This window comes from Numenius arquata, chromosome 2 (genome assembly GCF_964106895.1).
Source record: "Numenius arquata chromosome 2, bNumArq3.hap1.1, whole genome shotgun sequence".
NCBI lineage: Eukaryota > Metazoa > Chordata > Aves > Charadriiformes > Scolopacidae > Numenius > Numenius arquata.
Genome location: NC_133577.1, coordinates 76,648,282 through 76,718,063, shown reverse-complemented (window position 1 = coordinate 76,718,063; position 69,782 = coordinate 76,648,282). Strand labels below are relative to the sequence as shown.

The 69,782-nt window shown below is 48.8% G+C and overlaps 4 protein-coding genes across 4 annotated transcripts; 1 reads left to right on the top strand and 3 right to left on the bottom strand.

The window, feature by feature from the left end:
* Positions 1–24,815: 24,815 nt before the first annotated feature.
* Positions 24,816–27,293, top strand: RPS19BP1 (ribosomal protein S19 binding protein 1). The gene is made up of 4 exons (XM_074168512.1): positions 24,816–24,894; positions 24,986–25,126; positions 25,434–25,531; positions 26,534–27,293. Exons 1-4 carry the CDS (start codon positions 24,846–24,848, stop codon positions 26,666–26,668), a joined length of 423 nt encoding a protein of 140 aa, XP_074024613.1. The 5' UTR covers positions 24,816–24,845; the 3' UTR covers positions 26,669–27,293.
* An 8,660-nt stretch (positions 27,294–35,953) lies between these two features.
* Positions 35,954–39,067, bottom strand: ATF4 (activating transcription factor 4). Its single transcript, XM_074168201.1, has 3 exons — positions 38,726–39,067; positions 37,426–37,740; positions 35,954–36,885 (listed from the first exon to the last, which is right to left on the bottom strand). Exons 2-3 carry the CDS (start codon positions 37,640–37,642, stop codon positions 36,035–36,037), a joined length of 1,068 nt encoding a protein of 355 aa, XP_074024302.1. The 5' UTR covers positions 37,643–37,740; positions 38,726–39,067; the 3' UTR covers positions 35,954–36,034.
* A 12,724-nt stretch (positions 39,068–51,791) lies between these two features.
* MIEF1 (mitochondrial elongation factor 1) lies at positions 51,792–58,346 on the bottom strand. The gene is made up of 5 exons (XM_074168399.1): positions 57,958–58,346; positions 56,627–56,775; positions 56,294–56,474; positions 53,993–54,255; positions 51,792–52,876 (listed from the first exon to the last, which is right to left on the bottom strand). Exons 2-5 carry the CDS (start codon positions 56,768–56,770, stop codon positions 52,070–52,072), a joined length of 1,395 nt encoding a protein of 464 aa, XP_074024500.1. The 5' UTR covers positions 56,771–56,775; positions 57,958–58,346; the 3' UTR covers positions 51,792–52,069.
* On the bottom strand, positions 58,136–58,348 carry MIURF (mitochondrial elongation factor 1 upstream open reading frame). Its single transcript, XM_074168400.1, has one exon. It carries the CDS (start codon positions 58,346–58,348, stop codon positions 58,136–58,138), a length of 213 nt encoding a protein of 70 aa, XP_074024501.1.
* Between the last annotated feature and the right edge of the window lie 11,434 nt (positions 58,349–69,782).

Here is a 69,782-nt window from a genome sequence, read left to right as displayed (position 1 = left end):
TCTCCACATGCACGTACATCACCGGCGGCAGGATGTCTCTCAGGCAAACACATCCAGGGACAGGCAGGACTGTCTGCTCAAGGAGAAGCATCAGGCAGGGTTTAGGCTCCCTGGACTGAGGAGAAGCATCAGGCAGGGGGTTAGGCTGCCTGGATTTTCCTGCCAGCTCAGGGGCCCTGTGTGGGTCACCTGCCCCCTCTGCACAGAGCAGGTAGTATCTCCGTCTTTTTGCTGAAGTGTGTTGGAGCCCAAGGCTGAAGAGCAGCCTGTAGGAGCCAAGCTTATTATATGTCTTAAGCACACACTTAGTATTTCTGCATGCATCGCTGCATGCGAGTTGAACTTTTGGCAGAGAGGGAAAGGAGAGAAGGAGGGGATGGGAGGGAGGGAAGGAGGGAGGGAGGGAGCGGGAAGAGGGCAGGTCCCATTTCAGCTGTCCTCAGCAGGAGCAGGAGAGGTGAAGAGGTGCAGTCAGGTGGCTCCCAAAACACGGGTGCCAGCGAGGGCTCTCACCATCACTGTGGTGAGACCACAAGGAAGCAAAGCAGCAGAAAGAAAAGTGAGCCGGGAAGGAAACATTTTTAAAGCAGAGAGGGTGAATGTGAGCTACAGCAGCCAGGAGAATAGGAGACCAAGGATGAGGAGACTCCAGCCAAGGTGGAGCTGAGGCAGGGATACACCAAAGCAACTTCTCAGCTGTTGCAGAAGGCAGATAGGCAGACCCTGCAGCCATAAGTACTGGAGTACTGTGTTCAGCTCTGTGGCCCCCAACCAAAGAAAGACGGGTCCAGAGGAGTGCCAAGAAGATGACCAGAGGGCTGAAACACCTCTCCTACGAAGACAGGCTGAGAGAGACAGGTTGTTCAGCCTGGAGAAGAGAAGGCTCCAGGGAGACCTTATAGCAGCCTTCCAGTACTTAAAGGGGCCTACAGGAGAGATGGGGAGGGACTCTTTATCAGGGAATGTAGCGATAGGATGAGGGGCAATGGCTTTAAATTGAAAAAGGGGAGATTTAGATTAGATACTAGAAAGAAATTCTTTACTGTGAGGGTGGTGAGACACTGGAACAGGTTGCCCAGGGAAGTTGTGGATGCCCCATCCCTGGAAGTGTTCGAGGCCAGGCTCGATGGAGCTTTGAGCAACCTGGTCTAGTGGGAGGTGTCCCTGCCCATGCAGGGGGGTTGGAACTCAATGATCTTTAAGGTCTCTTCCAACCCAAACCATTCTATCAATCTATGTTTCTCTAAGTGGGCAGAAAGAGGATCCAAAGGTTAAAGGTGAAGACCAGGTCATAGGTGCTGAAAGCAAACGAGAAATCAGAGGAGAATGAGCTTTTGCTAGCCTATATGACAGGCAGACTTCCCGATCCACTAGCTGCAGGGGATACAAACTGGGAAAGGATGAGATTGGCAGAATCTTGGTAAATCATTTTCATGCGCTGTTTGCACCCTGGGATAGAGGGAGACCTGAAGGCTGGTTTCAAAGGCAGCCACCCAGGGAAAGCTCGTCTGCTTGCCGACTGCAAAATTCCCCAAGCAGTAGAGCTGGTTTCCACTCCTGAGATGGCTTTCCAAGCAGCATGGGTGCTACGCGGAATGAATTGAAAGGTTCTCCGCCCCTTAGATCAACACTAGAAAGAACTTTCTAAAGGAGACACACACACACACACAAAATCAGTTTTCCTTTAGACACCTTTTTGGCTCACATCTAAGCCAAGATTCAGCTAGAATTAATTGCCTTAGCAAACACCAAGTCTTGTGAGGAAAATCTGATGAATGACTTCATCTGTCTAGAAAAATGACATGTAGTCAAAGTCATATTTGAGGAGTGAAGGATGGCGTGCGTCTCTGTAAGGACTTATGGTTCCAGGGGTGATGGAGAGGTTTTCGTCCATCAGTCTGAGAGTGATGGGGGAGGAGAGCACAGCACTCCTCCAAATAGTAGGAGAATGATGCTGCCATGACAAGAGATGCAGAAAACATGACCTACCAGGAAGGTACTGAGCAAAATGAAGCTTTTTAGACTATAGAACGGGCACGATAACAGTTTTCAAATGCATACAAGTTTGCTACAAAAGGAGAAGAGTTCTCAATTCTTAGTGTCTACAGTGGACAGAAGAAGCAACAACAGGCTTACATTGCATTACAGGAGATTTAGTGATAAGGACAGCACAGTGTACAATCACAGACTGATTGAGGATGCAGGGGAATGTCCTGCACTTCAGGCCTTCAAAACCAGGCCAGCTAAAACCTCTTGGGAACAATGCATGCCTTGGCAACAATGCATGTCCTGAGATGGATATGAAGTCAGTGACATGCCGAGGACCCTGCCAGGCCTGCCTGTGGCCACCACTACAATCAAGTGTTGCTATTGTGGTGCTTTTTGGGAAGAAACAGCAGCTGACTCTCCCCTGGCCATTCCTTCCCTAGCAATGCCCATTTATTTTGTCTTCCTGAGAGTCTCACAGAGCCCAGCATGTGTTTGCAACACTTTGTGAATAATAACATTCTTATATCTCCAGCAAAATAAAAAACTGGGTCAGCTAAGGCACACGCCTGTGTACATTAGGAGCAGCCAATGCATCTGCCAATGAACCCTACAGTGCTGCAAAACCCAACCCACTAGGCACACAGGGGTTATAAGGCAGTGTATCTCCATGGGGAGAAGAGGGGAGAGTTCAGACATAACTGGGAAAACACAACCATTTGGGTGATATTTCATAGGTGAAACCATGAATAAAACAGGACCTGAGAGAGGGTTCTAACAAATTGCTCACACTAAGATCCTGGCCACTGGGAGAGAGGGAGTGAATGTGCAATTACCCCAGCTTCAGAAGCTGCCTCCAGTGCCTCTGACCTGCATGTGTACATATCAGAAAGGGCCGGATGCAAATAAAGCAAGAGAGACATACTCACCCGCTGTAGTCTGCAGGAAGGTGGCTGAGGAGGGACATCCAGAAGGAAAAAGTGATTCCCGAGCTCTGGGGAAGAGCAGAGACAAGATGAAAGTGCAGCATTGTGCAAAACAGAGACTCTTTTAACTGGGAGGAGTTTAGAAAGAAAGGAGAGCCCTGGCTCACAAGTTGGAGTGGGTTCCACAGCTGGTAGGAAGGTCTCAGGTCCCCAAATCCATAGGCTCTCAACTCTATTCAGCCTGTGGATACCGATGCCAAAGCAACCACAATGCATTTAAGAAAAGCCGAGCTTGGGATGCTGGCCAAGAGACCAAGGTGAGGCATGTTTGATCTGTCTCTCTCTCCCCAGCAAGCAGGACCTTGAGCCACTGCATGCCGGCTTGTGTGCATGTGCACATCCATCCCTGCTGGGCCAAAACCCAGACTGAAATCAGACCCTCTGTCAGAGGCAAAGCTGTTTTCTGCAGCAAGGCAGCCAAAAGGGAGAAGAAAAAAAAAGCCTCAGCAGTGGGACACACGGGTAGGATCTGCCCAGCTGTTTCACCCAGCCATTTCTCTTGCCATACTTTATAACGGCCCGGTGACCAGTGGCAGGTTTCCTGAAAATGCTGTCCTATTTTATCTCAGCACAGACCCACGTCCTGTCCACTAAGGTACAGCCCCAGAAGACGGAGAGCTGCCTGATGTTACCCTTTGCCCCTCAGTCATCCTCGATCACCTCGGCGTAACGGGCCTAGGCCAGCCCCCCTCCCCGAGGAGAGGATGGGAGACAGGAGAGAGCAATTGCCAATTTTAATGTATCCAGCGATAATCAGGCTGGCAAAGATGTACAGAGCACAAAATCAGACAGCAGGAGTACACAGGCAGGGAGCCGGAAATAATTACCATGATACTGTAACCAGAAAACACAAGGCCAAGCTATTTACCATACTAATTACTGTTTATCCCTGTTTATGGCTCCACATGGCAGTGGGACTGGCGGCCTTATTGGAGGTGTAAATGCTTAAAGGAACAAGCTCTGGATATTAGAACTATATGCCAGGTCGAGGGAAAGCCTCTGCTGAGCTGAGGACAGGGAGAGATGAGCCGCGCATCCCTCTCTTCCTCTACCGGAGAGCTGGAGTTGGCGAAAAGAAGACTCAGCTGGTCCTCCCGGGGCACAGAGATGGGGAAGTGCCCAGAGTATGCTACATGCTATTTATCTGCTAATGCATCACCATATCTTCATCTCCCTCAGGTCTTTTTCTCCTACACTATTTCTCTTGGATGCCACTACTGGATTAAAGATTTCCCCAAAGTGTTCCCTAATGTTCCTCCTGCTAAACTGCATCTGTTCCAACAAAATAAGATACAGCTTTTCCCATATTAAGGCAGAGCTGTTTTTCCAAGGCAGTTTTCCCACATCTTCCCTCCCTCAACACCTTTTTCTTTTCTTCTTTTTTTTTTTTTTTTTTTTTTCCTGAACAGTAGAGGCACAGGAAGAAAGGAGGGATCCGCCGCAGACTGCCCAGTTGCCACTGACAAAGTTGAGCATTAGAATGAAGACTCGGGAGCTTGGAGCAACACACCCCGCTCCAAATCTTGGCCTCCTGCTCCTTTCTGTGTGATCCCCTGCTGGGATGTTCTGCCCAGCAGCAGCCAGCCAGCCTCTGCTGCCTCTCCTCACTGCTGCCTGCTACAAAGCTGCCTTGACAACAGCAAGAGGTATCTGAAATGCTTCCCTAACCATTTTATAATATTTTTTTTTAATACTGTAGGCTATGTCACAGGGAACTATGTCCCCAGAGGTGCTGCCCACGCTAAGGAAGAGTCAGAGCATCCAGGCATTGGGCACTGCTGATCTCTCCAAAGCCTGGGTCCGTCACCCCTTCCTGCAGGGCTGAGTCACTCTTCCTTTGCACTGATCATCACTCACTGACTTTCCCCCCTAGAAGGCGTGTGGCTGGTGGGTCTTGTCTCTGCCCCTTGCACTTTATTCTTCAGCCCAGGGATTAAAACAGCGCCTCCCTCTCACAAAGCTCTCTCCCAAAATAAAATTAGAAAACACTGTTGGCCCCAATCTGTCCCTCTGCCTTCCCTCCATGCTACATTACCAGATGCTCTCGTGGAACTGGGCATGTCCTATTCGCTTCCATCGAGGATGTGATATCTGAAAACCCCTGGGAGACAATGGCTTTCCAGTCTGGAGGATTTGCCTCCCCCACTGCATCAGATGTGTCAGAGCAGCATTTCATTTACCTTTTCCAGTGATTTTTATCTGTCTGGTTATTAATGAGGAAGTTTAACCCACTCCTGGGCAAATCTGTGAAAGTCAGACAAGTCACAGTGAGGGGGAACCAGTCGGTAAGAAAAAACAATCATAAGGTGAGACAGACTCCAAGCAGGAGTCTGAGTCCAAGCCCTGACCCCTCAGGGCATGAAGAATGACTCCCCCATGGCTGATCCAGCCCCCTGCAAAGGCACGTGGGTGCCCTGCCTGCCACCAGCACAGTTGCTGAGCACTAGCCATGTCACTCTCCCCAGCTCTCCCAGTATCAAGCGCTCTGCGCCACTGCGCTGAGAAGCCAACCCAGCCTCAGCCACCTCAACACAGTTTCTAAGCACAGCCACGATCAAGTCATCAGTGCCTATCTGGGAGAGATATTTAATTTCCTTCATGTAAAAATAAATTCATAAAACCCATCTGAGTCTGTTTCTCTGATAAACTGTTTGTTTCTCTCCTCAATTTTCCTCCTCCAGGATGATGCCGATGTTTGTTTGCTCAATGCCCAGACTTTCACCCCTCTCATAGAATCACAGAATCTTCTTGGTTGGAAGGGACCTTTGAGATCATTGAGTCCAACCACAAAAAAAAAAAAAAGAAAAACAAGAACAAAACAACAAAAAACCAAACACCAAAAACAAAACAAAAACAAAACCCACACAAAACAAACACCCACAACCACACACCACACCCACCCACAAACAGACACAAACCAACAATCTCAGGCACTAGAGCATGCCCGGAAGTGCCATGTCTACACGTTTCTTAAATACCTCCAGGGTTGGTGACTCCACCACCTCCCTGGGCAGGCTGTTCCAGTGCCTGACCACTCTCTCAGTAAAGTCATTCTTCCTAATATCTAATCTAAACCTCCCCTGCTGCAACTTGAGACCATTTCCTCTGGTCCTGTCATTATTCACTTGGGAGAAGAGGCCAACACCCACCTCTCTACAACCTCCTTTCAGGTAGTTGTAGAGGGCAATGAGGTCCCCCTTCAGCCTTCTCTTCTCCAAACTAAACGTGCCCCCACTAAAACCACCCCCACTGTATTGCCCCCACTAAAACCACCACACAGAAGAATGCCACCACACACCATTCATAACCCAGACACCTGAGAAAGTGCCATCATGAAAGTAAAATAATCTTCTCAAGGGCAAAAGACTACATCAAGACCTCACTCTCATCCTTCTCCCCCTTCAATGGAGGCGGTTCTAAGTCATCCGAATTCCAGCATTTTCTAAGCCTCCCCCCTTCCATGCCCTCGTCACTGTGACAGACACAGCCACAACCACAGTGCTGCCTCTACACCGCCCCTCCAAGCCCTTCCAACTGCTGCTCCCATAATGCCAGAAGATACCACAAATGAATCTGCATTTACAGTTTGGCCACAGGTGGGGGGAACCTAGAGCTGCTCACACAGCATTTATGCTGGGGATGGACCTACCCCAGCTCTCGTAGAACTGCATGTTGTACAACTCCATTCCCGCCAATCCGTGCATAACTTACACTGACATAGAGTGGCTTTTTGCCCACGGACCATGTAAGAAACTCATGTGCCCACACGTTGACAGCTCAAGCAGTACAGACTCGCACCTTGGCTTGTAGGATGCAAATTACAGGGACAGCTCACGAAAGAGTTAAAGCTAATCACACCTCTCATAAATGCGTTTTTCCCACACTTTCCCAGCACACACACACATGCCTTCTGCCGCCCTACTGCTGCAACGGAGGCAAATGCCCAGACAATATCATTTGCTCCTAATGCCTGTGTGCATCTCACAGCCTCAGCACAGTTGGCTTAATAGCCAATCTCTGCTGGGAGGCAGCTGAGGGAGGAAAGGGAGAGAGAAAGAGAGGAGTGAAGGCAAAAGCGAGCAAAAGGGACAGAGAGCAAGGTGAATAGGAAGCCCGTAGAATAGGAAATAACACTGCCAGGCAGAGCAGCAGCTGAATTGGCTGTGACAGGCAGACCCTCTCTGCACCTGGGATTCAAACACAAGCTTATTTTCCTGGCTTCTTCGAGAGACAATGAGTCCTGACTACCTGTCAGCATGCACCCAGGAGATGTCACCATCAGAAAAGGGGCCCCAGGTGCTCCTGGCCCGTACAGCTGACACAGGTATGATGGCTGAGGTCACAGGTGGCATTTCCTGGAGATGAGTGGTGAGGAACATAGAGAGAAAAATTGAGCAACAGCAGAAACCAGAGACCAGAGGTGATGCTCTTGCCAGGACTCCTGGTGTTCCCAGGGGATGCAGGACAGCTCTGCTGCCTGCACAGCTCCCATCCTGCTCGTCTGAGGGGCAGGGGAGCAGGCAAATGGTGTGTGCCTTCAGGCAGACACACTTCTTCTCCCTGAAGTCCCAACAAACACACAAGTGAAGATAGTCACTTTCCTCAGCTTGCCAGCTTGCTGAGGGGCTGTGAAGGATATACTTCCAGAGAGGTAAGGTCAGGCTGTGCCAGGCCTCCTAACAAGCAAGCTACACCCTCAGCAGCCCATCAGAACAAGGGTATCAAAACCAGCTGGTCATGTCCAACCATGAGGGACCCATAGTGGATCGCTTGAACGAGACCACTTTCACCCTTTAGCACAGCCCTCCTTCTCAGGACTGAGAGCTGCTGGGCAACCCCGAAGGTAAGGGGTTGATCTTTAGCCTCCCTTTTTGGGAAGAACCAAAGCATGCCACCCCACATCTCCCAGTGAGGCACCCAGCCAGGAACCTGCTCCTGTGCCCTCCTGTGTGTCCACACAAAGGTGTCACCCAGGACTCGCCACCTTCCCCTTCCTGCTCCTCCTCCTCACCAAACCACCCACACATACCCTTCCCCACTGCAAGTGGCCAAGAAACTGCTGCCAATTGAACATTGCTGTTGTCACTGTTTTTTTAATAAGAAAAAAGTAATTGAAATTTAATTTAGTCAATGATCGAACGACAGGAGAGGGTGTGTGAACATCAGCTGGTGTTAGCTCAGGTTCCAGCAGGAAAGAGCTTGAACTAAGAGGGGACCAGGAGGACACCTGGGGCAGCTGAGGAGGATCCGTACAAGAGGTTTTGAATCTGGGGCTCCCAAACTAACAGACCTCCTGGCCAGATTTCTCCCCTAGCTCTTCCCCAGCATTATATGTAAAGCAGAGGCACCCTACTTTGATTTTCCACACACTCCAGTGAAAACCTCCCCTCCCATCCTGTCCCTGCAGCCTGAAAGGAGCAGGGCACCTCTCTCCTGCCTTCTTCTTCTTCTCTGCCACCGGCCACCAGTGCTGCTGTGACCAGAGCCCCATCAGAGTTGGCAGCCACGGGCCCATCAGCACAAGCCCCCAGCAGAGAGAAAGGGAGAGAAGCAGAGGAGTCCTGGGGGCCCAAGAACAAGACAGGGCTTGTGAGTCATCCCCTCTCCCAGCGCGTACCCACGGCCCCCGCTGGCTACCACTGTGCTTGGGAAAGATGCTGAATATTCAATTAAGGCGTTTGGTTTTTTTTTTAGATCTGCCGAAAATGGCAAGGGAAACTCCACTGTCAATTTAAAAAAAAAAAAAAACACCAAACAAGGAAAGATAAAGATCACAATCTCATCGCCACAGCCGGTCTTACACCTTCCCCGAGGATATGTTAGAACAACCAAGGGTGTGAGAGGAAAGCAAGCCTGTGGGGATCTGTTTCTGGCAGGCTGGGGGAAGGGAGGACAAGGGAATGGCTGTGGGAGGGTGCGTGTGTTGCCATCCCCACCAGGCTGAATGGGTGCGGGTGCACAGGCAGCCTGGGTTTGCAAGTGAAGGGATGGAGCACATGCCATGCTGGGGGAGAGCATCACCTGGGTCTGACACCTCTAGATGCTAGAGGTCTCAGCACCTCTGCTACGGTTGCCACTCGAGGACCTCATCTGGGAAAAGCGAGCTCCAATAGGAGATCTTGCAATTCCAACCTGTCAGGGAAGGATGAGGCTCACTGGCTGCTTTCACACAGCAGCACACACATCACCACAGAAGTATGTAGTGACAAGGGACCACGTGGGATCAGCTGGTCTGTCAGCTCTTCCCCCAGATCAGTGAGACAGAAGCCACCTTTCGCTGATGTTAGCAAAGCCTCACTGATGGCTGACAACTCAGACCTCACACTCACGTCCAGGCAACCCAGACTCGTGCTTCACCACCCGCTGCTTTTTCTGATGTCTCCTCTAAACATCCCTCCCTGCAGTCTAAAACTATTGCTTTTTCCTCATTGTGGACACAAGGAAAACATCATCTTCTCTCTCTCCACAATCTTCTCCTGCTTGTCTGAAGTCCATCGTCTTCCCTCCTCTCTGTCTTGTCTAGAGTAAGCAACTCCAGCCTTTTCAGGCACCTCTTGCAGCCCACAGGACCTAGATCACATTGAACCAACAGCCTTAAGGCAAAAGTTGTACTCAGTTTCAGCTCCTGGAGCCCTTTTTAGCTCTGTTACTGTCTCGTCCCTTTGAAGATGAATACAGGACAAACTGAAGGAGGAGTAGAAATCAGGTCGTTACTCCTTAGCTTGGAAAGTCCCTTCGTATCAACAGACACAGGGTTAAATCTTCATAGTCACTAAAACTCCAGCCGGGTAAGAAAGGAAACATCTTGCACCCTCATGTGCCATACCGAAGATGTGGCACAAGCTCTCTGTCCCAAAGAAGAGGACTTGGATGGGGAGGTAGAGGGGAGGGTGGGAGCTGGGAATCGCAGGCAGGGATGGGGGGCAGAGGTTCTGGGCTGAAGCCCCTCAGCTCACCCCTAGAGGAATCACATTGCCACGGGGATGGTGCAGGGGGAATTCAAGTCTCACAGCACAGCTGAGGGAAGAGAGGGTGCCTGCGCGTGTGAGGGAGCAGGATGGAGAGATTTACGGAAATGATAGAAATTTTCTTTTCTCCCACTCTCCTCCACCCTGTCATTTTCTCTTCTCCGCTTTCTCTTCTGGTCTCTGTCTCACCTTCTGTCTCTCCCTCTGCAAGCACTTATTGGCAAGTTTTCTCCAGAACACAGCTATTTTGAATGTGTGTTCCTCTCCTTCCCTTACAATATTTGCTCTCTCATTCTCGGTATCTTCCTTGCTGGTGAAGCTGATCAGCTTAATGATGATAATATTGAACATGGTGAAATGGCTCCTTTCCCACCAAAGCCAATTCTTCATTGCTCTTCTTTCAGGTAGCAGCCACTTCCATGCCTTTCCTTGTCACATCAGACCCAGAAACTCAAATATCCCTTCCCCGCCCCCCCCCCCCCATCTTCTCCACTTGGAAGGGAAGGACATTCTCTATCATATATTTTTAATCTGCTCCTTGAGAAAGCCTGAGATGTAAAGTGGCCTATTTTACTCCTATCCCTTATTCCAAATCAGATGTCACCCCTGGGGAACCCAATCTCCTCAAGTTAGTTGCTTGCCTAGTGTGTGAGTAGCAAGTGATATATTCCTTGACTTCATGAGATCTACATCTCTACCCAGCCCCCATCCCCATCATTTTTGTGCTCACTGCACAGATGTAACTCCCCCAAAGCAGAAACTGAGGGTCCACGGTAAGGTCCCGCATTTTCCAGCAAAAGAAGCCCACAGATCACTTGTGCTGTGATTCATCCTACGGGAAAGAACAGTGTGGGCTCCCCATCGCGCCGTGCGTCACAGAACCTGCCCCCAGTGGGAGCCCACAGAATGAGTGGTGTTGAAAGGTATCTCTGGAGGCTTCTGGTCCAAATCCCTGTTCAAAGCAGGGCTAACTTCAAAGCCATAGCAGGTTGTTCAGGGCCTCGTCTCCTCAAATTTTGAGTATCTCAAAGGATGCAGAGTCCAAAATATCTTTGGGCCACAATCTCACATCTGAACCACCCTCATGATTATATTTTTCCTTTGTACAGAGTTGGAATTCCCCCCGCTGCAACTTGTCTCTGCTGCCTATTGTCCTTGGTGCACGCTTCTGAGAAGAGTCCAGCCCCATTTTCTCTACAATGTGCTCCCTCCCTCCCCCATTACTTAGTGGAAAACAGCAAACCGATCCCCCTTAAATTTCTCTCCTCCAGGGTAGACAGTGTCCTCAGCATCTCCTCACATGTTATATGTTCCAACTCCCTGATCATCTTCCATGGCCCTCCACTAAACTCACTCCAGTTTGCCACTATTTGCCTTGTAGTCGAAGGGGAGGGCAATGACTGACTCTACCTCTCCTTGCTTAGGACCTCACTAGACTGAACTAAAGCCTGAATGTTTCCTGCGTTCTTTATTTCACTGTTAAATGGATAGTAACCAGCCTCCAGGCTATCCAAGTCAATAATATTCAACAGAAACCATGGTTTGGACCATCAGGTTCAAAAGACTGCATCTAGATTTTATTATTAGCAAATCATATTCCCAGTCCAGAGGAATAAACAACCCCCAGGCAACACCAGGATGAGGAATCAGATGATTTTGTGAACCTCTTAACAGGGGTGGGGAGCCATGAAACAGACTTAGTCCTGTCTCCCCTGCACAGCTGTCAGTGTGGTTTGGGAATTAACTCATCACGCTTTATTTATCATCAAAATTTTCAGTCAACAGCCAAAACAGAGAGGCACATTTTTCCCCCTGTAAAGTGTACTCAGGCATATCCCAGTCTCTCTCAGCATTGACTTGCACCCAGCATCTGAAAACCTCCATTTGATTCTTGAACAGGAGGGAGATAAGCTCCGGGAGTCCCAGCTGTGCTTGGTAAAGGGGGGAGGAAGACACAGAGTCACACCAACTTGCTGTGCAAAACAAACAGAGAAAGGAGCAGGGCCCTAAGAAGCTGGTATGGGGAAGACTCTACTCACTCCATGCCAAGGATGATCGACCGTGGGAACTCACTGCTGCAGGACATAGTCAACACAGACAGCTTGAGTGAGTGTTTAACTGGAGATGAGTGGCTTTAAAAGCACAGATGGCACTTAGGTCTTCCAGTAAGTGTAACAGCATCCAAGGGCTTCCAGGTGGAAGTCTGTGAAGTCATTAGGGACCTCCTCTTCCTCCTTCCTAGCCAGGCACCTCAAAAGAAGAATGACATGGCAGGTAAAATGGGAAGGATTCACCTCCTTCTAAAAGACATGTGCGCCAGCTCTTCCACTTTGTTGGGATTTACCCTGTGACCTATATGCATGGGGGCTCGCCCTGTTATAACAGCTCCAAGGAGAACTTCAGTGGCACCCCAAATTCACTAGTGGGAAAGTGCCACGATTCCTGGGGAAGAGTGCTGTGATTTCAATCACCTGGAGGTATTTGAGAGGGATTCAGAGAGAGATGCACGGGTCCCACCTATTCCAATTCCCCACCCTCAAGCTCCAGTTGCCATGGCAATGGTACTGACAATTTCAATGCATAAACCCAAATTTGCATTTTAATGGGACATAATTAGAATGCTGAGATAAACGATTCTCCCTCACTAAAAGGTAACATAAACGCCACATCTCACAAATATGCTCTACCAGCAAGTGTTGCGCATACACGCACACACACAGAGCCTATACATTGCCGGGCCGTGGGAGCTGGGAAGTTGCTTTCTGTTCCTTTGTGCCTAACTGGGAAGTTCTACATCTGCAGCACAAATCCACGATTTCCAGATTAAAACAATAGATGTACCAGATGCCCACTAAAAAATCACTATATCACCTCCTGGCCGCTATCCTGCCACGCCAGGATAGCTTCCCCTCCCAGGTCCAAGCAGGGTCAGGCCGTATCTGCTGTCCCAACACTGGACCCAGAAATGCTCTGTGTGCTGGCAGCTTTCAGGGGCTCAGCAACAGGGATCATTTCCCAGAGACGATGCAAAACCTGTCCCTCTCCAACTGTCCTAATATTTATTTTCCTTTTTTGTTTTGTTTTTTTTTTCCCTGTAGCTAGATTTGTAGCGAGATGGGCTCTCGCTTGGTTATCTGCAATATGCCCAAGAGTTTATTCTCCAGCTCTTGGATCAGGAAAGGAGTACTGTGTAAGCACCTGTCCCACACTGTCAGCAAAGAGGCCAAGTAGCTATGAGAGGGCAGAAGGAAATTTTAAAAAGGAAATGTTTCCAAGACATCTCTCTTTACTTCAGCAACAGGCAGGGAAGGGAAATGGAGAGGGGGGGAGAACGCATTCTGCACCAAATAGGAAAGCAGAAAATGAATTTCTCCTGCCCTTGATACAAACTAAATTCAAAGCAGGCAGCTGCCTGGAGTGAATAGAGACAGAAGAGAGAAAGGAGAAAAAAATAAATTAAAAAATAAAAAAGGAGAGAAAGGGAGAAAAGCAAACAAGTGAATCATAAACGCTGCAAACTGCCTGGAAATTTCATTTGGCTTTTCAATTGGGAAGTGACATGATGCCTGCTTGGGAGGGGGCAATCGCATCTGGGAGAGGCTGAACGTAGCCGCCCTGCTGAACCCTGCTGGGCCTCCCAGCCCTCCAGGGACCGCAGGCAGCTCTGCAAAGAAGGGGATCTGCCTCATCCCACCTGCCTGGGATGTGGAAGCAAAGCCTCGGTTCCTGCTCAGCAGCACTGACAGGGCACCACCGACACTGGTCTGCTGTCTGCAAATGCACTGAGTAGATGACACAGAATTTGCTCCCCAGGACCTCTGTGGCCTGGATCCTGCGCCTTTATTCCTGCAGAGGGCTTTCCAAGGGGTCAGCAAACCCCTTCAAGCGCTGCAGCTTCCTATCAGCGCTGGCTAACCGGCCATGCTTACTCCATTAGATCTGCACAATTAGGCCCCACAGGGTTCAGGCAACCTCCTGCTCCTCCTCCACGATCATGCAGTGTTCAGCAGAAACCCAGTGGTGAAAAGCTCCACGTCCCACCCCTAGAGATGCCTGGTCTCAGCAGAGCTTCATGTCCAACAGACACCAGGGCAGACCACTCAGAGCGGAGAGGAAATCCTGATTCCTCCTCCAGGAAAGTCTAGTCCTACTCCACTGGGCTCCACAAAAAAAGAACATGCCTCCCCCCTCGCCACTCCCACCACCCCAGCTGGCAACCCCATTTAATCTCACTGCCCTCCTTCATTTGCCAGAATCAAATATTAATTGGGCTGCGCTGTGATGGAATGAATGTTAATACGCCTTGGCACGCAATCAAGTGGGGCTGGATTCAGCCCCCAGTGCGGCACGTGGTTGGAAGAGCACAGCACAGAGAGCCTAGCAGAGGAACCTCTGGGGGTCCCCACAGCAGGTCCTGGGGCTTCGCATCCAATCTCTTTCACATCCTCTTTAGCACATGCATGTGTAAATGCACAAACCCAGGGTGCACACAAACACACGTTTACCTAAAGCCATCCAATCTCCAGGCAGTGAATCAGCTGTACAAAATCAGCGTGGCTGCGTGCTGAGGAGCTCACACACTGCACGTCCCATGGCGCTGCTTCCATTCATCTGAGTACACCCAGGTGGAAACTCATATGGATGCTAACATGTATATGGGGTGTGCTCTTATGCCAAGGTAAATCATGGTGCACCGAGTAAGACAGGAGGCTGTATCCCTATGCACAACCAAACAAACCAAAGCACTTTTCTGGAGTTGATGGCTTTCCACATAACCCTCGTTCCCTTGTTTCTGGCTTGCAATTGATTAACTTAAAAATAAACCCACATAATCCTCCTAAAGACCATCTATGTCACAGATATGGTAGTTCACAGGGCATTTATTAGCCAAATCCTCTCCCTTAGGACACAGCTTACAGGTTCTGCGCAGTAGGGAGCCCTCAGAGGATGGAGACATGATCGCAAGGTCCAGTTCACAATACAAAGTTTTAGGAAGAAACAGTGGAGTAAGGGAGGAAGAAAAAAGGAAAGAGTCGGCCTTATAATTTAGAGGGACCCAAGCACTGGGAGTCAAGATCAAGAGATAAAAGGCCAGGTTGAACTGTCGTCCTCCCAGAAATTGCTGACCCTGGTTGGAGAAACAAGGGCTAGAAGGAGAAAGGACAAGGAGACAGGGAAACAGGCAACACAAGTCCAAAGACAACTACCAAAAGAGAGGGAGTGAAGGAAGGAAGAAAGCAAAAAGGGAAAGAAGAAAAGCCCTAAAATGAAGGAATTAAAAGAGATGATAAAAGCATCTGCCACCATGCTGAGAAATGTGCATGCTGACTGTGGGACAGAAGATCTCCTCGCTCACTGCACAGGGAGGCCTTGTGTGAGCCAGACTCCCCACGGGTGCTTGGTCTGCCAGCTCCCACCCTGCAGTCATGCCCCACGTCTTCGGGAACAGGGACCACGTGCTTTGCTTGTCACTTGGCTTCTTTGGTGAGAGAAAAGGCCAGCCCCTGGCAAGCCTCCCTACACCACTCAACGCAGCTCCCCAGCTCCCACTTCGGCTTTGGGGTCTACCATGGTGCCTCCCCAAGGGTTCTCTCCCCCATAGCCCTGTCAGGGATGCAGCGACATTGCCACTTACTATGTGAAGGTGTGCTGCAGCCAGGGCTACAGATGGGTGACAGCAGATGGGGACAGTGAACAGTGATCCAGGGCTGAGCATTAGCAAGGGACTTGCTGCCAAACCGGTATCACAACCGGCAGGAGATGAGCACAACTCAGACAAAAGCCATGGTGGCCAATTATCACTAAGGCCCTGATGGCTACCAGATACAGGCTGGGGTGTTCAAAGGTGGTGGTAAGGAGTTGCACCCCAAAACCCTCTTGCACCTTACTGGTTCTGTGCCCAAAACCTACCAGGGCTGGGTAAAACCTACAGCAACTCCATGCCTGTCCTGAAAACTTCTTCAGCACCCTCCCCCTGCTCCTCATAGGGCCTCAGCACCCATCTCTCCTGGCTGCCGTGCCTGTGGCATGTGAAAGCCAGCCTCACAGTGACATCTAGTGAGAAGAGTCCTTGTGGCACCTCGCACGAATGGCAGCCTGACCTCCTCTCCCGCTGGCGTTTGTTTGCCGGACTTCAGAAGCCACAGGCAGAGCAGGACACGCAGCCCTGGAGAAGGCAACCTGACCCAGGGCGACTTATGTAGTGAGCATATGGATGCCTGGTACCCAGCACCTCCAGGGCTGCCCCTGCACCCCGAGAGAGTAGGGGTTCCCCAAGCACACACCGGTGGATTTTCAGTGTTTTCTAAAAGAGCTTTTTCTACACTCCGCTGAGGAGAGCTGGATGGAAAGGGAGAGAAAGGAAGAGAAGAGAGGAGAGAGCCAGCTGTATCATTTAGAGGGACGCAACTGCTGGGAGTCAAGAAGAGATGCTAAAAGGTCAGGTTGAACGGTCACCCTCCCACAGCCTCAGAAATTGCGGATCCTGGCTGGAGAAGCAAGGGCTACAAAGAGAGACAGCAGCTAAGGAAATGGAATAAGACATGGAAAGACAAAATACAGCTATTAGAGAGAAAGAGCAAAGGAAGAAAAGATTTAAAAAAACAAGAGAGGGGAAAAAACGACAAAAGCAGAGTGCAGGGAGAGAGAGGTCTGGCACCATGCTGATAAATGCAGCATGCCAGCCACAGCACAGAACATCTCCTTGATCTGGGCAAGCCTCACATGCTATCCTGCAGGCTTCTGAGCAATTCTGGGAAAAAAAAAAAAAAAAAAGAGTCCCACAAATTAGGAAACCACAAAGTGTGCATTGTGGCAGTAAGCATCCAGCCCCCCGCTGCTCACAGCTAAATCCACGATGCTGCTTTGCTCTCAATTGCCACATCAGAAACAAGGTGGGGAGGGAATCAGCAGATCTGACCCGCTCCCTTCTGATGCTTGCTGGTGGCCTGGCTGTCCCGTGCCCTGGAACACCTTCATGATCCACTCTCCTCCTTATTTTTCCTACTGTCTCCAAATGGTTCCCTCCCACACTTGAAGGGACTGAGGAACAGGAGGGCACACGACACACCTTTAGCCACTGAATCAGGGGACACGACACACTTTTAGCCACGGGAAGATGGGAGCAGTGCCAGCAGAGGATGGAGCAGGCAGGAGCCGCGGCAGCAGGCAATGCTGCCCCCAGCTCCACCAGCTCTGCTCTGCACTGAGCAGCAGAGACATGGGCTGACAAGACCTGCCCAAGGCAGCAAAAGCCTCTGACAGCCCCAGCCCACCTCCTGTCTGTCTCCAAACCCTTAATAGTTGGTGACAAGCATAACTAGCTAAACTTGTTGCATCAAGAGCCAGCTCTGGGGCTTGTAAACATTTTAAGGCCCTGCAGCAGAGAGGCTGGGAACAAAACACAGAGCCTTCCACCTCTTTGTCACTGCTTTGAAAGCAGCCACGTTCAACGACTGATGTTCCCCAGTTTCATATCTGCACAGCATGAGGATACTTAAGCTCTCAGCTCTAATACAGACCCTTCTCTGTGTATTTCCAAGCCCTTTACATGAGAAAACATGATTTCCACTGTAATCAGGACAAAATGCATCCTTCCTGGAAGAAACAGACTCATCAAAGGCCACAGTATTTCCAAAACTGAGAACCACCACTGCCTTTTTTACAAATCCCTCTGGTTAAAGAATGTTATACTCAGAACCTTGTCTGAGTCTGAATATTCAGAACCCTGAGTATTTTGAGTAACCTCAAAATCCCTGTTTCAATTTCTGTCCACTTTCTCTGTATTCAGCAGGGGAATATGTTTAGGGGTGAATTTCTCAGATTCTGGCATGGAATATCTACAGTTCTGACTAAAACACAAAAGAAAGCTACGAAGAGCAAATCAAACAATGTAAGGGAGGAATAAAGAGTTAAGTTGAAAGCCAAAGGTGAAATAAAAGAAGGTCAAGTGCCGAGCCAGGGAGGCCAGTCTGTAGTTGAAAAGGGACAGACCACTTCTAGAAGCACAAAAGGAAAAAGAAAAGATAGGCTGAAATCCAAAGGGAAGAAAAGAAAAAAAGCAAAACTCAATAGGTAACAGTGCAGCTGGTTGAAGCTGATTTGAAAGCAAAACAAAGCTCCTGGTAACCTTGGAGGCTCAGATGCTGGTAACTGAGGTGCACGTCTCATCAAGCCCATCACTTACTGTAAGCTTTTGAAGTAACAAGTGAAGATTCTTGAAGGGATTCCACCAAACAGCTCATAACTCCTGGAAGCTGTGCTGATCCAGCACTGCCAGTGCCACAAAAACACAAAAATTAACAAGCTGGAGCCCCAAAAAGCAAGATATGGGCACAAAGCTCTCAAGTTTTTCAATAACCCCCAGCGTGTACACACTGCAGAAGGTGTTGTCCACGCTTTACTCACCTTCCTCCAATGCTTTTCATTCAGACTGGCAATCTACGAAGCAAACTTGTATTCACTCCAATCTCTGTGTCCACCATCTGCTACGCCCTTTCTACAGCACCTAGCAGTTTTTGGTCTGCAGCCCCCCTACAGTTTGTTCACTCAGGCCCATCCCTGTTCCACGAAAGGACCTTTATCCTCTTTTCCCAGGTTTTTAGGGAAAATAAAAGCAACTACAGCAGGATAGTTTTCAGCCTTCTAGACCGGGGGAAATGGTGGCAGTAAACTCTGCCATCTTCTCCCAGAGCCTATGCTGCAGGAATGAAGTAAGGTGGGGAGGGCAGGAGGAACCATCTCCATGGCCCACAGAAGGAAGAGGGAAAATTTGGTCACTCTGAGCCCTGGGATCCTTCTACTACTTTCTCCCTCTCCTGACATTTAAGGATAGTGGTGGGAAACAGAGAGGGAAATTGTTGCCCTCCAGCGGCAGACCTGTTTGCCTGCTGCACTCTAGGAGGCACGCAACAGCAGCAGATGCCCCTCTGAAGAGACTTCTCCCTTCAGGCAAAGATAGAAAGTATGAGACTACTGGAAGTTCAGGCATTTTAGTGAGTCTGGATGCAAAACCCCATTATTTATGACCACAAAAAGCTTGTGACACTAGCTCCGCATCACGTGCGAAAAATTACTAGCAAAATGCTTTCTTCTGGTATTCTAAGCCCTGAAGAAGGACTTGTTTGGTTTTTTTCCAAATACAACATGTATGTTCTTAAAAATTTTCTCTCTCTCTACAACGTGGGCTCTTACAGCTTCAGCAAAGATACTGATGCATGCTCTCTTCCCATTTGGAGGCAAAAACCAGCAAGTGGAGAACAAGTATATGTTTTGGGCTGAGCCTCCACATTGTCATTCAGAAGATCCAGTTTGACCGTTCATCCTGTCTCAGCTACTTTGCAAGCTGTGTAATCTTTGTGCCTCTTTATCTCACCTGTACAGGAGGACAATAACTCTTGTCTTGTCCAGGGGCAGAGTTCATTTCCTACTACAGCACCTAGTATGGTGGGAAGCCAATTTGATCTTAACTTGTGCCAACATTATCTGTAGAAGCTGTGCAAGGCAGAGCCAGCTTCTCGGTGACCTGGAACAGGCTGAAAAGTACATGGAAGAGGCACGTATCTGCACCAATGCAGAATAAGAGACCTTCTGTCAGTCTAAAGTAACTAGACACTTATCCATGCAAGTGCATGCATCAAAATCATTGTCCAGCCTTTGTTCAAATTCAGTAGGCCAGAAAGTCAAATCACTTTTCAAAGGCATGTCACACAGTTAAAGGACAAAGGTTCCTGTGTACCTGAGGTACAGGGCAGGCAGTGATCCATGGTTCTTTGTAGGAACAGTGACCACAACACAAACAGCGTCGAGTTGGCAAACACAGCTAAATATTAGTGACAGCAGCTTTGAATACTGCTGATGGAGGGAAAATACAGAATATGGGATGTGGTGAAACTGGACAGCTGTCTAAAGCAAAGCGTGTTCCATAATCCACACGTGAATAAACATGCAGAGGTGAAAATATGTTATAAATCAGCTTAGAAATCGGTCTGATTCATTTCAGAAGAGAAAATACAGATATATGTGTCAGAGTGGACAATACCAAGTGTTCAACATCAGGATCCCATTTCCCAAAATCATAAGACTGTTTTTAAAAAAAAGCCCTAAACAAAATAATTGCTTGTGATTGTTGCATTTTACTTCTAATGCTGCCCTCAGCTTCTGTTTTCTAACATTCTTCACAATATTCCTTCAGACCAAGACTCCCACATGACCCCACATGCACCCAGAAGCTGGAATATAAAGTCAGAACTATTAGACAAACAGCTATTATGAACTGCCACAGACAGCAATATGATTAACCATAAATATCAATAACATCTTTGTTAGCATGTAGTACAGAATAATAAGGTGGAACAGGCCAAATGTACGATAACCTCTGACATCTTCCAAAGCCTAGAATCATTATTGTATGAGAATAATTCTAGGAGAAGAATAGTCACTCCAAGATGAATCAGAAACTTTATCAACATATTCAAACAGGGAAAATTTCCATTTTTCAATGCCATAAGAAAGAAAGCAAGCAAGCAAGCAGAAAGTGAACTGATAATATTCACATATGGAAGTTACTTAAAACTTAAACTGATCTCTACGCTGGGTTATCTGTAATTGAAAAGCCAGCTAGCTCATGGGTACCCACTGAGGCATGAGATTTAAAGCAAGCTATAAACCATGAACATTAGCATCAGGAAGCTTTCTAAGATAGCTTAACTCTCAGAAACAAAGACATTCTCAATCTGAAATGCAGCGCCTGTGGTTTTTGCCATCCGAAGTTAAGATTATTCGGGCTCTAAGGACAGCAATTTATTTGGATGTTACACATTTAAATGAACATCATTTGACATTCATTCTGTCCCCAAAGTGCTTCAAAGAGCTAACTGCACTGATTTTTGAGGGATTACAAAGTGATGAAGTTTCCTTGGATGAAATTTTAATTTGAGCAGAGGTCTTAAAACAGTACAATGAAATACTGATTTTATTTTTTTTTACTGACATAGACACAAAGTCTCCTAACATTCAATTTTTAATAGTACATACCAGTCTGGAAAAAACTACTTGAAGGATCTGCTCAACTGCTTTCAACAGTGACTCAGGTAAAAGCAAGTGATAGTTAAATGTATATATCATGATGAAATAAGGAGCATATCATCACTGTGAGAGTGATAAAGCCATGGAAGCTCCTGCAAAGAGAAATACGGCATTTTATATGTCGTGCTCAGCATAAAGCAGATTTATCAAACAGATTAGTTGACTTAATCTAAGGTCAGCAGAGGATATTTTACAGTTTATGGTATGTAGGAGATCAGCGGCACACAGTCTAGTTAGAGGCCTGTAACTAACAGTGTTCCCAGGGGTCAGTACTGGGTCCAGTCTCGTTCAACATATTCATCAACAACCTGGACAAGGGGACAGAGTGTTCCCCCCAGCAAGTTTGCTGATGACACAAAACTGGAAGGGGTGGCTGACACACCAGAAGGCTGTGCTGCCATCCAACGAGACCTGGGCAGGCTGGAGAGTTAGGCGGAGAGGAATCTAATGAAGTTCACCAACGGCAAGTGTAGGGTCCTGCACCTAGGGAGGAATAACCCCATGCACCAGTACAGGTTGGGGCTGACGTGCTAGAGAGAAGCTCTGCAGAGAGAGACCTGGGAGTCCTGGTGGACAAGAAGTTGACCATGAGCCAGCAATGTGCCCTTGTGGCCAAGAAGGCCAATGGTCTCCTGGGGTGCATTAAAAAGAGCATGGCCAGCAGGTCGAGGGAGGTCAATCTCCCGCTCTACTCTGCCCTGGTGAGGCCACATCTGGAGTTCTGTGTTCAGTTCTGGGGCCCCCAGTTCAAGAAGGACAAGGAACTGCTGAAGAGAGTCCAGTGGAGGGCTACAAAAATGATCAGGGGGCTGGAGCATCTCTCTTATGAGGAAAGGCTGAGGGACCTCAGTCTGTTTATCCCAGAGAAGAGAAGACTGAGAGGGGATCTCATCAGTGCTTATAATATCTAAAGGGTAGGTGTCAAGAGGATGGGGATGGACTCTTTTCAGTGGTGCCCAGTGACAGGACAAGGGGCAATGGACACAAACTGGAACACAGGAAGTTCCATCTGAACATGAGGAAAAACTTCTTCACTTCGAGGGTGACAGAGCACTGGAAGGAGGCTACCCAGAGAGGTTGTTGAGTCTCCTTCTCTGGAGATATCCAAAACCTGCCTGGGTGCATTCCTGTGCAACCTGCTCTAGGTGACCCTACTTTGGCAGGGGAAGTTGGACTAGATTATGTCTGAAGGTCCCTTCCAACCCCTACCATTCTCTGATTCTGTGATACAATACACAGGCAAAATCCAGTTCATATTAAGAAGTGATTGTACATTCCTAGTATGTCAATGAACTGATCTTGTTTAGCACTGCAGGGAAAAGATGTAAGCATAATTCTCTATTAAAGTCAAAGAGCAAGGGAAGACTCTGCACTCATGTTTGCAGGAGTATGACTGGTTGTACCAAAATCACCTGGACAGAGACATGACAGACGCTATTATCGCCGTGTCGGGCAAGACCAAGAACAGCTGAAGCCAGAATGCAGTTAGGAGAAACAATAACGATCACGCCCTGAGAAAAGCTGCCATATCCTGTATTTTTTCAGGAGCTGAAGAAATATAATGTATTAATAATAGGCACATGATTTCACATAGTGTTAAAAAATCCCGTGTTGGACCATGATCTTTGGTAACAGATCCAAACCTGGGGAATGCGTCACACCACGATCCATTTAACCTCCTGGTGCACTAAGTATCTCCACCAGCCTGACCAGGCTCTGAGGCAGGAGACTGGGAATGCAGTTAAAGAAAGCGCCTTGCCTTCCCTCTTCAGCAAAATGACCCCTATGCGCTTGTTAAATTTTATTCTGCAGGTAATTGCTGACTAAAATCATAGCGAGCCTGCACTCAACCTTGCTGGTCAAAGGAGGTGTTGCCTGTATTACTGTTTCTTGCTACTGGAGGTATTTAATAAGAAGGGAGTCAGCTTTTCTGAGAGACCTACATAATTGAGAGCTTTATTAATTGGCGCAACAGAAATAGAAATAGGATAGTATTAGTAATGGTTTACTTTTGAGGTAGAAAAGGGCATTTATTTTCCATCAACAGGATAATACATCAGTGTTGCTTGCACCACACTAATTTGTTAAACATGTTTTGCGGTGCGGGTAACGAAGATGTTTTTGCATCAGATGCCTTCATAAGACATTTATGAGGTTACACCGTTTTGACACTAAGCGTGTGTAACAATGTATTAGGTGATCTTAATAAAGTTAAATGATGCAAATGTAGTGTTTAACCAGTAGAATAAGCTATCTTGAATATACTGTGCAATGTGTAATCACGAACAGCTTACAAGGAACCTGTAAATTGTATTTTAGGGGCTAAAAGAGAGCATTTGACTGATGATGTATTTTTTGAAATGCTTTCCCCATGGTAAGATCACTGGCAGCTATCATTTATCTCACTCTGACCAAGATAAAGATAATCTGAGTATACGAGTAATAACAAATCTTCCACTGACTATAATGCTCTCTAGTGCTCTCTTCAATTTCAGCAATAGGCTATTAACTCATTGCTTGTCCAGTTTCTGCTTTGCAAACTCCAATAACCTCCTCGTAACTCCGTTAGCTTTCACACTAGCAGAGGGACAACCCTGGCAGGGAACTAAGAGCTGAGCAAGATCTATCTTCTACTAGCAACTAACAAAAAACAAGAAAATGGAGAAGTGTTTTACATTACATACCCAGTGACTGTCCCTCTGTATCAATGAAAAAACGGTTCAGATTACTGTAAAAAGGAAAATTAAGAGTGAGAAGTGACATGCTGAACAAGCAGTTAATGCTCCCCGGCCCTGAAGCCAGGAATAAGTACCTGCCCAGAAAAATGTATTAGCACCATCGCACCAGCAGACACTGACACAGGATGCTGCGAACCATCCAGGGAGGGATTCGGAAGAGAACTAACAATAAAAAAAAGACAGGCATCGAGATGACACCTGCAGAGGCTAGAGAACAATTTCCAGAGAATGAATGTCTTTTAATGAACTGAGGTTTAACTGTTATCAGTCCCCGCTAGAGATCATTACTATGAGAAACAATGAGCGCCGCTTGTATCGCTTCCTCCCTGCAGGACATGTCTGAGGGAGAATAAACCTCTCTCCTTCTTCTCCAGTGTCAGCTTGTTACTGCCAGCGCTGGCTATAATTGAATCAACTTTATTCAGATGGCAGCTAAATTTAGCTGATATTAGCATCGAGTCTCTAGAGGGGAGAAAACGGGGGAGAAAAGCTTTAAATAAATAGACTGAAGAAATACTGAATAATAGATGAAATTTATGGTGGAGCAAACCTCTGTGCCAGAGGACTCTGGCACAGAGTTAGATTTGGATTTTAGGGCCTCATCAAGACAAAACATGACACTGCTACTGCCATTCCCTTCGCCCCCCGGCCTATTATTATTATCATTATTATTATCGTCCCGGTAATGCCGAGAGCCCCGCAGAGCCCTAACCCCATTGCAGTGGCTTCACGAGGCTGCAACACAGGTTTGCGGGCTGGCTGCCAGCCACAGGCAGCAGAGGCAGGAGAGAGGGGCGATGAGAAAGGGCCACCAGTAAGAACGCCGTGCACCCGCTACGGGCGACGCCAGCTCAGGAGGGCTCTGAGGGGATCTCCACACAACAAGGCGCCAACAACATGGCGCCACGGCCCCTCCCGCCCAACGCCCGCCGCCGCTCCACACTGCGCATGCGCGGCAGGCCTGCAGCACGGCGCCGGAAGTGTGGCGCTGTGGAGACGGAAGTGGCGTCACGCCCGAGCGGAAGTGTGGCGGCGAGGCGGAAGTTGGCCACCGGTGTTGGTTGGGGGGCGCGTGCGCGGTCATGTCGGCCTCCCTGTTGCGGCGCGGCCTGGAGCTGCTGGAGGCGTCGGGTGGGCCCGTGGGGACCGGGGGGTGTGCGGGCGGGGAGGGGGTTATTCCCGGCGTACGACTTGAGTAACCCCGTCCCTCTTCCCGCTGCAGGCCAGGGAGAGGCCCCGCCGGGGCTCCAGCGGGAGCGGGATGCTCCCAGGGCGGCGGGCACTGCAAGGCGGAGGAAGGGGGCGCTGCAGCCCGGGAGGAACAAGGCCACGGTCAAGGGCAGAGTCGTGAAGTCGGCGATAGGTGAGGCCTGGCCCGGCTCCGGGAAGGGTGGGGGTTAAACAGCTTTGCCGCCCTCCGCAGCCCTCACATCGGGTCCCCTCGTGGTGTCCCGCAGACCCCCTCCCCAGTCGCTTGCATCTGTCCCTTCCCGGCCTCCTGGGTGCCCATCTCGTGTCCCCTGCTTAAACACAGACTGATCTGTGGAAGCACTCCTATCCCTGGGTTGTGGCAGTGTCTCTTTCCACTGGGGCCTTGCTAATCCCCTGTATCCTTGCATACTGCTTGGATGAGCATCTGATGTGTTTTGTCCCACTCTGCTCTGACCTAGAGGAGTATCACAAGAAAAAGCCCGTGAATCACTTGACAGCAAACCTGGCATACATGTTGAAGGGACGAATTGTTGCAAACAAAGCCATCACAGAACAAGTAAGACTGTCACTTCTTTCTCTGGGGTTCTCATTCCACTGAGGAACATGGGTGAATGGGAATTATCCCCAGATCTTCCAGCCAAGATCCTGTGCAAAGGAGTAAAGTCAACTTTCTGTCTGGAAGTGACCTTGAGGAATTTCTGCGTGCACTGACAAAGCAGCTTACCAAGCTTTAAACTCTTGCTGATATGCTGTCCCCTACGATGTTCTCTGATACTAGTTAAAATCTACTGGTAACTGTTGGCTTTTCTTATTTACCAAAGATATTTCATAGCATTCAGCTGTGAAATAAGCTTTTCAGTAAGAAACCCTGGTTCAGACCTTCTCCTTACTGTTGATTGATTTGCCGTTCTCTGTAGCTGGAGGCTGTTTAGCAAGGAACTAGATGTGGTGCTGGCTCATGTAATAGGAATTGCATAGCATCTTCAATGATATTTCTCATAACCTGAGAATTTGACCAGTGGTCTTCCTCAATATGTAGTCCCGTGTCAGGATTTGAAGAGGAGAATAGCTGGCACTGCTAAAATCTTCAGCTTTTTTTATGAGATACAGGCTTTTAACTTACATACATAAACAAACCAAGTGGTTAGGCTAGTATTTCTTAGGTTGGAGGCTGTGAAAGGAGATGATGGTGTATTAGAAAACGCTGAGGGATTTCTGCCAACTTGTTGGGTTTTCAGGTTGTCTCATGGAGAGAAAGGATAAAAGAAGGACATAGTTTCAGTAATGTCTGAATTGAAATCAGTGTTTCTGTCTCTGTGACAGTTACTACAGAGTAGTTTTCATATTTGGCTCCAAATAGTAGGTTGGTACTTGCCGTTGTCCCAGTGACCTGCTTTGGTTAACATCGCAATTGCCTCTCACTTTTCTTTGGAGGCATTCCAGGATATAGCAGGGTACCAGCAGAATAGCACGGATGCTGCAGGTGAGCTTGAAAATCACCATTTTATGGTTTGGTCTGGATAGCAATGATTGTTTTTCCCTTTTTTATTGCCTGAAGGTTCTTGCTCAGAACAGAGGAAGGAAGTCCAAAGATCAGCCTCCAAAGAAGGCAGCAAAGAAGAAACCCGAGGGCACTGTCTTCACTGAGGAAGACTTCCGTAAATTTGAGAGAGAATACTTTGGGAGACCATGAACAATGTGACAGGGATTCTCACAGCTCCAGTCTTCCAGCAGCTGAGTGCTCAGCACACAGGACTGGCCATTTCCTCAGTGTGTTTGAGATGGGACATGGGAGGTGTGCCTCTGTCAGCAAGTGCTTTAATGTCACTCTTGCAGAGCAGGTCTGCATCGGTGCAGAACTTGTTACTGGCCAGCTAGAGCCATGGAGGTTCTCTTGGCTCTGAGACGTGTTGTCCTTATAATTATCTCCTTCCAGCCATCATGTCTTGCATTCTTGATGTAGGAGGGTGGACCAAGCCAAATACAAATCTTGTTCTGCTTCATCAGGGTGTAAAGTTTCTGCTACCTGTGTTACTTGGCAGGGAGCGTTTAAAGTACTGGATCTGAATGGAGAAATGTTTTGGACCAGCAGTAATGAATCATCGGAAGGGAAGGATGCTTTGAAAGACTATTAAACCTGAGTTGTCCTGCAGTTTTTGTTCTTTTTACAGCCTCCGTCAGGTTTTTCAGTCATTGCAAAAACTTTTTATATGTCGTTTGATTAAATGTTGCAGACACTGCCTCTCTCTGCCTTTGTAATAGCGATTATTATGACAGGCTACGATTAATGAAGACAAACCGTGTCACTCTTCTGATCCAAGCATACGTCTCTTTAGGATGACTCAGTTGTGTGAATGGCCTCTCTCTGATTCTTGTTGACACATGTATTTAATTTTCTTTCTGACATGCTCAGGCCTTCAAAGGGCACAGGCTGGAATGGAGATGACTCCTGTTCTACCTGCTCATGGTTTTCCCCCGTCCAAGCAGGAGGCCTTACGTGAAGAAAGTTGTCCTTTGGATGCTTGCACCTGAGCCTCCCACTGAGGTTCAGCCACACTGGGAGGGCTTGGCACTGTCACCTCCTGTAGCCAGGAGGGGTTGTGACCCAGATGTTAGCCTCGGCATGAAGTTAAAAACTTCTGAGCCAGAGGTTGTGGTGCTGGGTTGAAGGGAAGGGTTGTTTTTTTTGCTGTGAAGACTACTCCTAAATTCCCGGCTGCAACAAATAGAGGGCCCAGCAGGTGGGAGTGTTGTTTCAGACACCTCGTGGCTAAATCACTGTTAAGTGCCCTTCTGGGGAGCTCCTGCCACTGGCCTTTCCTGCGCCTTACCTAGGAAGATGGGAAGTTTCTTCCCTTTGGAAAGAAAGGGGGTAAAGAGGAGGACTAATGCCAAGCATGGTTAAACTCAGGAGCTGATTACAAGGGGCTTGGCTGAACTAAGGCAGCAGCTGCTTAGATGTCAGCACTGGTGGGAATTTGGTATCTTTTCCCTGCCCTCCAATTATCATTCCTGGTGCTGTCCTTTTTAGTCTGTGCCTCCTCTGTTGTGTTCTTTCCCTCTTGTCTGCATGGGAGGGAAGGTCGCCCAGATGTACGAGGTCCAGACAGGGGAAATAGTGAACATACTGAAGTGTGTGTACTGGAAATTGTGTAACAGCACGTGGGAGGGGATTGCTTGTAATGGGATCAAGTTCAACTCTCTGCAGCCAGAAGTGGTAAATATAGAACAGTTCAAAGACCAGTTCCCTTCTTTTTCAGTTTGCTCTTGCTCCCGAAATTAAAAAAAAAAAAAAAAGAGTTTTTGCTGCTTAAAAGAATGGAAACACTATTGTTTGAAAAAACCAGTTGAGCAGAATGTGTATGCAGCACGTCTTCTTAAAACCTCTGTGCTCTGTGGATGCTGCGATGCGTGTGAGCTGGTCTAACACATGCAGCTCTGCGTGGAGCTGTCGTGGAGACGGTTAACCGTGTGAAAAAGCTGGCTCTGCCACAACTTGGGAGTTCTGAAAGAGGTAGATTTCTGGGGTGTTAGTTTGTTTCAAGCCCTCATCTTCAGTATCTGGCAGTTCCTTCCTGTCACCCCCTGTGCCTCCTCTACCAGTTCCTCCTACACACCCTTGTTCAGCTCCTGGGCCCTTCTTCTGCAGGCCGAGGAAAGCAAAACCGCCCTCTGTTGCTCCAGAGAGGATCACTGGGGTAATGCGGTTCGCCCTCTTTGAACAAAACCCAGCTTGTTTGCTTGCAAATGTAAGCAAACAGGAAAGCCGTTCTTCCAAAGGTAATGAGGAACTTTAAAGTGGGGCCCAGAGCAGTTTCCCCCAAGGATAATAACACCCGCATCTGTGGAGTTTTAAAGTTGGATGGCAGCTCTCATTACTGGCTGGAAAGACTATTAGGGCCAACACAAGTAATCAACATACTTCTTGTGGCTGTATGCAATGCGGTGGTGTATTGTTGAAGGGGATAAAGCAGCCTGACTGGATCTTGCCATTTGAAACCAAACTTGGTTGTACAGCAAACAACATCCTTAAATAAATTAAACACTATTTTGTGGGAGGAAGGAAAAGCAAGCAGGAATGAATGGGTGGCTCTAGATAAACCATCTTCTGCAAGGGTAAAGATCTGACATGTTCTAGCCTTGATTTCCTCCCTCTCTAGCAGAGCGGGAGCTCCTATGGAAAGGACAGTGGTGCCACCTGTACGCTGCGTAGATAAGGACAGGAGCTGACCCCTGAGAGGAATGTCTTCAAGATGGGGGGGTAAATAGGTACCAGCCTCTTGCATGTCCTTGGTGGTAAGCTGAAGCTAAGCATCTTCTTACACTCCAAACTGTCTATGTTATGGTCTAGTCATGCCTTGAGCATGCCATCTCCTCGGCTGTGCTGGGACCCTGGGAGGTGGCTATCCTGGAGCAACCTGTGCCATCTCTCTGTGCCTTGCACCCAGACTTTGCTGCTTCACGAAAGAGGGGTTAGCAGCCATAGCTGCTTTTCCCAGCTGGCCTCCAGCCTCCCATTCCCACGATGGAAGCTGTAGCCCCCAACCCTCGGACCTGCCGGACGGCATTTCTCTCCCTGCCGTGCCGCAGGGAGGTGTCCCGCTGCTGCGGGGCGAGGGCCATGTGCTGGCTGAGCTCATTGGGCTGCTGGCTCTCTTCCCAGCTCTGCGGCACCGGGTGAGCATCCTGCAGCAGAAAATAGAGGTGACTGAGCTAAGGGAAGGAGGAGGAGGAGGGTGCCATCTTACAGTGCGTCCCCACCCACCCGCAGCAGGGAGTCAGAATGGGAGGTGGCAGCGGCGGCAGCTTTAATATAAATGCAAATCAAAGCTCTGGAGTGTTATTAATGTGGTAGAACCTTTCCAGGGAAGCGGTTTAGAGGAGGCAGAATAGTTCCCAGATGCTCAGTGTTGAGCTAGCTTATTGTGAGTAAGATTCATCAGGTCGGTTAATGGCCGATTGCTCCCTCGTTAGGTGAATGGAAAGCGAACAGGGAAATTTGCTCTGATGGGCACAAGCTAATGTAAGCCAATACAGCCTCTGCTGTATCAGCAAGTCTTTACTTTTTCAGTGTAGAATCCAACAACAGCTAATCTCAGTGTTTTACGCGTATCGGGAGGGGGGAGGACTGCAAATGTGAACCAAGAAAATGTGTTTGCTCAGGACATTAACTAACTTCCTGCCTCTGAAATGACATAGCAGTAACAAACCTGGCTGCCAATGAACAAAGACAGACTGTAAAACCCTCTCAGACAAACAAGACTTGAAATGCTGGAAAAGCTGTGGGGGAAAACCAGGGAGGGGAGGGTCCTGAAAGCCTTTGGGAATCTCAGTCTCTGGTTTCTTTTTCATAACTGACTCCCATTTCAGTCTTGCTGATGACCAACACAGCATCAGCACTTACAACACTGATGGGCTCCCCAACACCTTGGGTAAGGGAATGGTTATTGTAGAAAGGGTGCACAGCAGCAGCGCCCTGAATAACCCACCAAAGAAAAGTCATGGCAAAAGGAAGTTTCTCATTTTGAGGCAAGAAGACCCATCAATTCAATTAAAAATGAGGAGTGTAAGAGACGGCAGGCAGCCTAATGCCTGCTTACAGCTCAAAATGTGGAACTCCAGCCAAGCCAGGCTGAAGGGTTAGTAGGTTTGAGACGGATTAAAGGTCTGCATGTCTATCCATAGTTACATGAAATCGGATTAGCAGTGCCAACCACTAACTGGTTGGGGGCAGGGGAGATAAGAAGCGTGAGGGTTGCTCTGCAGCTGTCTACGGGGTTACACGCACCTTTTTTCTGAACAAATGAGCTGTTGGCAGGGCTAACCAGTAATCTAGCCAAGCTGGTCTGTCCTGAGCTGCACTGTTTGCGTGCCAGCAAGACCATTTATCTCCTTTAATGGGAGGCAAAGACTAGGTCTCTTTCTCCCACTGTCCGCACGCTGCAATGGAGATGCAGAGGAGTTACAGACCTAGGAGATCCTCTGCCCTATATAAATTAAGCTGACGCGTCTGCTGCGCTTGGAACTCGCTCCCTGCCATTTTTTAAAAGGGCGTGTACGTGTAAAAGAGAGGAAAAAGAACAGCTGAAGGAGAAGTGAGAGGCGGCTCGCCATTACTTGCGGAACGTGCCCCTGTGTAATAAGGAAATCAGAGCTGGTGGGTAGAGCCGGCTTCATTCGGTGGCTGGTGATGCTGCATGAGTGCACTGAAAATAATGCAAGGACAGCATACCTGGGATACCTGAGCAGCCAAAATAGCATTGCCGAGGTTGGGGCACAGAACTCCCCTGTTAATTCACAAGGCCCAACTTGTATGCCTGGAGCATTTCAATGGGAAAGTCAAGGGATGCGGATGCTTATGGTAAGACCCCAGGACTGTCTTTGCACTGGAAATGAAGCACCCCAGGAGTCCGTGTGCTGGAATGTGAATACAGCAGGAGGACAGAGAAAGGTGGGGGTTTTGTCTCCAGAAGTTACTTGAACCATATTAAGAAAAAAATGAGTGTGCACAAGATGGAAATTACGCATATATGCAGGAAGGACAACTTAGATCCTGTTATTTCTGAAGGACTAAGCCTATGGAAAGATAAAGAAAACTGGTGTTATTCTGGCCAAAAATACAGATTTCCCACCCCCCAAAAAAAAGCTTTCTGAATTAGAAACAGCTTCAGTAACTGGAGAAGAAGGGTGGCTACACAACAGTGAGGGTTGAGAAAGCAAGGGACATCTCAAAACAGAGAAAGTCTTTGGATGTGCCAAGAACAGAAGCTGAACCATACCTAAAAAAAAAAAAAAGTGAGGCAATTCTTAAGGAGGCTGTGGGAAATGTGGGCGAGAGAAGGAATGTGGTTTTTTTTTTGAAAGGCACGTGAAGCCTTTCTGGAGACAACCTGGCTTCGGGGCCAGGGGAGAGGGGGCTGTGACTGGGCCTACCATTGTGTGAAATTGTTTCAATCAGAACAACCCACAATTTTCTTTTTCCCAGTCCAGCTCAGCAGCGCTGAGGGGGGGGGGGAGCATTCATCTCCCAAAGGACAGCCTGTCCTTGCAGCTATTTCTGGGCTTTCTGCCAGGGCAAAAGCGATTTGGAAAATTTTTATCGTCATTCTGCCTTCATTCCCCAAAGCTGCAGCTGGGGATTTATTTTTGTGTAAGCCTGCTGCAAAGGTGCATCTGGTTCCTCCACAGGCGAAGAAGGGTGAAGAAGTTGTTGGGGTGGTGGTTTCCTCTTCTCGTTTGCAAAGGGAAGTGCGAGCACCTGGGTCTCTCTAAAGGCAGGACGGGGAGGAAGGCGGTTATAAATATCATGATAACAGCAGAAACAAGCTCGTGAGAAGGAGCCAAGCAGCAATGCCAGCAGGGAACCGCCGGGGTGGGGGTGGGGGTGTGTGTGTGTTTGGTTGTGTGTGGGGGAATATTGCACTCCTGTTTACCCCAAGGTACAAAACCAGCTGAGGGATCGGCAGCCCGAGGGTCACCGGGGCTGTGCGTGCAAAGTCCACTTCCCTGCCCTTCACTGAGAAGAAAAAATAACCCAGACAGAAATCCCCCAGCCATGCCAACTTCAGAGCCAAATAGCTTTTATAGAACAGGGATCTGGGGAATTCTGCCATTTCCAAGTACGTAGAAGAACAGGGCACCTCGGTGCGGGAGGAAGGTAAAGCCTGCGTTTCATGCACCACCATCTATTTCTGGACACGGCATCACGCCATACGCAAGCGGCAAGGGTTCGATTGAAGCACATTCCTTCTATGGGAAAAAAAAAAAAAAAAAAAAGACTACAGCTCCTGCAGTTTGCAAAACGTCAAAATCGGCCACCAGGCAGGAGGCTGTCAGGCTTTTTCTCCCACGGGCTGGGGTTTGTAACATGACGGTGTCCTCGGCGGATGACTTGTCTCCTGGACAAGCTGCTGGGATGCAGAGGCCAGTGGCGTGATGCTGGCTGTGCCTAACACAAGCTTGGAGGAAAAAGGCTCAAGGAAAAAAAAAAAATAAACGCAGAGGAAGAGGCGGCCCTAATCCCTAGCCAGCCTAAAATCTTAACTCAGTTACTAAGTATGGAAAGGCGGCGTCATTCCAGCAGGCGTTGCCGAAGGTTGCCATATTGGCTGCCTCTGCAAAGCTGTGTGCCCAGAGCCTCAGCGAAGGGTAGCGACACCAACTTTAAGGGCAGGTTTCTGGTTCTTCTGCAAGGAGACCTGTAAAATGCAGACATGGACACAGGGCAGAGAGCAAAGGAGCACGGGTGCGTCATGCATTCCTCGTCTCCGGTTCCAGCTCTGATCTTCCTTCCCCGGAGTGAGTGTAATTTGGTAAATTGGAGCTACATATTCTCTGGACAGCTGTAATAAAACCAGAATCATGTATTTACTGGCCAGCACAGACGCTGCCTCGTCTGCCTGCATGGACTCAAAGGAAAAAAAACAATTAGTTTAGTCAGCGGTGGCTCAGGGACAGCCCTGCCATGGCATGGGGTGGGGGATAAATGTACTGACATCTTTCCAGGCTTTGGGTAAGGGCTGCAAAATCCAGCCGCTGCCGCCACAGCCCGGGCTGCTGCCGGGTCTAAGCAGAACTTGCAATGTCTGTAAGGGAAGCAGAGGTGGCTGCCTCATGTTTGGAAAGGAGCGGGGGGGGGGGGGGGGGGGGGTGTGTGTGTCAGTTCTGGGGAGGAGAGGAGGGGTTTGCCCTGCACGGGGAAGCCACTTGCTCATACCGGTTATCATGTTTCCTGTGGCTCAGCTGAGGCCAAGCACATTAAGAGTCACCTCAGGTGCAGATTTGACCCCATCGAGGGCAAGGCTGTCCTGCTCATTGGGTTTTCCTGCCTCAAATCATCCCTGTCACCAGCCTCGAAGGTCTAACTGAGCTGAAAGAAACCTATTGGGTTGCTTTGCCTCTTGAAACAGAACAGTCCCTCGTCCCTGCATGTGGTCACCAGTAAGTTCTGGAGAACAAAGTGGAATGTGCCTGCCAGTTTGCAGCAGTTCCCATTTGTGTAGTATATAGTGGTCAGAGCACTTGCCCAGGAGGTGAGATGGGGTTCCCATGAAGACGAGAAGCCCAGGCTGAGACCACTCAAACAGCAGGGAACTCACTGCCCTCATGAAACCCAAGGTGAGGGTCAGTTGCCCACACAGCTTTCAATGGGGCAGGAGCCTGAACTCCTGACAGGGACACTTGCCGCTGTAATTTAAATAGCATCCACTTCACCCGGGCATCAGCTTCAAGCACAGACAGGACAAGTCACCACCAAGGGCCTTCATGCAGCAGGTCCCATGTCACCCATCAGCTAGTGGCTTGGGCAATAAATGGGGCTGGAGGACCGCAGGCCTAGCTTGAGACTATGAGGAGCTTAAGCAGCAGAAACCAGGACCCCCACAAGGTTGCAAATCAGGCAGATAATTTTCTATTTTAAATAACATGAGGGACTGGCTGGAGCCCAGCCAGCCAGGCTGGGACGTGCAGGCACCTGCACTGGGCGGCTTACTGGGTCATGTCGGTGCAAGTGGGAAGGAACCTGAACTCCTCAGGGAAGGATGTGCAGGTCCACATGCCAAAGCCCGGCTCCAGCAGGCCAAGCAAGGATTAGGTGCTGCTAAATCTGGGTATCAGTGGCAAAAAAAAATTAAAAAAAAAAATCACACACAAAATGGTTAAAAATGGCACGTCCCAAATCTCAAAGCTTCCATTAGCAGAGTATGGCCACACTGGATGTAGAACCTCACTGATGTTCAGAACCTCCTAGAACTAGAACCAACCACCAAAAATATTTCCTTGCTTTGAGTGGCTAGACTATAAATTTACCCACTAATAGAAGGGCACTAATTAATATCTACAGGCAGGAACCACCCTGCTACACAGGCTCCTGCCTGTCATCTCTGTGTTCTGGTTCTCTGCAGCATCTCATAGACACCATGGCAGCAGGGCTTGGTTTTCCATTCCCTGTTGCATCTTTCCTGTTGCCAGGCTCCAGCTCCAGCTCGTTAACTGGGCCCCACTGAGAAGCTCCAGCCCCAGGAGCCCGGCTGTGGCTCCCTGTCAACAGCCTCCACCCTCACCCCAGCACACACCAGCTGCTCCACCACCTTCACCTCACCAGCCTCAGCACCAGATGATCTTGAAGGTCTCTTCCAGCAGTAACCGTTCTGTGGTTCTAGGACTGGGGCTGAACCAGCTTTATGGACCAACTCATCTGTCCCCTTGGCAGAAGTCCAATTTAGGTTTATACCTTACAATTTGACTTTTCAGGGGCTGGCTGAAGAAAACCCGCAAGCCTTCCATCACTATGAGCACTGAGTAGCCCTACCCATTCAGCCCAGTTGCCCCACCCCCCTGTGAGGGCAGCCCCAACCCCACCACCATGGGCCAGGATACACACCTCCTGCTCAGTGTGGACACCTCTGGGCCCACAGGGAGACAAGAACCCCAAAACACCAATTCAACACAACTGCCATTATTTACTCTGGACTTAGCTCCTTGCGCGGTGCTCATGTCTTCAACTCATGTTCACAACTCTTTTTTTTTTTTTTTCCATGTTTTGAACCCTGGACCATTCACCTCTTTCAGAAAGAACATCCAGGTCTGCCAAGTCTGAACACAAAACCCTCCCAGATCAGTCTTCTACCCACCTTCCACATCTTTTATCATCTTAGTACTTTTATACACTCAAGTTTAATTCTTTAAATGGGACTACACCTTTGTTACTGAGAAACTAGTAACACCCCAGTGTGATTCCCCTCATACACCATTTGTGTACATCATTTATTACCAAACACGTGTAAACCGTAGTGGGTGACATGCACCTTGTGTCACTGCATTAACCGAGGAGATTCAAAGCACCTTGTGTGCCCTCACCCCATGATGCATCCCCACACCCCCCTCCCACCCAACAGCTCCCAGTGTGTTCGCACCCAGGTGCGGTGCAAGTTACACGTTTTACACATACCCAGTTATCACACACCAGAATCGCAAGTTTACTATAAAATAATTTATTAGACAGCAATACACAGCCTTAGCATCAAGCTTATATACATGCACATAGAAACTGCTGACTACCCTACTCAGGGACTCTAGCTCTTTTGCCCTTGGCCTTGCGGACCTCTTCAATCAGATCTTTTAAGTATTGAATTTCCTTACTAAGGGAATCTGCTTTCTCCTTCAGGGCCTGGTTCTTCTGCTCCAACTCTCTACACTCCCCAGACAGCGCCTCCTGTTCTGCCCTCTTCTTCTGCCGGTAACGCGTGGCAGCTGTCTTGTTCTGCTCCATCTTTTTCAATTTCTTATCTATTTTCTTCTCTCCTTTCATCTTTGCTGACACTACCTTCTCTGCAGGATGATCGTAGGGTTTGGCCCGCACAGAGCCACAGTTGGCGTCTGCAGGGAACTGGTTGCCATTGGGGGATCCAACTGAATTGGTGGGACTATGTTGGGGTGTTCCCAGGTAGGAGTCTGGGCTCATGCATATTCCACTATCATCGGAATGGTTCTCCTCCTCTTTCTCGGACTTGGCGATCACTACCACAAAGGTGGGGCCCTCTTGTTTTCTTTCTCCTTCCAGAACATCCACTTCACTACCTAGTTCTAAACTAAATGAATGGTCTGGAGTGGAAGTCAGAGACCCTGGGGAAAGGGGAAAAGACCAAAGGGAAGCCAATGGGGCCATCGGATCTGCTCCAATTGGAGACTCGGGGAGATGGGTGATTAGGTCAGTTATCAGTGGAGGTTCTTTGTTGTGAAATTCCTGGATGGTAGGGGTAAATAGGAGATCACACGTGTCTTCCAACGTGGCCATCAGCTCGTCTGGTGAGACGGTGGCTTCCAGATGTTCCATACCTAACAGGGCATCAAAATCGAATTCCTTCAGATCCATCTTCTCCACCATCCACTCCATGCCAGAGAAGGCATCCTCTGCACAATAAGAAAATTACCATTTCAGTAAACCAGCAGCCAATGAAACTCAAGCTTCTGAGAACAACCTAGAAACTCAGCTTTTAGTGTCTTCCCTATCTCTTCTGTCAGTATGGAAAAATTTAACCACCAGAAAAAAATCCCCTGCCATTTAGCTGCAGAAGACTGCAGGGTACAACGTAAGCCATCAGCTGTTCTGACATTCCATCCCTCTTACTCCAACACCAGAAGAATTCAGGGCCATTTGAAACACACAACCATGCTTGTTCCTTGTGACCTCTGCCAGGGAATAGTACCTTAACAGACTATGTCCTTTTAATAAAAGGACAATAGGAGTGTCACTTTACTGTAACGCCAGCCTGGTAACCAGCAATTCTGTATTGCGTAAGCAGTGTAGTACACACACTCTTCAAGCAAAGGTATGCATGTGAGGCTGCCTTCACGTTTTAAAAAAACTAGCAATTTATTTTTTTTATCAGAATATTACTAAATATATAATGTCCCACTGTAATTGATTTACTTTATGCAAATAGATCTTACCCTGGCTGCTATCTATGGTGTTGCCTAAACTGTCCACAGCAAGCCAATTGGAGGAGACTGCCTTAGCCTTGTCGCTGGAGAACCCATGCGAACCGAGGGGCTCGGCCACCTCCAGGTAGTCATCTAGGAGTCCCAGACTTTCCTCAGCCACCGAACACGGCTGGCTGAAGGGGGATAATGAATCCCCCAACAGCATCTCGTTGTTCAAGAGGCTCATCTTCGTCAGCTTTTAATGCTTTGATGTCGAAGGATGCAGACAAGTAGAGGGTCTTTTTGTCGACTACAGCAATGCTGCTGTGCGGTGCCTTGAAAAACCTGCAAACAGAACTTTAATTGGTCAGTACTTGTTCAACCAGCACAGTAGCTTTTTAAAAAGCCGTACCTCCTCAGTAAGTATGGCTGTAGTCTCATAGACTTATCCGACCTTTCCATTTCGGGGGCTGCTGTCTGCCTGAAACCTAACATCTGCCGTTTTTCTCTTTCTTGCTGATGAAGGCTGGCCAGGGGCAGCCAGGTGCCAGTCTCCCTCCCGGGGCTGCCCGGCTTCCTCATGCCCAAACACGGCCCCGGCCGCCGGCCCCGCCCACCCGCCGCCCTGACTCACGCCCACGCCAGCAGCCGCGGCCATTTCGCGATGCCGCCACCTCCCTCTCCCCCTCCTCCCGCCGGCGGCCGCCATTTTGTATCCTGCCACGTTTCCACCGGGGCTCCGGAACGCACGGCCGACGCCCGTTTCCAGCGGGTTATGAAACCCCTCCAGATGATCAAGACAGACTTAAAGCTACGGTATTAAAGGATTACAATACTGCTTCCAGCTTATTAACAGCCCCCGTTTATCTACTCGGGATGATACACCAAGTGGTATTTACACACTCGGGCCCCCGATGCCTCCAATGCCCCATTCCCCCCCCCAGCTACAGCAGCGTTCCCCCACGCGGGGTAAAAAAGCCCTCCCGAGGAATGTACTGCTTTAACTCCCATTCAGAGGAAAAATCCCTACCTTTTGGGTATCGATTTTTCTTATACTACGTACGGCACAGGAATTTATCGTTAGTTTTTCTGAAATGGCATTTCCTGCCATCTCTGACACCCGCCTCCCCCGGGGAGGTTGAGCCCACACGAAGATGCCCCTTCCCCCCGTCTTGTTTAGCCAGGTTTGTTTGGTTTTTTTTCCACCACGAGATACCATCCATTACCGTAAGAGTGATAAACCCGCCCCCAAAGCCCATTTAAAGGGGAAAAGAGGGGGACTAGCCACACACGGGAGAGGAAACTCCCGTCCCTCACACACAATACTCACGCCATGGTTGCAGATGCCGGGGGTGTGCTGAGGCCGCCGCCGCTGCTGCTGCGCCTGCTGCACTGGCCGATGCCGCCGCTGGCCCTGCCGCCCTTAAAGAGCCATGGCGGCCAGGGGAGGGGAGGCTGCTCCGGTCCGCGCCGCGCGGGAGGGTGTTGCGCACAAGGACACTCACACCACCTCTCTTTTTTCAGCAACAGTCACACAATGAGGTGGCACCGCCCGCGCGTTGCCCTTATATACCAACCGCCTTAAGCAAAACAAGATCCGGCTGTGAGGTGTTCTTCCGCCAAGCGTCATCTGCTTCTCGCCGGCAGCGGCCGGCCTGTAACCTCTCTCTCTGGGCTTCTCTCCTTCCGTTCTCCTACGAGTTAATCGCAGGAGCTGCCGACAAAAGCTACGACCCCACAACGGCGCTGTAGCGGAAGGGACTATATGGTGTACGTCCGCGCTGGCCGTCTCGCCGGCAAGCGAGGCCGCGTCACGTGACTGGAGCAGCTGAGGACGCTCCCCCCCCCCCCCCTCCTCCGGCGGGGAGCGGATGGAGTAGGGGGACGGTTTAACCGCCAACAAAGACGGGGTGCTCGCATAGGAGGCATCACGCAGAGCGCCACGTGGGAAGGGGGGGCGCTCATTGGCCGGAGGGGAGATGTTCACGTCCAGGGCGAGCTGTCATTGGCCGGGGCCCGAACGAGGCCAGATGTTGGGGAGGGGGGCGAGAAGGAGCCGCCGGGCAGGGAAATGGCGGCCGGGGTGGTGAAGGGAAGGGAGAGGCGGCTTCGCTTCTCACCGCATTTCTGCGCCTTCGCTTCTCACCGCATTTCTGCGCCTTCGCGGACCTGTCCCTCTCGAAACACCATATGTTCCCTCCCTTTTGGTTTACGACGGCCCCTTTTGTTCTCCACTCGTCTTGTGGAGTGGACGAGTCCTGTCGAGGTCAGGCCATAGGTGGCAGCTGCTGCTTGGGCTGAGGCGCTGGTATGGCTTCTCTTCAGCACTGAGGCAGCAGGCCGCCATGGCCTGCTGCTCCCTCAGATAAGGTGTCTGCCCAGGGCAGTGTCGCCTTCCCTCCCTGCCTGCCCCACACATGCGGAGCTCAGATTATGGCTGCTTTGGGGGGCATAGGTTTTGGTGTGTTTTGTGTGCATGATGGCGCCTGCATCACTGACCTGAGCCTGCTGGGCTCGCTGTGGCCATGGTGCAGTATTGACCCAGAGTGGTTCATGCAGAGCTTCAGTGGACAGCCATGCTGCTGAGCAGCTGACAGCATGGGTCTAATTAGTGCCTTCAACCTATGCAAGAGCTGAAAATGAAGTTGGTTATTCCCCAGCTGAGGTATGAGAACAACATCTCCTCCATGCAGTTTCACTGTGACACAGTTGCTTCTCTGTTCTCTGTGCAGGCGTTACTTAGACTGATGTGAGCATTAATGGATCACCTACACAGCCTTGCAGCTGTAAAAGGCAGCGTCAACTTGGAAGTTTTTAAAGCGCAGTTTCACATTATGTTTTATCTGATCTAAATCAACTTGCTGCTAGGAAAGAAGCCAGCCTTCTTCCGCCACCCTATTGCTAGCTATACAATTCCTCCAGCTGGTCTGGCCCTCAGTAACCCAGCAGTAAACTCACAGGGGTCAACACTTTTCTGCTGGTTTCAGTCCCTTCATCATTTCACTCAGGTCAGCCAAGCGTCAGCCAGCTCCAGTGAGCTGGGAGGATCAGGACTTGTGTGCTTTCCTCACGGTGCCGGAGTTATCCAGCTTCAAACGGTTGCTCTTCCACGTTGCCAACCTCACAGCGCGCCATCAACTCCGAGAGCTGCGGTGGGTCCTTGCTTGTTCAAACATCATCGTCCTTCAGGTCAAATTGCTCTCGGCTACTTCTGCAAAAGGCTCCACAGTTTTCCGGTTAGGGCCTCAGTAGTATTTGTGTAAAACCAGGGCCTTCACTGAGTTTGCCCAGGTGTAACTCCCTGAAATTTATTAAACAAGTTGACTGATAATTTGCAAGGATGGGCGTGACCCAGTGTCTACTTTTACTCTGATGTTAACTACCATCACTACAAAGCAGAATATATGTCACTCCACATCTGTAAACTGAGTATTAGCTACTGAATGAAATATTTTGAAATTTTTCCTCCATGTTGGTTTGTTGGTTTTTTTGTTTTGTTTTGTTTTGCCTTTTTTCTAGAAGCAAGCACAGATTTTGGGATGACTCATTAAAATGGAGGAGGCAGAGAAAAACGTCCTGCAATGCCAGAAAATACCACAGCCGTTGAGCCATCTAAGATGACTGTTCTGATAAATACACCCCGGAGCAGGCAGATCTTGCTTCAAAGCAAACTTTAGAGGATGCGGCAGCTTTTAAAGAAGCCAAGTGGGCGATTGGCTGGGTGGCCAGCATCTCCGTGTGCTCACTGGCTAAGGGAGAGCTCTCACATCCCCTGCAGCGCCTGCTTGCTCCTCCTTTAAGTGAAAAGAGTGATTGTAAAACCGTAATCGTAGCTAAATAAACAGAAATGCTATACACACCCAATCCTTCATCTTGGAAAGATAATTATAGATTTCGCTGAAAGGACTCTGGGTAAGTGTGAGCAAGAATCACGCAAGCAAAAATGAAATATGCAATGAGGAACTTAACCCAGATCTGCCTGTTTCCCAGCTGCCTGCTTTCCATTTTGTGTGGAAATTTCTCTGCGTTACGAGCTCTAGACCGAAATTTTTTAACAATCCCCAGTCAAAAAAGTGAAATCAAGTAACCAGAAGCCAGCCATTTAGGGACCAGCATATTTTTCCCTGTTACCTGAAGGACTGCAGAATTACTGTTGTTACATAATTCCATGAGCTATGTCCCCAATTCGTTTTTAAATCCTCTCTCTTCATTTGCACATATTACATCAGGGGTTTCTCCCTTGTGGCCAGGGTTTTTGACCGAGGTAGAAGACACTTCCTTAAGCCGAAGTAACAATTCCTTGGGAATTTTTGTGCAAAAGAAATTACTAGTATTTTCCAAGCAGAGAACTACTAACTCAAAAGTGTCTAAAAAGCGTTCCTTTCCAGTATTACAGAATATATTTGTGGCTCAGAGACTGAGAAGTCTGGCAGCCCTGAAGAAAATGGAATTTACAGCGCAAAAAGGTGGCTTCTGACTGAAGATTAATTTATGTGCATGGTCAATGAACTCCTGCTGACACGTTAACAGCTTTAACACCGTGGATGTGATTTTCCTGCCCTGGGTACCGGCACCTCGGCACAGAGAGCTCCTGTGATAAGTAAGATCCATCCCGACCCAGAAGTGAGGGCCCAGCCGCAGGCAAAAGGAGCTGCTCCCGCAGAGCTCCCTGCAGGATGGAGGCCAAAGTGACCTTGCTGGGGAGTGATGAACTGCCCTGAAAAATACAGCACTGCAGAAAGCCACCTCCGGCCAAACAGCAGCACCAGGAGGTGGAAAACTAATACTCCCTCCCTAATACTCACCCTCCTCCTTTGTTAAGGTGCAAGATCAATATATGTATTTGCTTTCTTTCTTTTTTTATTTATTTTTTTATTTTTTTAAGTTAAACGTTGCAAAGGAAAAGAGGTTTTCTTCTTCCACCAGCAAGTATACAGGAGATAAACAGGCGGAATGCTGTGTTGTTAAGCACACAAAAGGCAGCAAGGACGTAAATGTTTCCATAGTAACATCTCCTCGCACAGTCTAGGCCATCATTATAGGATGCTCTCAGGGACTGGGGCCGGGGGCCGGGGGGGAAGTACTCGTGGGCCTCTGTAGCAGGGGAGGGAGGCAGGGGGGGAGAACGCGGTGTTGGGGCCAGCGGGGTTACCAGCGACAGTAAGTCGCTGGAGAGGGAGATGTTTGCTCTTCCCTGGGAGAGCTGCAGCCAGGGAGAAGGGCTGGCAGATGCTGCATCAGGACCCCCATGGTGGCACTGGGCAGGCAGCTTTGGGTGCCCACTGAGCCTCAGTGGCCCGGGGAAGGGGCAGAACAGCTTTTGGCTGGCCCTGGGCCCTGCTGGGGAGGAGGGAGCATTGCTGGCTTTGCGGAAGGATAAGTGTGAGGGCAATTTCCCGAGGGGATTCTTGTGATAATTTCTGTCCTTTGAACCTTCCATCAGAAGGGACAGGAAGCCTTTCCCCGCACTTCAATGAGCAAAGCATTTCCAGAGACCAACAGGAATTTTTCCTGGAGACAGTGCGCCGAGGGAAACACAACAGAGGAATGAGGTGAAGCAGCCATACATTTTGAGCAATTTCAAGGGAGAATTACCTACAACCTCTACGGAACAGGCTAATTTGCAGTACTCTTAATTTGCAGTGCTTGGTTGCTTCTCTCCTCATGCAGCACAGATATCTGAAGGATCTTTTCTGCCAGATTCTCATTGTCAGCTCTTTAGGAATTGCTCTGTAGATGTTCCATTTTAAAGCTAGATTGAAAAGCAAATGTATGTGATTAAAGACCAGGCTAGGAGGTATTAGCGTCCATCTTTTATTACATACAAACGAAAAATAAGTTAGCCATATGCTCTGCCTCATTTGTTTTGGTCACTAGTACACCAAATGGAATCTCTAATAAATCTTCCATTGCTTACCCACCCCCTCACTGTCTTGTGTTTCCATCCTGGTACGTAAATATCACTGACATTTGAAATGAGGCTAATAAAAAAAAAAAGGATTAAATCTGCAATTTACATTTGCAACTTACAGTTCAATTATTTTCAAGCTATGGAAACAATCCTGGTTTTCCACCTACATTTTTCTTACTGAACGGACGTGGGCATGCCAAGCACATGCTGATAGCTCACAAAATATGGCTCTCCAGAGGCTTAGTTACTCAGAATCAGCCAGGCTGTGGCCAGCTGCCACAAGTGAAAACATTGTGCAAATCTGGTAAGAGGGAGGTAAGTTTTAACTCATAACTTGCCCAAGCATGAATTTCCTGAGCAAAGCTACAACTGGTTGAAAATTATGTTCAGCAAAAAATACGCGTGCAGGGGGGTGCTGAGTTTTGTTCAGACCATCGGGGGACTTTTTTTGGTTTTCTCATTGTCCAGCCTTGTTTTATTATGATGAAAGTATTTGGTGGGGGGGTTAAGAATAATCCCCCGTGTGTGTGTTAGCACATGTGGGAGCGGTTTAGCACACAAACAAAAGCCTTCCAGTTGTCCAAGCAGTAAAAGAACAGAAACACATCTCAGGGCAACTGTTGTTCTTCGCGGGGCTGTAGTTAACATGGCCCTTGCTGCAGACTGTGAATTCGGTGCCTATCAAAATGTATGTGTCCGTACGTTATCAGCATCTGCTGGAGTCACACGTGCCAGGTGCCTTGTGCCTTCCCGTGCGAAAGGATGAAGACGAGAGTGGCAGTGCACATGCCTTCTTTTTCCAGCAGTGCAAAGTTAGCGAGAGCCAAGGCCTGAAGAGCAGGTACAGCTTACGAGGTTGGAGCATCCCAGCCAGCCACAGACACCAGTGGGTGAGTTTAACAGCCCATCGCCGTTTCAGTGGATTTGTCTTTCACTGTCTCGGTGCCCCTCAGACGTGTCAGAACTTGTCAGTGCCCGGGACACTGCTTCAGTCCAACGGCGATTACACTGCGCTCCTGAACCTGGCATCTAAACTGAAGCCAAAGCATTGGCTTTGGCTGAAGCATGTGGAAAAGTTACTTGAGCCTTGAAAGTTATTTCAGCCTCTGTGCTCAGTGAGGGGAGTGCAGAATGAAAGGCTGGTAATACCAGACTACGCTCTCTGTGCTCCGTCTGGGGATTTGTTTTTAACTCCATGTAACTTCAGAGTGTCTCGATAAGGCCAGGAAGAGAGACTGTGAATGCGAAATAAAACAGGATCCTGGGGATATCTCTTATGTGTTTGAGATCTCCTTGTCTCTGATGCTGGTAGGCAGCTTCAGCAGGAACACTGACAAACCAAGTAGTTCAGATGAAGCTCTGAAACTCATTTGGGTATAAATCACCTTTGAGGCTGTAGCTCCCCAGGTCCCTGGAGAGGAACACTGCAGACGTTATTCAGTAATATTTCTCAGTTCTTTGTAGGCAGCAGCTCCTTGGTGGCTGGAATTTACCAGCAGACTTCGATCTGTTTTAATATACACTTGTTTACAGAGGAGGAGAGAGAAATTCCTGGTGGTTGTCGATGCAGCTGTGATATCATTCAGTTTATAGCTTTTTCCTGAATGACTGTCGTTTTTCCTCCTAAGGTCTGTGGGTTAGGAGATTTGGCAAAGGATGTCAGAAAGAAGATGTTTTCAGGAGACTTTGAGACTGCTCTGCTCCCTGCACTTGCACATGGGCTTGCGGGTGGCCTCAGCAGAGCCGCCTCAGATGCGTTACAGGGGTACTGGCCATGGGCAAGCTGGAAAATAGTCCCCAAAGAAGACTTTGTGGCCAAAGTATCGTATCGAGTAGGTGCTGTGGCTTCTCAATCTACTGCCCCTCATACTGGTATCACTGTGGCGCTTGGTGAGGAAGGTTTGCAGTTCTCTTAAGGACAGGAGGTTTCTGTGGTTGCCTGCTGAGCAAGCTGGTTTGAGACTAAAGCAAGGTTTGTCTGTGGAACCAGTCACGGCAGCCCACCTCTGAAGGGGAGGTAGAGCTGGCCTGCTCTTTTGGCACTCAGAGGGTGAGACTTTGTTGACCACAAAAGGGTGAAGCCTGTCCCAGGCCACCAGGCTTCGGAGTCCAGTCTTCCGGTGACACCAAAGCATCTTCCTTTGCAAAGTGATAGACTGAAGATGGACCACTCTTCCTTTTTATTAACTTTCTCTTCTTACATAAGAAAGAAATTAAAAAAAAAAAAAAATAAAGAGAAGAAAGTTTCCTCATCCAAATCACTAGCTCATTGTTCAAGGCAAGGCACTGGACTAGATGCTTTCTACTGTCTCTCTCAGGGCCACGGGCAGTGATTTGGAAAAGAGAAGGTTTGTGCCTCGGTCATGCGCTTGCCTCAGCAAAAACCAACCTCCACACGAATGCCAGGCAGCTGGGACCTCTGCCAACGTGCTCTCTAACAAGCAACGTGGGAGCTGCGGCTCTGGGGCCTGTGGGATTACTTGTACTACCTCTGCTTTAGTGTGTCTCAGACCCTCTGACAGTGTACCACCACCGCTATAAACAACCAGGAGTTGAACATAATTCAGATTATATCATCTCTGTAAGTGGCAGTAGTTATTACGTCCAAAGCCGTAACTATCCTCCGTGCTAAATAAATTCAAGAATTTGAAGGCAAAAACGTCTCTCTGCTATCCTGCTTCCAGGAATGATTGCTTCTCACCTTCCAAAGCGGGTAAGGAGCCTGCCAGGCCATTACGAGTTTTGAAGTAACGTCTGTCATGGGACAGGTAAAGAGCCCAGGCAGTCCATCATTTGCCATCTATGCCCTTGTGACTGTTGCCTGTTAGGTCTCTGTCCTTTGCAATGCCGAGCAGAATGAGACAAGAGAGTCTTACACCACTGGGATCATTCCAGTGGGATGTCTGATGGGACAGTCTATCACCCCTGTGCTTCTGTGGAACAGTGACGATTCCACCACAGTGAGAGGCAGGGGAAGGGGTGGGCTTGGGCTGAACTGAGGGAACTGTTGCCTAAAAAAGGGAAATCCAAAACAAAACCAAAAACTCAAGCAAGCAACTTTTGCCAGTTATTTGTATGGAGAAGGCTTTCCATGAAGAATGTGGTTAGAATTTATATATTTTTTTTATATATATATATATTTCCCCTGAGAAGCTTAGCACTGAGTGTTAATAGACCGATCAAAGAGCTACTTAGCCACTGGAGCCAGAGAAATTGAACCAAGGCAACAAAATAAAAATCAATCTGACATTTAGTGTGTTTAAAGTGATTTTGTTCAGAACTGACTTTTGCGTGAGTACTTAGGAAAGCTTAAAATCACAAAAAGTTTGGGTTCTGTGAGCCAAACTCTGTCTCCCACTCTCCTGCAATTCGGAAAACAAGAAGAACGCTTTCTATGTCCAGAATGATTTCAGATCTTCCCTGCCTTACCCGTTGGTCTGACCACCTTGCCTTACCATTTGCAAGCTTATTCCACAGGATCACATACTATAAACATACTATTAGCCTGCTCACCACCACATTTCTGGCTCTGTGACTTGTGAATAATGCTGTCCTTCTCAAAGTATGCTCATAAGACTTTTATACTGTGCTATCCCCAGTTGTGAAGGGGACACACTTGTGAAATGAGAACTATTTCAAGGTATTGCATCTTAAAAAGAAAAAAGGGGAGGGGGAGGATATTTCTTGAATCCCTCAGATCATAACAGCCTGACAAGGATAAAAAAGATAAAATCCAGGTACCTCAAACAGTTCCCCAAGTGTCTGGACTGCAGCAGTCCTCCTCGGGCTGGAAGCCAATCCTGATTTTCACTGGTAGGAGGGCAGAATCTCCCATTTCTTGCTTGCTGCATCTGTGAGTAAAGCCCAACATTTCAAGATCCGTTCCCAGATTCAGTGAGCCAGGCTGGAGCCAATGAATCATACCTAGTGCGGGGAGTGGGCCAACAAATTTTATCTTATCCAGAAAAGAAACCCTTCTTTTGGAAGAGGCTCCCCTTTTTTCCATGAGACTAAATTTAAAAAGTGGCAGCTGTTTGCAGCCTTTCTGGAGTTTAGAGTATTAAAATAAACCTCAAAAAAACACAGAGGTGATAGTATTTGGAGAAAAAAAGAAACATTCATCATGCAGTTCAACACGATAATCTCAAATTTGGGGTACAGTCATCCTCTCTCTCCCAGCCTATAAGAGTAGCTACAGAACAGTCAAGCTGGAATTGATTTATTTCTTTTTAGAGTGAGGAGATGGCAAAAATAAATAAGTAAAATGTAAGCTCAGCTACGTTCATTGCCAGGACAGGACTGCGGTTATATAACAAGGCACGCAAAATATTTTGCTTTTTCCAAAATCCACCTTCCTCCTGAGCTGTTTGTTCCTTAGGCTAAGAACAAAAAGAGATGCTGAGTCTTTGCAGCCTGGAGAACCATTTACGCTCTTCTTCTTTGTAGCCACCTTTTCCATACTTGAAATAATTATCATGACTCTCCTCAATTATTTCTTCTCCTCAATTATTTCTTCTCTACATTAAATGAACCCCTATCTTTTGATCTTTCCTCCTTCTTCATGCCAGGACAGCTTTTATGCAAAGGTGCAAACCGCTGCATCCATTAAACATGTATTGCAAGCCCTAGGCTTTCCAGGGGGTCCACCGCCAAGAGCTTGGATACAGGAGATACAGGCCCCTGGCACAGCGGCTTCCTCACTGCCCCAAGGCTGATGCTGGGATAAAAGATGAGGATTAGCATGAAGAAACCAAGGTGTGACTGAGCAAGGGCGGAGTTGTCCACACAGGAAAGGTTAAGATTTAATATTAAAGTTTAATTCACGGAAGCCTGTGAAGTCTGGGGAGCCACATGAAAGGCAGGCGCCTGCCCGGGCACGCGGTCTATCGGAGAAAGGATGGGGAGGCGCAGTGTGATAATTACGCATCATCTTGTGACCGGCGCAGAGGCTGCCAGGAGCCAGCATCAAGCTGATTGCTCTCTCAAGACAAGTTGTGGAGTGCCCAGAGCCGCAGAGGGAAAGCGAGTTAATCAGCAAGGGGCACGTCAGTCCCCAGGCGCTGGTGCGGTGCAGGGTTATGTCAGCATAAAAGTGATGCACCGAGACAAAAAAGCAGAGAGACACTCCTTTGTTTATAAACACACCAGAGACAACCAGGTTACTGTGGAAAGTTGTTTTATTTCAGAATTTCACACACTCTGTCACAGACCATGCACTTCAGACTTTCCCCTTTGCAAATCCACAGCCTCCAGGCCTGGGAGAGACGGGGCATCATCTCTTCGCTTCTCACTGCGAGTACCGACATGCTAAGAGTGAGGGCCCTGATGGCAGCTCTCCAGGAGGCAGAAAGCAGCCTCTTGTTTCCATAATTGCTTTTCAAAATGAGAAAAGAAATCCACCTAGCTTGAAGGATCAGCAGTGGAACTCAGCAGCGGTGAAACCCTGCAGCTGAGCAAGTTGGTCCTCGTCCTGTGGTTACAGGGAACAAGACGACAATCTCGTGGGAAGCTCAGGTGAGCTAGGCTAGAGCAGAAACACACCAAGGCATTCCTGGAGCCCTGGCAGCAACCAACCAAACTCACGCTCTGGGCCTCTTACAATCAATTTGTCTCCGAGCCGCTTGGCCGGGAAGGTGGCCAGGAGCTGCCCTTTTCACATTCAGCTTTAGGTCCTCCTGCTCTGTGCTACAGCTTTGACTAAGAAGGAGCCTACCTACAGGTAAGACAGCCCTCCGGGCTGTACATCAACACGTGTACTGCATTTAATACTGAAAGGCGCCAGTTCGAAAGACTCTGCAACAATCTGTTTGACCCACAGGCTGCTAGGTTAAACAGGGGTTTAGCGTAAATTTCCTGCACGCTTACCCTACTCCTTCTTCCCTGCCTCTGTTGTCCCTTATGCCTGACCCTGCTCTTGAAATACTCCTAGTTGCAGTGTCCCTGTGACCCATTACATCTTTGGCCTTTGCTGAGGCCGCCACTGCCAGGGCAGCTATTGCCCGCTGTGGTGGCTGCCTGTAGGAAGTGAGCATTTGCCTCCTGAGAGCAGGTTTAGGGCCAGCTCAGAGGAGGGCAAAATCAAAGGGAAGAAACAATCGAGTGATTCAAGTGAAGTGGAGCAAAGTCTACAGAAAAGGCGAAAAGGCAGCTTCAGTCTCCATTTAATACACAAATTGAGCTCAATAGCAGCAAGAAATGGCCATAAAATATTAATTCATTAGGTTGCCAGAAAGAAGTAAAAGCATTCATGTAAAAAATTCTACATAGATATGTATGTGGCAACTGTTCTCAAGCCAGCCCAGACAGTGGCTTCCTCCTGTTTACGTCTCACCTTTTTTGTATCTATAGTTTTGATCATTCCAAACCATGTTGCTGCTCAATTCTGTGTGAAGACCATGGTATTGGAGTCAGCACCAAGTCAGGGGTGAGATTACACTGAAGAAATGAACTTATGGGGAACTCCTGACAACCCAGATATTTTAATATTTTTAGTTGACCTTCAAGTAATTAAAAGAAAGGGGAATTTCCCCCAATAGCCTATAGGCTCCAAGTCTCATCTGTCTGCTTTTAGGGTAGGAAGGCTGACATCAGAAAGGCAGTGGAGAGCAGGGAAAGGAAGAGGGGAAAAAATCTGGGAACCAGAGTGAAGAGCAATCAACAGCTGACCAACACTGAGTGCTGCAAAACTTACAAAACACAAAATCATACAAACGGAATTTCTGTTAACTTTTTTATAGACTACAGACTTTATATACACACACAAACTTCAAAGTACGCACCTGGCAGTCTAGAAAATACCAGTACCCTAAGGATTAAATAATTTAAAATGCAATGTTGCATTATCACTGTATACAGAATACTATCTGACACATTGGCTAAAATGGACGGATTGTCCGAGAAAGATACTCACTCCCTCATCTCACCAGCACTGCCTCTAAAAAGAAAACAAGGGCTAAAGACTCCCCTCCGTGGTTCTACTCCTGAAACTCCTGTCAAAGGTGTGTGTGTGGGAGAAGTCCTGAGAGGAAGGGAGGAGAAAAGGATTCCTGCTTCCTCCAAACTCTGCTGCTGCCTCTCCGTTGGCTAGGGAGGCTGGACAGCAAGAGGAAAAAAGGTGCTAAGGCTAAGAAAAGGCAAGTATATTTCTGTAACCATAGCTGTGCTGGTCTTCTGAGAAAAACACAGCCCCAGACTCACCCTCCCTCTGCCTTTTTGAAGGCAGGAGGCCAGAAGGCTTAATGCAGAGTCTACGTGGCTAGTTTAGGAGATTCGTGCAGTGCAACAGCTGCCCCCCAAAACCCATACCGCAGGCCAGCAGCAGATGGGAGGGCAGCCAAAGGAGAACAGCCCGACAACAGCCGCAAACAGGAGTGGGCAGAACTGTGTTACCAACAGGTCCAAACAGACCGAATGGGAAGGTGTGCTCTCACCAGCTTTCTAAGGGTAATTGTAAACTGGGAGCACTGGGAAGTCAGCGCATGGGAATGAGGAAGGGAATGGACAGCCTCAGTTCTGAAGTGGGTGGGGAGGGGACTAAAACACACATAGAGAGCAGATGGCAAAGCCAACATATCTCTAAATGCCAACTCTCCATATGTATCCTAATATCAGCATATGGGACAGAACTTTGCTGATGACACCAGTTTTTCAGTCTTACCACCTTCACGGAGTTATAGCTGGTGAGAATCTGGCTTATGTGTGCTTATTACAAAGCCCTTTGAGGCATGCAGTCTTGCTTCCACCTCCTACAAACCAGAACAGCCATAAGCTCTTGGGGTAAAGATGAAAAAAAATCATCCCTGTTCCCATGTGTGTCTCCCACCCTTCCCCCATACTCAGTCTATTCCTCTAGGCCAGAGACATCTAAGGAGCTGCCCTGCTCTCCATTCCCGGGGCCATTCCCACCAGCAACGTCCAGCAGATCTGGCCTAGGCAGGAATGGCAAGCCCTGCTCCTTTGGCCTCATCACATAGCCAGATCACAAAGGTTTCTTCCTCTCCCTCAGTGAGAATTGTCTGTACTGGAGGCTGTGTTGCAGCAGACTGGGCAATCCTCAGCCCTTACTGCTGAGCCCAGCTTGCAAAGGATGAGAAGGCTCCACAGGAGCACGAGCCATGGACATAGGCATTCTCCAAGCTCTACAGCCCTGAATACTGCTAGTGTAATCATTATCCACTCAGATATACAAAAAACAACCCTATCCAAAACATCTCACTCAGTCTGCCCTGCATGACTGGGTCAAAGGGAAAAAAAAAACCAAAACAAAAAGAAAAACAGGAAAGTGAGACAGTGTAGTACAGCAGAGAAAAAAGAAACATGGGGCAAAGACAGACTGGAGGAAAGGAAAGGACCTCAATGGAAGGCTGCTAAAATTGTTACTGGATTTACCAGCCCAGTTCCACCTTCTTCAGACCAAAATGGACTCGCTGCAGTTAAGTGTACTACAGGAGAAAGAAGTGCATAGTTTCTTTTTTTTTTTTTTTTTGGTAGACACTTAAACATCAGCATAATTTATGCAAATATTTTACCGCTGCAGTTTTAGCCTCTTTTCCCTCACCAATAGGTACCTGTTGGGGCAGAGATGGTGGAAATGGACCAGTAGCATGGAGAAATTCAGTGAGAGCACCAACTCCGCAGCAGGAAATAATAATGAACCAAAAGGAGACAGAGAGATAGAGAGAGAAAAGTGAAGGAGACATATTTCGCAGTAATTGAAGTCCACCTTGGCTAAACCCTATCAGCACTTCCCTAGGTAAGGCCCCATTACGTCTGCAGCAAGACCTCTGGCTCTGACAGAGAGCAATAGAGTGTATAGCCCAACTCATCCACTTCTTCGGGGGTGAGCTCTGAGAACAAGTTCACCTTGGGGTTCAGAGCGCTAGGGAGGACACCTGCCTCCAAGTAGCGGATCAACCCCTTTAGCGCTTGCAAGAAGCGATCAGCCAGCATGTCCTGGGACCAGTCGGACTCTTCTTGGGATAGGTGCAGGATGACATTGGTGAGCTGGCTGGCAGTGAGGTGACCCAGGGCTGGGTTTGACTTGCATACGGCTTTGAAGATCTTCAGGCACAAGCAACGACAGCCGGAATCACACTGGTCCAGGGCTCGGAGGCGAGCCGTTTCTGCTGGCCGCAGGCTCAGTCGCCACAAATTGTCATTCTGGGCCAATCGATGGGGTTTGGCCACAAGAATGATGTCACCCAGCGTCAAGGATGGTAGGAAGTCAATAAAAAGACGCCGTTCCGGATCATACTGGACTTCCAGTGTCAAGTCTGCTGGGGGAGCTGCTGGACGGATCACATAATCCAAAAGAGACCCAATTGCTGGCCAGTTGATGGAGCCAGCTACAACTTTCTCAAAGGTGTCTGCTACAGTTTTGGGGGAAAGGTAGCCTCCCACCACACAGCGGTCCCAGTAGCTGCTCCCACGGGGAAAGTACTCCGGGTTTTCCCGACGCACCAAGTAGAAGCCAGGAATGTTCATGATAGTGTCCTCCCCGGGGATGCATGACCACAGGTTCTGCTCCAGCATCAGAGGCACAATGAGCTGGATGTGGTCAGCTGTCACTACCTTTCACAAGAGAGAAAAGTTGGTAAGAACAAGCTTTCTCCCTCCACGCTCAGTTTTATTCACCACCTTTAGATAGCCTCCTGCTCAAAGGAATTTGGAATAAGAATTCAGCCGTCTCACTCTCCTCTCTGTGTGGGATTCACAGCCTCCCTTTGTCAAAAGACATCCTGAAGGACTATTTCCCATACTCAGTGGGATAACTCCAAGGTATAACCCAAGCTAGTGCTTATACGGTATGTACTATTTAGAGACCTTTAAATACTTCAGGACCTGACACAGAATGCACATAGATGAATCATTCTGCCTCCTACTGTTCTAAGTCCACTCCTTGGATGTGAGATGCAGCTGGCCCAGGGCACAGCAACACCACATGATAATTTAAAACAGGAGGCAGAGTATTACGTTTCTAGACAAGCTTAAGTTGCCATGGTTTAATTGTCCCATGCTACAACTAGGTACTGCCCTCACTCGGTCTGCCACATTGTTTGGAAAAAGGTCATTACAGATCCCTTTTCCCCAATGTGATTAAGACCCCAGATCTAAGTTTCACTGGACACTCGACACTCCATTCCAGAGCTCTGACTCAAAAAAAAAAAAAAAAAGTGTGCTTCTGAATCACTCACTATAGCCATGGGCATCTTGCCATCAAGGAGACATGCAGTGGGGACTGCTGTCCAATCCAGGTCTGTCATGCATTGAAAAAAAAAAAAAAAGAGTAGGGAGGACCTACTTGAATTCATGGGAGTTCTAAGGGAGTATCATGTATTTGGAAGGAGACAGAAGGGACAGAGAGAAAAGAGAGGTCTACTGGAGAAACAGCAAGAAAAACACAGCTAAAGGGAGAGACAGAGGGGAAGGAATGAAGGGCTGAGATAATTCAGAGAAATAAAATGGCAAAAAGAAATGCTTTGCAGACAATGCCAGAGCAGCCTGGTCACGCCTGTTCAAACAGTACTGCAGAAATCAGCGCTTGGCTCCATGGTGAGAAAGGCAACACCAGGAACCTTATTAGAGAGGAATGTTGTGCTGAGCCAGCACTGCCAACAGGGAAGCCTGAAATGCCCCTGCTTAGTCAGCCTTCTGAATAACAACCCATCACGCGGCCCCGGGAATTACCTGCAGATCATCATACAGGCTGCCACTGAGGTACATGTCACGCAGGGGCATGTCCGGCAGCTTGGCACGTAGGAAGCTGCGCAGCTCAGCGCAGATATCCACGGCCGCTTGCTTGGCCCGGGCCTGCTCATCCGCTGGGATAGCTACCTTCCTCCGATAATAAGCAAAGAGCTTTTCTTGCAGAGACAGGCGAAGGCGGGATTTTTTCAGCTCTACTTGACTCCTCTTGGCAGATGGCTTGGGCTTTGTGGGTCGGAAAAAGTCTGCAAGACAGAAGGAAAACTGTTGCTCGCCTGCAGTGTTTCACTGTGAACTGATGGGCAAAGAAAATCTGCAGCCCTGAAGCGCAGCCTTCTAGGTCTCAAAAAAGCTTTCAGCAGACATTTTTGCATGCTTCACACAGGTAGCAGTCAAAAGGGAGGTGCTAAGAGACTTCAAAAGATACTACTACAAGAATCAAAAGGATGAAAACAAGTTACTAGATTTGGAATTTTGCCAGAACAAGACTAACATCGCGTACAAGGAAGTAATTTTAATGGCTACATGGGCAGTATCTCCGTTCAGTTTCATCAAAAATTCAGCACCGTTACCAGTTCAGAAGCTTTCAACATGACGACAGACCAGTGGATAAAACACTCTTCAACAACCATCACGATGTCATTAAGTTTTTTAGATTATAATGGATTTTTACAAATTATCAGCAAAACCCAGCCCTGACTAGGATATGAGATCAGAGAAGATCAAGCCACCTGGAAATGAAAGGGTTGTTAGGAGTCTGATCAACACTGATCAGGATGGTGAGCTGACACATTTTGGGGCCAGCAGAACTAGGGCAATCATAGCCCCAGTGAAAACCTCCCTCACACTTTCACTGGTTGAAGAACAGAGAGCATGCTCTTAGGCACAATACAGCAATACAACGCTTTACGCTGCTGTCTGCACTATTAAGCAATGTCTAACCTTCACAGATTCTCTAAGCCCACTTTTTTTCCTGACTGGTTTCCTAAAGAAATAAGTCACTGCTTCCCATCTATCTTTCAGACTTCTCTTAATAGGGACCAAGAGCTTCATAAGTTATCAATGAGAATTAAAAAAGAATTACAGATCTAAGAGATATTTGGAAGGGCTGTGGTACTTAACGGGTGCAGGAGAAACTCCCAAGGCAGTGGCCCCATTAAGGCAATCAGCTGTTGCACATTTGTTTGGCAAGACGCACTTGGCCACAAAGCAAGTGCAAAATGGCTGACCAAGCTGCACACAGATGCATCTCGCCCAATCTCAGCAGCTGCTCTCTCTCGTCCCACTGGGGTCTTTTTGACAGATTTGAGATTTTGTGTGAAGAGGAAACAGCCCTCAAAACCAGAGAGAATCAGACTGCATTACCTCTTCATGAAAAAAACTTATTTTTTCCATCTTAAGTTTTAATTTATTTTTAAGTTAAGAATGCAAGACGCCATCATTAATGGTTTTATTCCTCGAGCCTCATCTTTGGAGACTCCAGTCAAATGATCTAGACCCCATTTAACAAAGCTGTCTAGTTATGTAACATTTCCTCAGCAGAAAATCCATTGCCACCCTGAAGCTGACTTTCTTGCAGAGAATCTGTAAACGAAGTTAAAAGCTTGATCCTGATTTTTGTTTTGAAACAAAACCAAGTGTAAATCTTCTGAAGTGACGAGGGATATAAAGTAAAACTGGTAAGCAAAAACGACCAAACACATATAACAAACACTGCTAGACTCTAAATTATTCATTACCCTACTCAGAAAGATGACTGCAGGTCACTTTTTATAGTCTGATGAAGACTAACTCAGTGATAAGCAGCATTAAACAGGCAGATAGCATTACAGAAACTATTAGGAAAATGGTAGAAATAACACAGGAAATACTGTTATAAATCGTGAATGTACATTCACAATTTGATTATTTTTTCTCTTAAAAAAGCTCAAACTAGAATGGTCCAAAGAAAGGCAATGAAGAGCTTGAAAGGAACGGAATGGTGCTTTATCAGGAAAGATTGCACAGGTAAGTATTCAGCTTGAAAGAGAAAAGTCTGAGGGAGAATAAAGCTTAAAACCATGAAGTCACAAGGCGTATGAAGAATGCAAACAGATGACTATTCTTCACTAGTTCCCAATCTGACTTCTAATTCTTGAAGTTACCAGTAGAACTGCTTAAAAGAAAAACATCAAAATCCTGGGCTAGGCAGATGGTTTTCTTTTTCCTGTGTTCCTTTAAATGAATACAGGATTTATGGGCCTAGATGATTGTGTAATGCAGGAGCATGATCCTGCTCCTTACCTGTTTCTGCAGCTGAAGGATCAGTGGGAAGGGTCTGCAGGGAGCGGCTGAGATTAGTCTTCATGTCCTGGGTCAGTAAGCGCGAGGAGGAGCCCAGCCAGTTTGGCTCTTCCCAGCTTCTCTTTCCTGACTGGCTCAAGCGAGTGGGGCTGCTGGGAGCACTGATGGCCCGGTCGTACATCTAAAGCAACATCACCAGTTAGGGGCCCAGTGTTTGCATTTTACCCAACCAAGTGCAAGCATCCTGGGTCTTTTTGTTTCCCACTCCTTCTTTCCAGTGCCCCCTGTGCTCAGGTCCCACCCCGCTGTCCCACACGGTGCTCGCTCGCTCACCCGTTTGACAGCCAGCGTGGCGATGCCCAGCATAGCAGCTCCACCAACCCCCAGCACGAGCCGGGCGTTGGACAGCACAAAGTCGATGGCTGTGCCGATGCCGTTGTCATCTTTTTTCCCTTTGCGCTGCCCAGTGCCTGCCATCTCATCTGGAAGGAGGAGGGGCATTAAACAAACAGGTCAAAACGCGCAACCATACTAGTCCTCTCCTTTCTCCTCCACCCCACGCTCACAGCTCTTGGGGTCTTAGCACGGAGCCGCAGGAAGGGACCACCTAACCCTGCAGGCTCTTTAATTATCTTCCCTCAAGGAGCTGCTTATTCCTAGACATGCCAGAACAGTACTGACCAAGCTCTGCAATCACAGCATTTCTTTCCTTCCAGCTCAGTTTATGACCCAAAGAAAAACATCCCGAATTTGATGTGGGGCTTCTAATCACTGAAGCAGGTTTAATTGTGCAATCACCTAATGCTTTTTTAAAAAGAAAGGAAGATTTACTTCAGCAACATTTACAATAAAATCCTGTATGTTACATAAAGCTCTGTGACCATTCAGGTCTTCTCCTTTTAATTTGTGCTTCTCAACCAAAGCATAGCTTTTTTAATGCCAATTTATTTTCTTATTATCTATCTAATGTGTGCAGTTTTGCTCACAGACAAGATGTTGCAAGGATGGTCAACTGCTTGTCTGTAACGAATCAGAATCTTCCCAGTAGTTGACAGGCAGTCTCAGAGCATCCATTCCTAGACACATTTTTGGACAACAGCTGGTCCCAGATACTTCAAAGACACACAAAAATCAACAGTAGAGACCACAACGCACCGCAAAGGGAACAACGCCCTTGCTTTCACCAGACATTTATTCCTGCCCCAAGGCCAGTGTGTTCAACTCTCACACAAATCATGTATAACATAAACAATATTTTCTTACACATGTACTTTTGTTTCCTCCAATTCCCATTTAACCTGATCTTGACATTTAAAGAGTCTCTCTGGCCACCTACACGAGTAAAACACACTTGGCCACCGCTGTAACTATAGGTGGATCCTCAGTGAACCTACATGAAAACATGAAGGAAATTCTTCTAACCTGACTCAAGATCTGCTTTCTAAATCAGGTTCAAATGGTCAGAGCCTGCCTGACTTGGGTGCTCTACAACTGCCCTTAGGTTTTTCTAAGGCCAAGCTATAAACTCAGGAAGAATGTTCCTGCCTTGATGAACCAGGAATTCAGTCACTCTTCGTTCCATGGCAGAAAAAACCCCACACTTTCACAAAGCTAACTGTAATAATAGCATGAAGAACATGGTTAAATCATTGTAAATGACCTACCTGTGAGCTACATGCATTTGTAAAGAGAACAGGAGAGCCCTCCTGGTGTGCCTGTGGAAGCACCTTCTGGCTTTCTTCAAGACAATGGTGGGCAAGGACTGTTAATCATCTCGTTTAGCAAGTGGATTTTGGAAAGAAGGGGGAAATATGTGGGCCCAAGAGGAGCTACAGGGAACCTCTAAACCAGGCCCCCCAGTTTGCTCTGCAGGAAAGCTTGCCCCTTCTCCAGCTGTCTTTCCTTCTCCTCCAGCTGCTGCAGCCCCTGGTTCTTGCGGAACTCGCAGCGGATGAAAGCCAGGTAGAAATCCCGGTCGGTGTAGCGCAGGCCACGGCCCTGGCGCAGCAGAGCCCGGTAGAGGGTCAGGACAGCCTGCCGGGACCACGCTGCCATAGGGGAACGGATGCGTGGACGGGCTGACCTAGAGAGAGGTGACAAAGCGTGGGATCCGAGTCAGCTTTTCCCTCCCCCAGGGACGCACCAGCCGCCGCCTCCCCCTCCATGCAGGGCCCCACAGACCGCCGGGAAGGGACGGGACAGCCCTTCTAACGGCGCACCGTGGACAACGGGCTCTGCAAGGCCGCACGCCCTGTTGCAGGGGAGCCGGTGGGCCCCGCGGGCCCAGGGCCCGCGCAGCGCCTGCTCCCAGCCGGGATCCCGGGCTGGGGCCGAGCCCTCAGAGGCCCCGCGGGGACCGGCCGCATCACACTCACCGGGACGGGAGAAAGGGAGGCGGTCCGGCTCCCTCACGGCAACCGCTTCCCTTCGGCGGACCTCGCAACCGCCTCCACCTCCCTCCCGGCACCGCTCCCGGGGTCACCCGGCAACATGGCCGATCCGCTTCCGGGTCGTGACCCCGGCCCCCGCCAATCATAGAGCTTGGCTCGGCGGGGGCCAAACCGTCACTCTGGCGGAGGACTTCCGGGCGGGGCGGCGGCGCAGCGCTGTCTCCCCCTGCCGGCGGGGCGGGGCGTGCGCCGCCCTACGGCGAGCGAGAGGGGACGGTCTTCTCCGCGCCGGGAGGCTGCCCCCTGCTGGCGGGGAGGGGGACTGCCGCCCCCAGTTGCTCCCACTTAGGACTGGGACGGGGCGGGCTGCTTTGAGGCGGCCGTGCCTCTCAAGGGGTCACGACTGCGACTGTGGGGAACGGGCCGGGGACACCCTGGCGGGCTGTGGGGAAGGGCTGAGGGGAGCAGCGGGGTGAGTGGGACCCCCACAGGCCCGGCCTGCACCTGGACAGCCCAGGGTAGAGCAGCCGCTTCCCACCTCAGCTTCAGCCATCACCATGGCGGAGACAGGAGTCTCCCCCATGAGGCTTGCAGCTGCCTTCGAGGCCAGGGTGGGCCCTGGCGCTGAACCCACCTCAGGCTTGTTCCGCCATGGAAGGTCTCATTAGCAGCCTGTGCTTCATCTGCTATGGCGAAACGGGCTGGGCTGTTGGCCTCAGCAGCTCCATGTGCCTGCAGATGTGCTCCCTATGGCCCGGAGCAGCTGAAGCACTAATAGGTGCGGTAGCCGGCAGCCTCTGTGGGCTCTGCCTGAGGAGATGGAAGGAGCCTCCCAAAGCCAGAACCTTCCACCCCTCTGTCCAGGTGCAAATTCCCCTTTCCCATTCTTGCTTCTCTACTATATGCTTACTGTGGGGAGTAATCGTTCCTCCTTATCCATCTCCTCCTTCCCCCCAGATCCTAACAAAATATGAAACATAGCCATGCCTTCCATGGGGGAGAGGGTGAAAGAGCAAACCGTGTGTGACAGAGGAGAGCCACATCACTTCACGCACTCCTCAGCAACACCAGATATGACAGTGATAGAATTGAGCAGAAAGAAAATCAGAAGCTCTGGACTGGCTTGCTCCATGCGAATCTCCTCTTGTTCATTTCCTTTCTGAGATAAACAACCCCAATCGTTTGGATCTCCCTTTGTGAGCGAGTTTGCCATGCCCCTAATCAGCCCTTTCTGAGAAAAGCTTACTTGAACTGCAGACAGTATTCCCAGAGAGGCCACGCTTCTGATTTACATAATAGCATTATCATATTTTCCATATTATTCTCCCCTTCCTCCTTCTGCATGCTAATATTTTGTGTGTGCTTTTTTTTTTTTTAACCTGCAGCTACTCACAGAGCCAGGGTTTGTGTGACATCCAGATCCTTTCCTGAGTTGCTAGATACTGTCTGGAGCTTTGTAATTCTTATGTGCAATTTGCTTTCTCTTTTCTGACCTTGCACGTGCCCAGTTAAGCCTTGGCAAGTGCATGTTGTTGCCCACTTGCCATATTTGCATTTTACTTACAGTCCTTTCTGATCTCCTCAAGAGTCAATAGCTTCGAGTCATCTCTTAAAAATGCTTGGTATATTGCTTATCTTTGTTTCCAGATCATCAGTTCGTATACTGAGCTATCCAGGACGACGCAGGCAGCATTCATATTCCCTACCCTTCACCTCCTGCCAGAATGAAAATCAATCTTTGAACCTTCCTCCCGGCTTCCTGCCTCCTCCTCGGGTTGCTGATCCCCAGAAATACTTCGCTCCTCACAACAAGGGCCCTGTCACTTCTGGGCAGGTGCACTGATGAACTCAGGTCCCCGAAACTCTCAAGTCTGGATTGAAACCTGCGCAGCTGCGTGCAGCAACCCCCGATGCACTTCAAACAACATCTGGTGGATCAGGCTGCGCAACAATGGGTTTTCCTTGCTGCCCTCCTGCCATGGCAGCCAAGGACTGCAGGCTTCCGTAAGCGCCCCCTCCCCAGCCTGGCCCCCTTGGATTTCGCCTGTTTTAGTGTTTCTTTCTCTCTTTTTTTTTTTTTCCCCCCAGGCTTGACGCCAGCTCCTGGGCCCCTCGCCAGCAGCTGTGTGTGCGTGTAGTGAACTCCTCCGGCCACGCAGTGTGCCTCCAAACTGCCTCGGCCCCTCTGGGGAGACAACTCGCTGGCTTGCCATGGCCACTGCTTGTCATGGGCTCCCCACGCCTGCACCACGCAGGCACGAGTGTTCCGCCTGCCCCTTCTGTCTTGCAAAGAGAAGAGTGAGCGCAATGGCAGAGTGACTCGTGACCCATGGCCGTCCCAGCTGCTGTCCAAGTGCCGGACCTCTGGTGACGTGCTGGGGGTTGTAAACTTGAACTCTGCCTTGAGACAGTGAAGCAACATCCCCCCCTCCACACCTCTTCCCAGTGTTTCCCAACCCGGCTGGATCCTCTGCTGACCCTCATGCAGCCACCCCAGCAGGGAGCCACCCAGCAGCCCCAAAGACTTGTACTGCCCTGATGGGATGCTGGCCCCGGTACCCTCTTGCCTGCAGAGCCCTGTTGCCTGGTGGCTTCTTTCCCCATGGACCTATTGGGAATGGGATGTCCCTCTGCACGTCCAGCCTGCGTCCTTCCAAGGAAGGGAGTTTACTTGCCCCAATGGGGCGACGTGCAGGTGGAGAGGAGGGAGCACACCTTAGCTGTGCCCCTGGAGAACAATAATGGCCTTTGTTTCCCCAAATGACTAAGTGAGCTTGTGAAATATCAAAGGCAGCATGGGTGATGGGGCACAATAACCCATGCTGTTACACGGGATAAGGCACAGACGTCCCCCGCCTCGTCCCCCGCCTCCTTGGGAGTCTCTGGAGCCGCCACTCCTCTGCCGGTCTTCTCATGCTTGCAGATGGTCCTCCCACTTAAGCGGCTGCTGCCAAGGGCTCCGATGGCCACCAAAAGCAGTGAACTGCTGCCTCTGAGCCTGTATTGCAGCCTCTGCTCCAGGGAGTGGCTCCAGTCAAGTGCCACCCCCAGGGTTTCCCATCACCAATTTTGCAAGGGCAGGACCATTCCCAGCCAGGGAGACATCCCAGTGCTGCCCACCACCAGCCGGCAAACCCTCCCTGGCCAGCAGGGAGGTGGACGTGACCCGCAGAGCTGCAAATGGTGGCTTGGAAGGGCTCTTCAAGGTCAGGAAATAACCTGCGCTTGGAAACAGAAGGCTGGCCTCTTACAGGAGCCAGAAAACAATCCCAAAACACGAGAGGGAAGATGGGTAGTGACCCACCAATGCCATCTCAGCTTGGGCTTAATATCCTTAATGTCTTCTGGTAAATGGACCTTGCAAGAGGCCTGTTGGCAGTCTAACTCCATGCAACAGCTCTCTCTTTCATTGCAGCCCTATTTCTTCACTTTTCTTGAGCACTCTCAAGGATTAATGGCATTTGGGCTCCTGCTCTCCGGCTGCCATGAGCCAGGAGGGGCAGAGGGCCAAGGGTGGTGCAGGTGGCTTCCTTCCCCGGACCCCCATCAGCTTTGACGTAGAGCCCATGTGGGAAGGAAGACGGGTGCTGAGGAAGGAGAGAGCACTGGTACGCAGCCGCCTTTCCAGGAACGTTCCCGATTTACAGCCGAGACCCAGCTTTTAGTAACAGAGAGTAACTAGCCGCTCCGGGGAGCCATACTCAGGGTATGTTTTTGGCAGGAAGGAAGAAAGGAAAAGTTCCCAGCCCAGCTGCTGCCGAAGTGCGGCTTTTCAGCTCCCCAGCCTCCAGCCCTGCAGCGCGGGGGGCTGCAAGCACTGGCAGCCGCAAGCAGCCTCCTGTGCGATGCAGAGCTGCTGCCGCTGCGAGGGTCTGCACCGACGGTCGCTGAGGAAGCTCAGTTTTATCACCTAACAAATTGAAAATGCTGCTCTAGTATTTTTTCCCATTTGGTCTGTGCGCACCTTCATTCTCAGCACGACTGATGTTTCTTCAACCAAATTTCCCTGTGGCTGGTTTTGCTGGGGACTTTTTTTTTTTTTTTATTCCCTGGCTATTAAAATTACCACCCCCCCCTCCCATTTTTCATTTTGCACCAGCTGTGTGCTGCAGAAGGTTTCCAGAGCCATTCAGAGACCCTGCTTTTGTGAGCACTGTTATTCTTGCAATTTTGCATCACTCTGACAGCCTCGTGGGCTTTCTGTGGTAGAATTGCCTGCGGAGAGCTGCAAGCTTGCAGCTGGTGGCACCAGCCTCCCCGAGCGGGGCTGTACATGCAGACCCCGGGCTTTTTGTGCCCCTCCGCCTGCTCTCTGCAGTGGTGGGGTCCTCCCAGCATGAACACGGGATTTTGGGTTGTGTAAGGGGCGTCTGGGCTCCCAGCATTGCATGGAGTTTGGTCCCGTGTACATATACACAGCCTGAGAAGGGCAGAGCTGCTATATCCTGCTGCTTCTGTTTTTTTCTAGGTGAAGGCACCTATTACACATCTTGTCTCATTAAGTCATGGGTCCTTAGATAGATTTATTTACGTCCTATTTGGGGAAATCTGTCTGCTTTTGGTTTTGCAGTAGTTTCATGTTCACTTCTGGGTAACAGTTTGAGTCAAATGCTTTAAAAACACTGGAAACCAAACAGAAGTGGGTAGTTGTTTTCTACGTTCTTTTATTTTTGCATGTGTGCCCGGTTCTTAGTAAGTGTCTGAGGAAAAAAAAAAAAGATTTGACTGATGATTTGTTGCTCTCTCTTTGGAAAAGGTCCAGACTGTAGAACAGGGCTAAAATGCCAGGAAAGAGTTTGCTGCATAGAGGCAGGCTTATAATATTTGATTTTATATGTTCTCTGGGTAACATATTTTCTTTAATTTGAGATCCTGGAGAAGTCATTTTAGATCTTTATTCAGCACAGCTTAGTTGCTCTTCTTCTCAGTTTTCCTTATTTTTAGAAAGGTGAAGTGTGGCTCCCAAATTAAATCGTTACTGGGATGGACTTCAGCCAAGGGGATCCATGGTTCAAGCTGTAAGGCACAGGAAACATAAGAGTAAAACAATGGAGTTTTATTTTGTATTTCATTTGGCAGGGTGAGGAGAGATATGGCCTTGAAAGATTCGTGTTCTTACATAGCGATAATGTATTTCAAAAGACAGTAAGGTCTATTTTATCTTCTGACTTTGCTTATAAAGAAGGCACACCCAGAAACGCTAGAAATGTCAGAGTTGCCAAATTTTCTTTCATTCCAAGTAAGGGTTTATGTTTGGGGTTCTCGGAGATGCTAGCAGTAACATCCCAAACCTTAGCTGAAGTGGGCTGATCCTTTACCCTTTTGCTGACGTGCTCGTCCCCGCTGCAGCTACAAAGGCAAAGCTTGCGGCAGCCTGGCCCCACGCCAGGCTCCTCTCCTGAGCATCCATGGGTTATACCCCTTATGTCAGCCTCTCGCTTCAGTGACCCAGAGCTCTTTGTCCGGGTGGGGTGGGACAGTTTCAGGGGGCTCTCCTGAGGCCGTTTTGCAGTGACAGAGCAAAACCCCAGTGAAGGTCTGGCACAGCTGGGGTTTGAGCGTTGCCTGTGAGCCACAGAAACACGTGCCACCACCAGGAGAAAGAATATGCCTTCCTTCTGCCATGGCTGCGGCCAAATCCTCTCCGTCGCGGTGCTCTGGAAAGCAGGGCAGCCAGTGCCTGCAGCTGGGGGCACGTGAGCATGAAGCCATTCGCTGGTGACGCTCTCAAGGGCTCGGGGCCACTGTCTCCCTGGCTGCTCCATGGGCCGCCTGCCTGCCAACTGGGACCTCGCTGCTTCCCCAGCTGGGCTGCTAAAGCAGTGAGATTTACAAAAAAATATATGTAAAATTTGAGTCATAATTAAAAATTAACTGTCCTGGCTAAACAGCTTGTTAGCTGTGCCCCTTGCACAGGGAACAAATGTATCCGAGCAACAAAAAAAGCCAGCAAGCCAGGCTCTTGGTATCCCCCTCACAGCTTTCTGAACAGTGCTCTAAGGGAAGTTTCTATCAAAGTCACTGTTTCCAAGCTCCCCGGTGTTTGGAAACAGCATGTCCATCCCCCAATCAGCAAACCTGCTGCAGGCATCGGCCAGGAACCATCCGGAGCCAGCCCCTCCATGAGCCAGAGATGGAGTCTGCCACAGCCTTGGTCCCCACTGAGTAGTGTTTCATGGTACCCGAGATGAGCATTGGGTGTCCCTGACATCCAGCGAAAGCTTGGGGGAAACAGCCAATTTCCAGGTAGGTCATGCCAGAGCCCATCCACGGTGCATCTCCCCATATAACACCTCTTGGGGTACCAAAACTCTGCAAAACACACGGGATTTACTCAACATTGGATGGTTTGTGTGCCTCTGGTTCAATACAGTGCTTAAGGCTCCGTATCCAGGATGCTCACGGCACATACCAAGATCCCTTCCCATATTTCTTGAGGGATGCATGGGGTTGACTCAAAGACAGCGTACAAGGCTTGTGGTGGAGCCATGTGCCCCCCACGACTGTCAGCGCTGCTCCTGCTAATGAGGGTCTCCCCCACGGTCTGCAGAAGAGTCAACACCTTCACTCACAGAGGCGCTTTGAGCTCCCACAGCAAAAGTTTGTGTTTTCTGGGGAAAAAGGTCCTGGATTCTGTCAATGCCTTCTTTTAAAACCTTGTAAGAAACTGAAGAAATGCCATTATATGTTACTTCTTAAAATAATATAAATGTCAGTGAAAGACTTTTTGTTGGAGGCAAGAAAAATAACACGGGAGAACCTTTGACCTAGTCAACTCTCGTTTCTTAAACTGTCTCACTGAATTGCCATTGGCCTAAGCTTATATACTTATCTTCCTCTCTTGAAAAATTGAAAGTTCAGACATTCTAGCAATCACCTATGTTTAGATTATCCCCCATTCAGGCACAAAAATATGGTGATCACTAAAAATGTGAAAAATTCTTAATAGAAAATTTTAATAGTTAATTTTGAGTGGTGTGTTTATTCCAGGCCCTTTGTTCCAGAGACAGAAGCAGCAGAAAGGCATTAAGCAACGCACAACCCAAGTCTCTAGTTTGATGGAGACCCTTCCACAAGGGCAGAATTGAAAACATCGGACTGATGTGTAAGAAAGAAAGAGGATTGAATGTGCCGGATCTAATGATTATAAGAAAACTAAGCTGTGATGTTTCCAGTCACTGTCTCTAAATGGGACCAGGAACAAACCTGAAGCACAAGACACTTTAAAAGAAGTGAAATAGCCGTAGATGGCACATGAGCCTGTGAAAGGCCCTTTGCCAAAGGCACTGCTGAGGCCAGATGCTCAGGAGTATTCAGAGCAGGACCGGGCTTTGATACTGAGTAATGGGAACAGACAAAATTACGTGAGGCAGGTTTAAAAATAAGCTAAAACAAGGAGGTCATGTTCTCTCACACAGCGTGTCGAAAGAGAAAGAGGCAGGGACATTTCTGCAGTGGGGAGGTTTAATTTGGGGCTCCAAGGTTTCCACGGCTTTACTTGAAAAAGTGGCTCTGTCCAAGGGAGGGAAGATGGTGACAAGGGACCATTTCATGAGCAGTGATGCTGGTTCCCACATCCACCAGCTCTTCCGAGAGCTGCTTGACAACTATCATTCCCTGCTTGTGTGCCTGTACATGCTCATACTCACCTAACATGCAGATGATTAGGTCTGACCTGGACCCACAAAGTTGGGAATCATTCCCCAAAACAGCCAAATCCCCCTTCTCGGGGCCACAGTCCTGCTAAGGTGGGAAGCAACTTCCCTCAGTCCATTTTCCAGTGGCCCCTCTGCCAGAAGATCAGAAATAAAAGCTGCCAGACACACACACCTTGGTTTCCTTTCATACTTTGTAAATTATTTTTTTTTATTTTTATTATCTCCTCCTTTTAAGCATCCCTTTAAGGGTGAAATGAAATCCAACCATTTACAGAGAAAATGATTTCAAAATGTACATTTGATTTATCCTTACAAAAAGTTCATTATTACTTGCTGATTATAAATTACAGAGTGGAAAGGAGCTTTACAGATGCTCTTGTTTGTCTTTTTTCTTTTTTTTTTTCTTCTTTTATTTTATTTTTGGCAAGTCCACGCATTCTTTTGCCAAAGCTGGGTGTTCTGGGGCCACCCCAGAGGCAACACCAACAGTAGGTCCAGGTGGACCCCAGGCTCGGAAGTGCTGCTGGACCACCTCCAGGATGATACTGCATCATCATCCACACAGGAAGGAAAAAATAGTGGTTTGAATTCTTAGTCTCAGTATTTTAGATCCCTTCTTAATCCATTATCTGTAGTACCCAAAGCTTAAATATCAGTGTATTGCGTTAGAAACAGCTCTTCTTTCTTGGTGCTGGATCCGAGCACCTCCTGCCAACCCCCTTACCTCCAAGCTCCCCCTGCTTCTTTCCATAATAAGAGTGAGTTTGTCGAATGTCTCAGAAACCAGAAGGGAGCTTTTTTTGGTGGGATGGGGAGAATACAATGATGGAAGGATTCAGGATCTGTTCTCCCACTCACTTCCCTCCTTTCTCACCAAGGTTTGTGGTCAGTGAAGCCAGGATGAGCCATCCCTTCCCTCTTCACCACCAGTGTACACTAATTGGACCAGGAGTGACCCTGGACACGTGTCTTCACAGTGCAGAGGCACAGCAGCCATGGAGATTGCTGGCAGGAGCTGGGAGACAGGGACAGAGCCCAGGGGATGTTCGGGTGAGGAAAAGACACTAGCATCCCACAAGGATACACCAAGGAGGGCAGAGGGGAAAAAAATACCTGTTCTGCACTGATGCTCTCCCTCCATCCCAACTCATACATTACCTGGAGGCCAGAAGGTCCCCTCATTTACCTGCCACAGAGACGTGACAAACAGGCTGGCCTGAGCTGCATGACAACAGACACCTCAGCAGGACACAAGGATCAGAGAAAGCAACAGCAAGAGTGGACTTGAGCGTGTCGACCTTCATACCAACCACACAGGCACAAAACCACCCTGTCTTTTCTGTCCATCACTTGGGTAGAGCATTACCCCCAGTTCTCCAAAGGGGCAAAAACGGCCAACCTGCCCTGCTCCCTCTGATTTAGCAAGCTCACCTGCTGCAGGTCCACCAAAGCCCACATCCTTCCCTTCACCTGGGGCAAAGGACAAAGTCGAGTTCCCCACTCCAAAGCCATGCATGGGCACACAATCCCTTTTTAAAGTGGAAAGCACAGAGAAAGGCAAGAACAGAGATGGGCAGAGAGAAAGCAGCACAGGGCTTGGGGATGCTACACACTGCTTCACCTACTCCCTGGCTCTTCTTTGTACCACTTAATTTGAAGGTGGAAAAGTTCTAGACAAGAAAAAGCACAGAGCTGAAGAGGACTGCAGGGAAAGGCTAGCAATGCTCTTCCCTCCCTCCACCAGAGGCAATGGGCATATGGCTTTGCTGTTCATGGCTGCAACAACCAAGAGACATTGGGCTCTGGTGGTCTGATCCCAGTTCCAGCCCAGAGGTAGGATGGGATTTTTTTTTTCAGTCCTTCCCTTCTCACACCTCAGGACCTGGTTCTGACAAGATCAAGGAGCCTCAATGCTCACCTCAAAGAGTTCAGCACTGGGAAATGAGGATATGATACAAACCTGCCTCCTCCTTTGCCTCTCTCACCAACCTACTCCCCCCCACATTTTTGGGTTCCCTTTTGTGGAGGTTGCCTGGGAGGGTGGCTGTCCCCACTGCACGCTGGCCACAGAGGTCCCAGCCCAGCAGTACAGGCAGGGCTGGACAGAGGGCAAGCCACCACCTTGGGAAATCACTGTGCAAAAGTCGGCTTGCTAGTCCCCATCCCAATCCCCTCCAGGGACAAGAAGGAAGATTTTTAATGACAAGCACTCTAGCTCCCTAAGGATAACAAACACAGGGTTAGCCAGACAAATTAGACAGAAACATCAACTGGTTTGGCCTTAAATCAAAAAATGTTTAAGTGATTCTTGAGAAACAAAAAAAAAGAGAATGCATTTCATATGTAAAGCCCCTTCCTCCCACCACAACAGAAGTCTGTTTTAAATTTAATTTCCTAAGAATAAGGAAGTGATTAAGTCCAGTAGGAGGACAGGGCCAGAGTCCTGCAGAAGAGCTCCAGCACGGCTATTACAGCAGGACCTTCTCCTCTCACCCAAGGAGACAGAAGAGAGAGGCAGTTTGGAGGGGGAGGTGGAGAATGAGGGAGCCAATAATGGAGGAAATGGGAGAGAAGGCAACAGGCTATACTTCAGGAATAGGAGATCCAGATATTGCAGTTGTGGGTTTAACTGAAAACCCCAAGAGACAAGGGCCATACCTCAGCGATGAAAACATGACTTGCAGTGCACTAAAAAATCCCCAGGGATGCCCCTGCATGGGAAGGGCCGGTATCAGAGGAGAGGCTGCTCCCACTGTAGAAGATAACGAGGTGCAGCCCCAGCACACATGCACTTTAGCCCCTGCTTCCATGGGGCTCTGGTGTTACCAAAGCACCCATGCAAAGACTGACTTCTCTTTCTCCCTTATCTTCAGCAAGGCCTGGCACTGGGCTTGTGGTGTTGTCACTGAGATAGGCAAAGCCGAAGGTCTGAGAGCAGATCTCAGGCTCCCTTCCAAGAGTAAAAATGAGAAATAGCTTCTTCCTTCCATACATTTCTGCTGCTGAATCCCATGAGCTAACATACCTGCTCTCTTCCAGCTGCCCCTGGGGAAAGCACATCCCCTCGTGCTGCAGCCTCAGTGCTACAGCTCTTATCTTGCTCAACACAGGCCTCCTTCTTCCTCAGCTGCGTCCCCATCTCTCTATAATCTCTCTATGCCCAAGATCTTCATGTAGCCGCTTGGCACAAGGACCCCGTGACTGTGAGAAGACTCCCTCCTGCTGCATCAACATGTCTGGACTTACAGGAGAGCCACAGCTTCCCTTTCAGAGCAAGAGCATCCTGCCTACCAAAGCTTTTCCCTCCACTCAAGGGTCCCAAAGGGGCTTTTTCTACCTGTGGGGAAGATACAGCAGAAGTGAGAACAGTGATTTAAAAAACAAAGACAACAACAACAAAAAAGAGGGTCCCTCAGTTCTTCTAAGCAGGCATTATGGCAC

Excerpts from the sequence above, each read along its gene's own strand:
- RPS19BP1 (XM_074168512.1), top strand. The coding sequence starts at position 24,846 with ATGTCGGCCTCCCTGTTGCGGCGCGGCCTGGAGCTGCTGGAGGCGTCG. Across the intron at positions 24,895-24,985 it reads GGAGCTGCTGGAGGCGTCGG|GCCAGGGAGAGGCCCCGCCG; the intron begins GTGGGCCCGTGG and ends TTCCCGCTGCAG. Across the intron at positions 25,532-26,533 it reads ACAAAGCCATCACAGAACAA|GTTCTTGCTCAGAACAGAGG; the intron begins GTAAGACTGTCA and ends TATTGCCTGAAG.
- ATF4 (XM_074168201.1), bottom strand. The coding sequence starts at position 37,642 with ATGAGCCTCTTGAACAACGAGATGCTGTTGGGGGATTCATTATCCCCC. Across the intron at positions 36,886-37,425 it reads CACCATAGATAGCAGCCAGG|AGGATGCCTTCTCTGGCATG; the intron begins GTAAGATCTATT and ends CTTATTGTGCAG.
- MIEF1 (XM_074168399.1), bottom strand. The coding sequence starts at position 56,770 with ATGGCAGGCACTGGGCAGCGCAAAGGGAAAAAAGATGACAACGGCATC. Across the intron at positions 56,475-56,626 it reads CCACGCTGGCTGTCAAACGG|ATGTACGACCGGGCCATCAG; the intron begins GTGAGCGAGCGA and ends ATGTTGCTTTAG. Across the intron at positions 54,256-56,293 it reads TCCTTCAGCTGCAGAAACAG|ACTTTTTCCGACCCACAAAG; the intron begins GTAAGGAGCAGG and ends TCTGTCTTGCAG.
- MIURF (XM_074168400.1), bottom strand. The coding sequence starts at position 58,348 with ATGGCAGCGTGGTCCCGGCAGGCTGTCCTGACCCTCTACCGGGCTCTG.